A 72,089-nucleotide genomic window follows, 5' to 3' on the forward strand; every position below is an offset into this window, starting at 1 on the left:
ATTTCATAATTAACATATGCTTTCATAAATAACCTTATCTTAACTGATTGTACATATATACATATTCCAAGTATCATTCAATTTCAAAGACATAACATTATTATATAACCGAATGTATTTACACACGTATACATATACTCATGAATCAAAGTATAACATCACCTGCATATACATAACATATAGTCGAATATATTTTGCAAGTGCACATATGTTCACATTAATAACTTATATAATTTGCATCATATATCAAATGACCAACTTATCTTATTTTCGAATAGGTAATCAACTAACTCATACCTGATCGTTTTAGCTTGTTTTACACTTTCGTTCACAACTTATCATTGCCCATTGAACCATTCAGAATTGAATAGGATACTCGGATAATCACATATATCAAACAATGCCAATGTCCCAGACAGGGTCTTACACGAATCAAATACGATTTCAATGTCCCAGACATGGTCTTACACGTAATCACAGATCGATGCCAACGTCCCAGATGTGGTCTTACACGAGAACACATATCGAAAATCCTATGTCATGACATATGTATCCTAGCTATTTCTAAGGTTCGTACGGGACTTTCGGACATTATAATTCGGTCGAATTGAACTCGTAAACTTTGTTTCCATGCATATGTACATTCGAATTTCACATATATAATTTCACATAATTTAATTTCAGTATATAATGTGACAGCCTTAAAACGACCCTAGTCGGAATGTGGTTTCGGGACTACAAAACCGAGGCATAAAAATAATTTAATATTTATTTTATTGCCTATAATATGTGTTAACTCATGTGTGACATTTTTGATGTTTTGATTTAGAGCTATAAATGTGAATTTCACTAGAAAGGACCTAGAAGAAAACTTTGGAAGTATGATGGGGGAATGTGTAATGACTAATTAAAGCATGCATGCAAAACAATGGCCTTGCATGTCAAATATCCCTATTTTTATAAGAGGTGGCGGCCATGACAATGAGGATGGGCAAAACATGTCATAGACATGTTTTGTTGGTGCATTAGGAGAAAAGAAATAAACAAATAAGCATGGGTAATAAAGAATGAAAAAAAAATGTGTGTGAGTGAACCCCCCCTATTGCCGTGTATTGAAGAAAAGAAGAGAAAAAAAAATTGATCATCCTTTCATTCTCTCTTGACCGAAAATCCTAAGGAAGAAGAGGGAATTTTTGCTTCATGTTTGGTTTAGAAGAGGATTAGGAAGGGGTTTGGCTATACTTGCATCAAGATTAAGGTATGTTTGAGCTTGTGCCATGAGATTCATGCATGTTTTTAGTTACTAGCTTGATGTTCTTATTAGCCCATGGTTCAAATCTTTGTTATATCATGGGGATGGTATTTGGCCAAGGTGGATTTTGTGTTAATGCCATTGCATGTTAAATATGAAGCTTGTTAATGGTATATGTGATGGTGGATTGATGGCTCTTGGACTTTCTTTTTAGTATTTTTGAGTAAGACATTAAGTTCTTTGCTTAATCATGACCAAAATTATGGTGTTGTGATGTATTCGGTCATGGTATATCCATAAGTATGATTCATGCATGTTGCATGGTAGGTAAGATTTGAGCTTTGGATATGTGTTTATATTTGGATATAAACAACTTGAGATTCGGCCCTTGCACCTACATGAATATGTGTTTGCACATGATGAATTGGTATGACATATATACTATTTCAAGGTGTATATTTGCTTGTGATAATGTTTCGGTTATGTAGTAAATGAGAGATGTGTATTGAGCTACAATATGTAATGCATTAGTTAGTAAAATGTATGCTGTTTTTTTTGTGTGTGGTATTAAGTGTAAAATTGGCCTCAACATAGACATGCATATTCGGCCAAATGAAGTAGATTGGTGTGCATGTATTCGGTTAGAGGCAACCGTATTGAAGTCTTATCTTGGCTTAGATAATTGACTAAATGGGTAATAAGTGAGGATGGTTGCCGAATATACAAACATACATATGCATGTGTAATTGAATTATGAATGTTTAGCAAGATGGTTAAACTAGTTGATTTATTGATTAAGCTCAAGGAGTTAAAGAAGGAGAATCAAGCAAGGGAAAGACGAAGGTCATCGAGTAGCCGACTTGGACTATTTTACCCAACACAAGGTAAGTCACTAAGCATATATTTTGTATTGATTTGAATAGACATAATGTCTATGTAATTATGCCGAAAGGAATGATGAATTTATATACATGTGTGTATGTGGTGATGGAAGTATTGAATGGAAGGAAAAGAGGTGAGATGTATTGAGTTGTTGATTTCGGCACTAAGTGTGCAGTATAAACATTTGTGATCATGAGAATGGCACTAAGTGTGCGGGTTTAAAACTTGTACAGCACTAAGTGTGCGAGTTTGATCATGTAGCACTAAGTGTGCGAGTTGATTATATAGCACTAGGTGTGCGGACTCACTATATGCTTTTGAATCACTATTGACACCGAGTGTGCGACACTATTGAGTTGATCACGGACAGCGGATCGGGTAAGTACCTTGAGTTCATGGCTAACAGCGCTAAGTTTATATTTGGGGTCGAGCTTGGTAAGTTTGAACCTATGTGACAATGTAAATTGAAGTCACGTACATAAGAATTATCGGAATGAGTGAAAGGTCATGTAGATGTATGATTGAATCGAAGGTCTAAGGAACTATGGTATAGTTCGGTTTGAATGGAGTAATTAGCCTCGTTCCATTTTGTTTCCTCTTGCGATAATGTTATTAATGGTTGTTAGTGCATTGCTTATGACTTCTTGAGTTATATACTCATTCGGTGTTTGCTTGTCACCTATTTTAGGTTTCTTGGACTCGACTTTTTGCGTATTCGGGACCGTCATCAAGTCATCACACTGGCTAACAACTTTTGGTATTTTCTTCGTAGTTGGTCATGGAGTACATTTCGCATGTATAGGCTATTATGTTTTGTTTGAACTTGGTATGTAAAATTTTGAATAGCCATGCGAAAATGGCTTATAAATGTTTTGAGCATAATGTTATAATCATTTGGTATGTATATGCTCATTAAGAAGCACGGAAATGTTTGGCAACGACCAGCCATTAGAACGGGTCATCATGATTATATTTTGGACTATATATGTAAAAGGGGTGGTTGAATCATAGAAACTATGTGTTAGAGAAAGTCTACCCTAGAAATAGATGCTGGCAGCAACAGTGACGTGGATGTAAAAAATCACTAAAAATAGTAGGAATGGAATTAAATAGTGAATAAATTACGTAAATGAACCTTGATGAATCCATTTTCATATGGAAGAAACGAAACGGTCATATGAGTTGTATGTTAAAAGATATTTGGGTTTTCGTGAAACAGGGCCAGAACGGTTTCTGGATTCCCTGTTCCGACTTTGAAAATTCATTATAAATTAACCAGAGATAATTAGGAGTCATACCATATATGTATAAATTCCTCTTTGAGTCTAGTTTCTATAAAAACAAACGGCATCAGTATTGAAGCCCTGCACAGGGAGTTATTCGAGTTGTAACGCACGAAGGTCAGTGTAGTCGACCCCTGTAACATAGGAGACTTTAACTAATAAACTGTACTAATTTGCTTGACCAAAAATTCTAGAAAAAAATATGTAGATGGACATATGAGTCTAGTTTCAGGGAAAAATTACGAAACTGATTTTCAAGTTGTAAAACTCAAGTTATGATTTTTGAAGCGACTAGTACACAGATTGGCAGCTTGTCTGGGAAATTCTCAATAAGTGGTTTGAAGTCTATTAACACCTCGTGTTCGACTCCGGCGGCGGTCTCAGGTTCGGGGTGTTACATATAAACTCGTACATAATTAAAATTAACAATATCTATTTGCTTATAAACTTACCTCGGACGATGAAAATCGGAACGGGATGGCTAATCGACAACTTTAGTTTTCCCTCGATCCAAATCTGATTTTTTTGGTTCTTGATCTAAACATATTCAAATTAAACTCATTCAAATATATTTTCACTCATTTTAGTCCAAAAACACATAAATAGCAAATTATAATTTTACCCCTAACATTTTACACTTTTTACAATTTAGTCCAAATTGCACAAAACACAAAACATGCAAAATTTGCACATACCATGCTTAGGCCGAATGTTCCATATGTTCATAGAAGTCCATACATTTCATTTATTTCACATTTTAGTCCCTCAATTTATTTTTTTACAATTTAGTCCTAATTACTCAAAATAATTAAAAATTCCAATACAAAACATGTTAATCTAAAACATATCTTTCATATTTCATCAACTATCATCACAAAGCTCAAATATTCATCAATGGTATAACTCAAAATATTCATCAAAATCAAAAATTCAAACATGGCTTTGTACATTACACTGTAACGATCTTAAAAACGTAAAAATTATCAAAAACCCAGCTAATTACATACCTTGATTAAGCTTGACAATGGCTGAACCTTTGAAACCTTATTTTTTTATTTCTTATTTTGACGTTCCGTCCTGAAAAGAAAATATGAACAATGGCTTTTAATATCATGTTTTATTTAATACATATTTTTACATAATTTACAAATTTAGCCTTTATAATATAATTCCCATTCCATTAACTAATGGCCTAATTTGTCCATGCCAAAATTCAAGGGTATAATTGCATTATAAATACCTCCATTTTAAAAGACAACAATTTGGACCTTTTACATTTAACCATCAAACTTTCATTTTATGCGATTAAGCCCTTTTTATTAAATCAACACTCAAACGAGAAAGTTAAAACACGAAAATTTCACAGATATAAATACACACATAATAAACACAGAAAATAATTTTAAAATATTTTTCTAACTCAGATTCGTGGTCTCGAAACTACCGTTCTAAATAAGGTCTAAATCGGACTGTTACATATATATCACTCCACAACAATCTCCACTCCAATCCCCCATAACATACCATTTCTTGATTATACTCTATCTCGTGTTCAATTCGATCCAAGTATTGAATTTCAACAATTTTTCTTAAATAACTTTATACCATTATAATCAAATATATCTATTAAATCACATTATATCATCAAACATTTCCTATAGATGTTAAATTATAAACTGTACGAACTTACCTGGACTGAGTTGTAGTAATTGCAGAAGTTCAGGGACTATTCCATAATTTTTTTCCACGAGTATCATTTTGGTTTTGATCTAAAATATAAAATTTCTCAATTATCAGCTTACATTTCACATTCCAATTCATTTTACATTTTATACTTTTTTGAATTTACACAATTACCTCTAACTTTTACAATTTTTGCAATTTAATCCCTTAACCCAAGAATCATCAAATTAACTTTCTTTTTCTCAACTCAACATGATATTAGAATATACTAGGCCCTTAAACAATCCCTACTAAATATAAAATTCACTATCAAACCCTAAAATTTTGACATTTTCACAATTTAATCTCTAAATCAAAATATAACAAAAATCACTTCACAAAATCACCAAATAGCACAATCAAAGCTTCAAATACATAATTATCATAAAAATACATTCAAGATTCATCGATGGAAAATTTTAAAACTTTTAACAGATTCAAAAACGAAGGTACGAGCTAGCTAGACCTAGTTACAATGATCTCAAAAACACAAAACCTAGAGAAACAGACTCGAAATGGACTTACATGCAAGATACAAAAAATGGCCGAACCTTCAACTAAGTTTCCATGGTGTTTTTGGCTATGAAAAAGAGAGATTGAAGAAGAAATGTCTTTTACTTCATTTAATTTTGTTTTTATTTCATAATATTTACCATTTTACCATTAAAACATGTAATATTTAATAATTTTCATCAATAATGGCGTCCAATGTTAATGATTAGGGGATAATTACAACATAAGTCCCTCCTAAATTAGTAATTAAGCTATTTGATAACCTAAATGCTATAATTGCTATGTTTTTCACTTTTTACAATTTAGTTCTTTTTCTTTAATTAGCTATTTAAACATTGATATTTCTAGACCAAATTTTAATACAACTTTAATGACTTCGTAAATATTCTATAAATAATATTTACAAGTCAACTCAACAGAAATTTGTAGTCCCGAAATCATTATTCCGTCACCACTAAAAATCGGGCTATTACATGAAGAGTTTGCAAATAGATCATAAATGGCCTATAAACTATTGAAAGAGCTAACGAAAGCTCGAATAAAACTTGGAATGAAATCGGGAACTATATATTAACTCAAAATTGATATGTTAACTTGATTAGAAAGAGTTTTTGAACTAAATTTCTCTGAAGTTGCATCGGCAACGTTTGTAACATTCTAGTGCTCAAACTCGACAAATGGGTCGGGTATGAGGATGTTATAGGACAAATTTTAAAATTTTAAATGCATGTTTTTGTGTATTACTAATAATTTTTAATGTTGATTACATGTGATTGTATATATTTATTTATATATTTTACTTTTTGGATTTGTGCAATTAAAAGGTTAATACTCACACTCACAGACAACTCACACCCACTAAATTTAAATACCCAAATTTTTTTTATTTTATTAAATAATATATTTGTATTTCATGTAATTAATGTACAATAATATTATCCAAATGATTGAATATAATTAAGATTTATTAACTATTTTAAGGTTACAACAATAAAAGAACTTTAAATCATAATTAAACTCTAAACAAAGATAACAATCAAATTAATTATCAATTATTTTTAGGTACTAAATGAATAATTTTGGGTTCGGCCTCATTTTGATAAAGTTAATTTTATGTCTACTTATTTATCTTTGTTAAGTTTTTTTTTGTTGTTTCAGTAGTGGTCTACTCTGACATCTTGTGATATTTTATGTTTTTCCAATCATTTTATGAATATGTTTTATTGACAAAAAAAGAAGAAGAATGAAACCACTTAAATATTGAACAATAATGCATCTAATAATACCAATAAAAATCAAATTTAAATAATTTAAATCACAATAAAAATATTATTTATCATAAATATAAAACATAACCTAAACTTTCATAAAATATTCTTCTAATATCAATGTATTAATATAATAATAATAAAAAATATTTTGTCAATTTAAAGAAATAAAATCATACAATAAAATATTTTTGCAAATGGAAAAAATTGCTCTGATATAAGTATTCAATGGTAATTCAAGTTTATTCTAAATATTAATAAACTTACCAAATATTTTTCTCCACTCCATTTACGACAATATAAGTCTTCTCTTTGTGAAAATTTCTGACATTTGACACAACCATCACTAAAGATTACAATTTGAATGTTAGTTTCCTCAAATTTAAAAATTAATTTGAATAAAAATAAGTATAATATTATTATCATTATTAATTAAAATAATATTTCATCTCTTCTCGATATCATTGCCATTCAAATATGACTCAACTAGTACTTTCGCTTCGAAAAATCATTACTTCAATTCTTCATTATTTTAAATATATTGAATTTGAACCTATGTCATACACATATTAAACCCTAACAACTATATTAATAAATCTTGGCCTAAAATTTGTAATGTTTGAACCGAACCGGACCAACTAATCAAACTAAGGTACCATTTCGAATAATGGCATTAGACTAATTGAACCAATACAAATTGATTGAACTAACTAAAAATTTGATTGAATCGACAATTGAATCGAACCAGTCATACCGGCAAACTGATAACTTAACCATTTTAACTACTAACCTGATTCTAAAAATATTGTGTAAAGCTATCTATTTATTTATGTTAGATTTAGTTTTAATGATACATCAGTTAGGGTTGAAGTAGATCTTTCCAAATTCTGGCGTTGAATTTTCATGCCTGTTTTCATTTACGAGAATTGACATTCATGAATTTCATAGCCAATTTCTTTAAGAGCAAAAGCAAAAAAGAAGATCTCCATCTACACCTTATTGTCGATAATGATGAAACAAATGAGTCTTTTGTACGAAGCAAACACCTTTTACTCCTCCTCATCTGACCTAAAATAGTTCAGAAAACCATTATCACACGCTTGTTTTCTCTTCTATGTTTCACTTTTTGGATTAATTAATTTCCCTCCACAATACGACCACACAATGTATGTAGAGGTATCTATAGGCCAGGTCTAATTCAGGCCGAATCTAACCAAAACTTTAGGTCCATTTGCTAGGTCGGGACAATGAGCCTAAAATTTTGCCCAAGCCCAACCGGATAAAATGCAAAACACGAGATCACTCGACTTGTATTAATTAGTTTTATATATATATTTAAAATATAATACATCAAAAATACTAAAATATTAAAATAAATATTTCCCAACAAATTGAAAATAAATTAGAAAATATGTATACTTGAATAACACAAAGATATGTGCAACTTAAAGAGCAAATGTCTTTAAAATAGTAACAAAATTAACAATAAAATAAGAGTTATATAATATCTAAATAATAATAATAAAATAGTGAAATTGTAGTGAAAAAAAAAGAAAACAGTAAAAAAAATAACAATTTTTTTTTGCATATTTGGGCCAAGCCCGACTTGGCCCAAAAAGCCTTAACTAAGGCCCCAACCCATTTTCTAAACGGGCCTTACTTTTTTTGTTTAAGCTCATTTTTTAGAATTATATTTTCACTCAAACCCTCTTACTTTCCAAGCTCAGCTGGCTCATGGACATTTCTAGATGTAGGTAAGATACTTATTTCTAATATCTTGGGACCCGGAGACATGGGCGACTAAATAAATGGAACAGCTGTACCTGGTGGTTAGACATATAATCCACGTCTATAACTAGCTAGACACTTTTCTTGGCCGAACAAAGTTTACAATGAAACTATGACCTAAACACTAATTTCGGACAAATTAAACTGTCCAAAAATCGAGTCAGGGGCCTCCGTTCTGCCTGTGGATAGATAATCAAATTCTAAGACATTTCTAATAGAACACATACAAAGTCCTACACTGGCTAAAAGAGTTCATCAGCACATATAAATTAAATGGTTAGTTCTAGTTATTTACGATTTCAAACAGGAATGATGTAAGCAATTCAACAACTGAATGGGGAACCCTTTTCCTTTTCTTTCAAAAGATGGAGAATAGCTGACCTCATGTAGCACGGGATGGTAGGACAACCTTCTCGCTGTCCAAACAGTTCGAAATTCTGCACTTCAATCCAAGACTCCGCGAATGAACATGACCATTGATTTTCGAAACATAAATAAGCTGGTACCTTCACTAGGTTTAATGTGCCTTTAGAGTTTCGAGCCCATATCACAACACATTTTACAAAATACACTCATTTGTATGTTGCAATGTAGGTTTGAATCTCTCAAAGCACACTTAAAGAGTGGCAAAACCTTGTGAGGGCATAAAAAAGACAATTTTAAACTATGTTATTATGACATGACCTATGCCTTTTAGGTTGAATTAAGTAGAAGATACAAAAGCAGCTTTTTATCTCATGACCCAATCCAACTAACAAGGCATGGGCTATGCTTTGAAAGCATAAATCAAAATTATCCTCTTTGAGCCCCATAGGTCCAATGTTTTTTTACCTCACAACATGACTTAACTTGGGACACAAGTTTATCTTGTTAGAACATAATCCGAAATTGTTCTCTTTGGACTCCCATATTACATTTACACCACAAATGAGTGCACTTAGTAAAATGGAATCCAATTGATATAGTAGAACAATTGTATCATTTTTGCGTGTATTGTGATAAGGATTCGAATTTCTGAAAACGCATCTGAAGATGAAAAAATTGTGGGACCTATGAGGCCCAAAAAAGACAATTTCAACTTATGTTTTCACAGCACAGCTCATGCCCAGCGAGCTGGGTTGGGTCATGATAGTATTAGTCCTCAACCATTAATGAGTTAGAATAATCAAACAATCAAACAAACAGTAAAGGTCAGCGGCAAAAAGGGAAATAGACGGCTGTTAAGTGTTACTACATAAAGTGCAATTTCGGTTCAAAGTCACAGCATTCGTGTAAATTGGCTACTTTAAGGTACTGCAATAAACATTTACGGAACCACAAAAAAAGTGGTCAACAAATGAGAAAGAAATGCATCTACCGTTTCTGAAGATGTTGGAGCAAATCTGTCACCTTGTAGTGCAGCTTACAAAAAAAAGGATATAATGCTCAATCAAGCAACAAAGAGAGAACGACAAATTGTAGGTGCCCTTTCTCTCTTCTTTAAGATGTTAAATAAAAAAACCCCAATCACCTGCCTGAAGATTGCAGCACCTGGGTAACACACCTACAGAGCCTTATTATCCTTGAGTACCCAGCTCTAAGATTACTGATTGCAGCTTTTATTTCAATTGAGAGTGGACAGTGTAAGTCGTCTGTCCTAGTGGTGGAAGTCTGTAAATGATGGGGAAGGATCTCTGAAGGATAAACCCCACTGTAAGAAATCATGAGGCAAGATAAGACAGTATAACTATTCAACAAATTACGACAAAACATATCTGCCTTGACACCTGTTGATGCATAATGTTATATTTTACAATGACGACAGCACAAAAGTATCCCAAATTGTCCAGTATTAATATTTATACATTTAGAGAATTACCGAATTTACTTGAACTCGAAAGCAACAGTTGTCTAGATTATGTTACAATCTGAGCCATATGAAATGTGGGTGTAACAAGAGCTGACAATTGGTTGCACTTCTATGGCAAGAGTTAAGCAAAAGTTTACAGAGAACAGTTAGTCCAAAAGTTAGCCCAGCTGAACTCAGACACTATATATTGAAGGAAAAGAAAATTATTAATTAGAAGTCCAGAAAAAATAATGAACCAAACCAATCCGTAGAAACTATATAAAAATCAACATAATTTACGTAGCAATCACAAACTCTTTGCCAAGGATCAATGCTCTGGATATATTGAATTAATGTTACAAATTAATAGATTCTCCTCAGAGCATACATTTTCAACCATATAAAAAGATCATACATCCAATCTCAGATGACTCAGCTATAAGACATAGCATCAGATTTGCAAAATGCTTATTGGTTAAGTAGAAAAAACAATTTAGACAAGACTTTACCAGTTCAAACATGTCATGTCGAGAGACATTATCAGCTTTACACCACTCTCAAAATCAATGAAAGCAAGCTGCAAATCCAGCTGCTTAGCTGCGAACAAAGGAGGTGCTATCAAGTTTTAATCTGGCAAAATATGTTCTTTCAGAAGACATATATCACTCAAAATTGGACAGACTAGAGAAAGCAGAGGGTTGATTTTGTGCATATCTTTGGTAAATGCAGAAATGGTAACCAAGCCAAATGAGCATTCCAATGTAGAACATGCTATTTGGAAATTTGACATTACAATGATTTAGGATTTGGGACAGCAAAGAAATCAAGCAATTTATACAGTCAGCAGACAAAAATACTGCATTATAAGTCATATATCGTAATAGTTCTAGAAATCAAGAGGCAGATGACAACAATAAAGCCAAGATAACGAAGTTACCATTGTTTCTTTGGCGATGTAAGTGCAAAAATTTAACAAAGATTTAGGTTTTTTATTTAAAAAAACACAAAGATTTAACTTCACCAAGCCATGTGTGGGCTATGCCAAACCTTTTTACAACCACACTTAAACAAATCGGAAAAGAGAGGAACACTAAAACTTTGAATGGTCTTGCACCAGCAATCATTAAAAGCCTTTACCTTGAATATGCTAAACTAACTGAAGAAAGAGTCCTGGAAATAGAAAAACTTTTCCTTCCCTAGTTTTATGACTTATATCCTACCACTCATAAATAAAAACAAGAACGCCCAAAACGCTAAGCTCCATTCCAATAAATAAAAACAAAAAACAGAAACAAAATAATAAGTAAAACAGTTCCGTAGCAGGATAAGCATGCATAGGCTTCAAATGGCATTATATCAAACCAGAAATATGATCTAGTCATCCATAATCTCTACTTTGTTTTCCTGAAGAAAAGAATCAAAAGTCAAATTCTCAAAGCAGGAATTTCAGCCCACGACATCACAACCACAAATTTAAGAAACATAATAAAGAGGAGATAAAAGTGTACCGGATGGAGAATGAAAGCTAGTAAGAATCAGAAACCTAATTTCTAACCGCGCTATCTGTACTTCCTCAATAACATCAAGCAGATTTCGTAAAAGTGAACTGGTCCTCAGCATAATCAGATCAAACCAGAATAAATGTAAAGCAAAGTTAAACAAACGGTTACAAGATACTATAGGATCACTCAACTTAAAATACGTACTATAGCTTCGTTCTAGTACAATCAAAATTCAAAGAACAAGTATGGCATACTTTTCTGGTAAAAAATGGCTTAAAGACTTTTTTGACCCTCTAACTTTACAAAAAAATAGTCATTTTAGCAATCTATTTTTTTAACCCTTAAACTTGCAATTTTTATCAAATCATCTCAAAATAGATGGCAAAGTTAAACATTTTTTAACTTTACTAACGTGACGTACACGTGTATTAACTCGTGGATGACACATTAGCATTTAATTAATTTTTTAAAAATTTAAAAAAAGCTATAAAAAATTAAAAATCATTAAAATTATTTAAAAAGTATTAAAATTATAAAAAAATATTTTTTAATTTTAAAAAGCTAATTAAATATTGACATGTCATCCACGAGACAATCCACATATATGTCACGTCAGCAAAATTAACAATTGTTAACTTTTCCATCTATTTTGAGGTAATTTGACAAAAAATGCAAGTTCAAGGGTTAAAAAAGATGAAAATTTAAATGGAATGCTAAAATGATTTTTTTGTAAAGTTAGAGGGCTAAAAAAGTCATTATGCCAAATTAAATTGAAATAATTTGTTTTGCTTAAGAAAGAAAAACAAGAGATGCAAAAATTATGAGACAGAAGTACTTACTTGTGTTTCTTGCGCCAGACTTTTGGGCCCAACATATTTCGTAGTATATTCATGGTTAAAGACAAAAGCAAATGCAGAACAAGCATCCATGTTTGGGAAGTTCTAATGAACAAGATAAAATTTTAGAGATAAGCATGGTAAATAAAACAGGGAATGACTTCATGTAAATTGTTGACTTTGTTACCTTACTGATGTTTATATCGTTCAATTTGTTTCCAACAAAAATGCTTGAATTTGGACTGGTGTCTAATGTAAGACTGAAATCAAACATAAGGACAAATGTAAACCTTTAAGCATGAACAAGTCTGGGTTAAAGAGAACTATATTAAAAAAAGAAAACCTTTGAGATAAGAACTCATGGTAGTTGAGAATAACATTATGATAGCCATTCCTATTCTGCAAAACATCAACCTCCCACAACTAACAAAATAACAGACTGGTTAGGCCTCAGTTACATAAAATAATTTTCAATATGTTTTGAGAAGAAATTATAGTTAAGAGTTAATAAGACCTGCATATCCTGGAGTATACATCCCCAACAAGTTCTCTTCTTTAGATGATCATGAAGCAAATCAATAGTATCCGCACAACTCAGTTCTCCTTTTATCTTGAAGTGAGGACAAAGAGACTTGGTTAGATTGTTTATCTTCGTCTCCAGAGCATCAGCCTGATGCTTCACTGTCGTAACTTTATCATTGGTTCCCTGTCATGACACAAAGAAATCTTTAGCATAGAATTAACCATTAACCAAATATCAATTGCCCATATCTTTTAAAACAACATAAGAGACAGTAAAACACATGAAGTTTAGAATATTATTTTATTTATAGCTGAGAGAATGCTAATACATCATTCAAAACAACAAATGTAAGAGTTCTCCACATATTGCCTCTGGTATGCACTGTGCTGAATGTTAGTAGTAATTCTCAAAATATAGAAGATAAATCCCTGTACAAGAATAAATATTTTGTAATCATCCAAAAAACTACGATATTACACTCCAAATCAAGTCAACAAAACTTCAAAGAAAACTGAGCCTGAGTCTTGTATTAATTAATTCAAATTTCTTCACCATTGAGATATGTTAAAAGGTTAAGAGAAAATAACTATATTCTAACACCGAATTGAAATTGATATTTGTACAAGCCAATAAATAGCTTATACCAGCAGCAACAACAAAAAGTAGAGAAAATTTTTGGCCTCTAAATGGCTTTGATAGATATCAAAGCACTTTCTGACAATAAAATATGGGATTCAACCCAAATGTGGGTTTCAGTTAAAATAAAACACAGTTTCATATTTGCATGCAGTAATGTTATCTCTGGAGGAGTACCTTTTTTCCTTTCTAATCATTTGAGACAAATTAGAAAGACGAAATCCATAACAACAAAAGCAGAACTGATGAGCATACCTCAAGGTTCTCTCCAGATCTAACTGAACATGTATTATTGTCAAGTTGAGTGTCTCTTCCAGCTAACACAGATGGATGCTTGACATAATTTAACTTCAACATTTGAGACTCCCGAACTCCAGTTCTCAGTAACTGTACCTGATTCTGATTGAGGGATATAGGAAGATGATAAAGAATACACATTTGCGCAGAACACACCCCCCAAAAAAAAAGAGATAAAGAAAAGCAAATACCAGCAGTCTTTCACGCTTCACTTGCATCAACTGCAATTTAGCCTTTTCATAAACTAATCTATAGAGCAATAGTTTTGTTTCAGCTACACTGCAAGGACATTAATTCATCAACTTTTCAACTTGTAACATTAAACCAGTTTCCTTAATAATTTCAGAAACCAATATCAATGGCATTCATAATCAAGCTGTAGGAGTGAACTAGAAGCACCTCTTCTACTGAATATTGCAGGATTGACCATATGCCTGCCAACAGCAATATATGAGGGCAGAATAAGCAAGAACATAGTCTAGTTTGGTTAGTAGGGGAAGCAATGAGTATCCCAGCAAAATAAAATAAAAGTGGGCAATTTTACTTACTGAACCTAGTTTGAATTGGATTTCAGAACAGAGCATCTCTAACTTATTAACCTTCTGCTGATGAAGTAATATATCTTCCAACATGTTTATCTGGATATTCCAAATTTCAAGGCAAAGAAAAAAGAAAAGGAAACTATTACACAGGGTTTAGGTTATGGAAAGATGTTATCAGTAATTATACCTGCATTAGAAAAATGTTGTAAAAATATGTTGTAATTACAGAAACAAGATATCTACCACTTTTATATTTAGTTTATCAAAACTAGGAGACAGTAGCTGTTTTGTATCTGCCAAAAGTTTGCTGGAAATCTGCAATATAAGTTGTACAAATCAATTCAACAGGAAGACTAACAGGAAAAATCTTGCATTCTATATCAGCAAACCTGAATGTGCCACAAATAAGTGGCATTGTGCACATACATCAGTCATATTCAGCAATGTTTTGCCACCTTCAATTCCTTTATTTCCTATGTTACTACCATTCGAATATTCCAACACATGCTCCATATCTTTTTCTCCAATTTCACGAAAATTTGGACTCTGCTGGATACACTTATTTTTATCTGCAGGGTGCATGTCTGCAAGAACTACTTCACTTATTCTTTTGCTTTTTGAAGAGTTCTGAGTGTCTTGGTCAGGACTTGGGTCCTGCACAGATCTTTGAAGATGGTTATCAATCGTTTGTATAGTTGAATGGCAGCTAAGAGATAGTACATCCTTTGCAACAGGTAGTTGCATATTATCACCACACAGTCCCCTATGCATTTCTTTCCTGTGCGGGCTGCAACTTGGCTCTTTTGAAGTTGGACTCTGAGTTTGCTTCTTTCCGAAGGGGCTCTGAGCAATCATTGCACCAGACTTTAAATGTCAAGCATAATTTGAATTCTGAGCTAGGAAACATTCAGGCAATCAAGAGAAGATACAGAGAAGATATTTACGTTTAAAGGCAACTGGTCATTTTTGCTTCTAGGTGCATCTGGAGAAGGCATAAGAAGAAGAAACTTTCATCTGTTCCTGAATGAAACTTCCACTGAACTGGGTTATTTCAATTGCAGTCTCGATGTTTTTCTCTGGGCTTCTTGATTGCAATTTCAAGGCAAATCCCTCAGGGATGTTCCTAGAGTTCTCAGAAGCATTCAGCATATCAAGTCCATTACTTTCTCCTTCATTCAACTTTTTTACTATAGAAGTCTCAGTTAAATGGTTGGCCTTAATAAGTGATAAGCTGGACTGTGTTCTGTTTTCAGCTGTTCCAGTTAAATAATTACTACTAGGAACTGTTTCTAGTGAGTTGGGCTCCTCTCTAGAAACAATAATGATGCTGTTATCCTGATCATGAGGCTTTAAATTGCCAGACAGACTGCTATGATGCTCTGTTGATGAGCATAACTTCTCTTATGACCTATTCACCAGTGGAGAAACAAGCTTATAGGCTGTATCAAGATCTCTTTTATCTTTGCCAATTTCACGTGTGATCCCCATGGGTGAGGAATTAAATGCAGAAGCTACTTGTGTTCCATCTAAAGGATCTACTGGAGTCATTTAATGATGGATCATTTTCTTTCCTGAGTGAGTGCACTTAGATGGTGAAGTAGTTATGCCCATTCTTTCAGCATATTTTTCATAATGTTCTTTATCTTCTAAAAGCTCTGTGGTCCCTCCATCTTGGCTCAAGTAGCTGATGTTTTTTGGAGTTACAGGACCATCAATTTCCCCCTGCTTTAGACCAACACCAGATAACTGCTCCTCCAGATTAATAGTGGGTGCAGTTACCTGTTGGCACTGGAAACCTTCACTCGGTTCCATAATTTTACTGAATGAACAAGCTGAAGCTCTAGAAGAAAGGGAATCTGATAATCTAATTTTTGACTTCAAAATTCCATCATTGAAAGCAGAACCAAGGGGAGTACACTCCAGATTTTTTAATTTGATGTTACTTTTCAGGACAGAAGGCAAACTCCCACCCTGTTTTATGCTTCCCTGACTCAAAAAAGAACCGGATTGTTTTGGGGACGGAGTAACAAACAGTGCATGTCTTGGTGAATTTGTAGTATCCAGAAGTAATTGTTGTCTTTTAGCAGATAATGAGTGTATGGAACCTGCTAATGGAGACCTATGCATTTCTTCCTGAAAAAAAAAAGAAGCAATAGCTGAACAGTGAACAACATATAATTTTCATTCAAGTCGTGCACCTACAAGTGTATGGAATAAATATATGAAACTGTATGGCTAAAACTACTGAAGTAACCCTTTATGAGTTGACAATGGCAGTAGTTCCATGTATGGCATGTCATTGTATTGAAAGTTGGAAAGATAAATTCCTAAATAGAATAGAGTTAAATAGCCCAAATCTCAAAAAGAAAAGGAGATTGTTCTGCAGATGTTAGGATAGGAAACGCCATAGTATAAATGAAATCTCCATGAATCCCATCGTTTAGCAAGTAGCTACACCCCAAGCAAATCGACTCACTGAAAGTGCCAAAATTAAATTATTAAAAAGAAAACAACAAAAACATTGAGAAAAGTAAAATCTTACTTAACATTCAATTGATAGGAGAATATACTTTGTTCACTGAATTTACCAATTTAAATGATTGGAAAATAACCAAATTATTGAGAAAAGTGATCTGGATAACATCAGATTCATAAGATAACGTACTTTATTCAGCTGATTAGGAGTTTGGATTTGGTGACCAACAAAATTTTCAGCAACTGAACCATCCTTAGTGTTTGACGAGCAGTCACACATAGTTTGATCAGTAAGAGTGGTTGCTGAATCACCTGTTGACTCAATCATTTTGTCCTGAGCAAAAGAAATGCCCTTACCAGACATATCATGATTATTCATGTTGCAGAGCTCTTGATTCCTATAATTTGACAGTTCCGTGCAGTCATTCTTATGACCATAAGATAAGGCAACTTCGCTTGATGACCTTGGAGTGGTAGATTCAAAAGCAGGAATGGCATTAAACTCCTTACTGCCTTCAGCCAGAAGAGCTTCCAATGTGGGAGAGAGCTTTCCATAACCATACCTACGCATGCTTTCTCCAACAAGGCTCATGCCATTAGATTCTTCACCACCACTAAATTTACTGATAGGCACAGGTGACGGTGACTTTACCTTCTTCGCCTTCATTAACACCATAAAACTTTTTAGATCAGACGGCATGGTAGCTTGGCAAGGCATCTTCTCTTCAGATGGAAGACAAACTCCTGTGGTAGTTAAAGTATTGAGCTCTCCTGACTCTGAACCTGCAATGCTACGGAAGTGCATATAAAATGTTATTGAATCCATAGTGATATCGTGGTTGTCATCTGAAGCAGCAGAATCAGATAATCTTCCAGGTTGAATGAAGTTTGTGTTAACATTATGATTAATGGTAGACAATTTTAATGGCAAACAATCCAAAGTAGTGCAAGTTTAGCACCCTAAAGTTGACTTTGAAAAAGTGGCATGGGATAATTTTTTTTTGGTCCTTGAGATAATGGGCTATTTATTGTTTGGTCCTTGAACCTCAACTATAAATAGGCCTTCTCATTTCTCATTTCAATTCATCCCAACCAATCTTTCTCTCTTAGTTTTCTCTCTTCTCCCATTTGAGAATTCTTAAGGAATTTTATTTGTTTGTAATATTTTGGAGATAGTAAAGTTATCATCGGTGTTAGTGCACGAGGACGTAGGTATAATTTACGAACCTCGTTAAAACTCTTGTGTTCTTTCTTGTCCTATTTTTCTTTCAATATTTGAGGTATAATAGTAGTATTTATTGTGCTATTAAATTACTATAAAGGGATATTCGACTAAGGAAAGACTTGGTATTTAAGAGATCCTTGTGATCCACCTCTTCCCAGGAATTGAACTTTGTGTGATTTTTAGTACAATAATTTACACGCTCCGACCCTATTGGAACAACAAGTGGTATCAAGAGCCGAAGGTTAATCGTAGTATGCTCTGTGGTTGCGCTTTAAACCGATCTTCCACATCGTAAAAGATTTCCTTAGGTATATTGAAAGATTATGGAGAAAGCGGTCGGTGTAGGAGCTTCAACATCGTCCATGTGGATAAGACCGACAATTGCAAATGCAAGATTGGCGGTGGAGATCTTTGATGGCACGGGCCATTTTGGTATGTGGCAAAGTGAGGTTCTAGATGCCCTTTTCAGCAGGGTCTAGACATTGCCATTGATGAAGAGAAACCAGATGATGTACAGGAGAAAGATTGGAAGGCGATCAATCGGTTGGCATGTGGCACAATTCGATCATGCATTTCTCGAGAAGAGGTATGCTTTTTCAAAGGAGACTTCGCAAATAAGTTGTGGGTGGCACTTGAAGAAAATTTTTGAAGAAAAACAGTCAAAATAAGCTCCACTTGAAGAAAAGACTGCTTTCGCTTCACTTACGTCCCAAGTACCACAATGAATGATCACATCACCAAATTTAATCGTTAGTCACCGATTTCTTGAATATGGATGAGACATTCAAAGATGAAGATTTGGCTTTGATCTTTGTTGGGGTCACTTCGAGGAGTTTGAGTTCCTAGAAACTACTCTACTTCATGGCAGAGTGATATATCTCGAGCGAAGTGCATGCGGCCTTATAGATTATGAGCAGAGAAAGAAGGACAAACAGAAAAACTCAATCAGAGATACAGAAGCTTTAGTAGTCCGAGGTCGTTCATACACTCGGAAGAAAACTCAAAAGGGAGATCAAAGTCAAAGTCCAGACTCGGGAAAGATGAATGTGCCTTTTGTCATGAGAAAGGCCACTGGAAGAAAAATTGTCCAAAGCTGAAGAATAAGGGAAAAGCTGCTGTAGATGCTTGTGTTGCAAAGCATGATACCAGTGACTCTGAATTATCATTGGTTGCATCATCATCGTCGTTCCATTCGGATGAGTGGATATTGGATTCGGGTTGTACCTATCATATGTCCCTAACCGGAGTGGTTCTCGATTTAGTAGAACTAAATGGAGGAGTTGTTTATATGGGCAATGACAATGCTCAGAAAGCTGTTGGGATAGGTTCAATCCAATTAAAGAATCAAGATGGATCAACCGAGTTCTAAGCGATGTTGATGCGTGCCCAGTTTGAAGAAAAATCTCATCTCATTGGGAGCCTTGGAATCCAATGGTTCAGTTGTTAATATGAGAGATGGGGTTTTGAAAGTGACATCTGGCGACTTGTGATATTGAAGGGCATCGGGAAAAATAACTTGTATTACTACCAAGGTAGTACAGTTATTGGAGCGATCATTGCAGCTTCCAAGCAACAAAGAATTGGACTCAATCCAGTTGTGGCATATGAAGTTGGGACATGCCGTGAAAAATCCTTGCAAATTTCGCAAAGCAAGGATTGTTGAAAGGTGCAAAGGCTTGCAAATTAAAATTTTGCGAGCATTGTGTTCGGGAAAGCAAAAGAGAGTGAAATTGACCTCGCTATCCATAATACAAAAGGTATTTTGGAATATGTTCACTCAGATGTGTGGGGGCCTTCCAAAACACTTTTATTGGGAGGAAAACACTACTTTGTTACTTTTGTTGATCACTTTTCCAGAAGAATTTGGGTGTATACCATGAGAACTAAGGATGAAGTGCTTAGAGTTTTTCTTAAATGGAAAACTATGATCGAAAACCGACCGGCAAGAAAATCAAGCGGCTTAGAACGGACAATGGAGGCGAATATAGAAGTGATCCGTTCTTCGATGTGTGCCAAGAGTATGGTATTGTTCAACACTTCACGATTAGGGATACACCACAAGCAGAATGGAGTGGCAGGCGTATGAATCGAACATTCTTGGAGAAAGTTCGATGTATGTTGTCCAATCTTTGGGTTGGGCAAGCAATTTTGAAATTTGAGGTGTGACATACTGTTGGCCATTTTGTTAATCATTTGCCATCATCTGCATTAGAAAGAAAAACTCCTATGGAGGTATGGTTTGGAAAATCGACTCTGATTATGATTCCTTACATGTGTTTGGATCCACTTGCATATTACCATGTGAAGGAGTCAAAGTTAGATCCGAGGACAAAGAAAGCTCTCTTTATGGGAATCACTTACGGAGTGAAGGGATTTCATCTTTGGTGCTTAGACACAAAGAAAATGATCATAGCAGAGATGTTACCTTTGATGAATCGCCACATTGAAAAGGTAGCAGATAAAGATATTCAGACGAGCGATACTCCACAAGGTGGAGTGTACTCCAAAACAGTGGAGTTTGAGCGGATGGGGATTTCCCAGTTAATAAGTCTAATTCTCCAGCCACAATGGAGGAATTAGAGGTTGAAGAGGTTCGACCCAAGAACCATTAAGTACACGAGAACCGATTGCGATTGCAAGGCCAAGGAGAGAAATTCGTAAACACCTTCGATTCTCGATATGGTGGCCTACGCCCTTCCGTTGTTGATGATGATATTCCTATCACTTATCAAGAAGCAATGCAAAGCTTAGAAAGTGATAAATGGAAAAGCGCCATGGATGAAGAAATGCAATCTCTCCTGAAGAACAATACTTGGGAGTTGGCGCAATTACCGAAAGGTAAAAGGGCAATCGGATGCAAGTGGGTATTCGCAAAGAAAGATGGATCTCCTAGCAAGAAAGATGTTCGCTACAAGGCAAGGTTGGTAGCTAAAGGCTACGCTCAGAAGGAGGGAATTGACTACAATGATGTATTTTCCCCTGTTGTGAAGCATTCCTCCATTAGAATTTTGTTGGCCTTGGTAGCACAGTTGAATTTGGAGCTAGCTCAACTTGATGTTAAGACGGCTTTCTTGCATGGTGAGTTAGAAGAGGAGATCTATATGACTCAGCCCGAAGGATACAAAGATCTTGGTGGTAGAAATTGGGTTTGTAAGTGAACAAATCGCTATATGGATTGAAGCAATCCCGAGGCGATGGTACAAGCGATTTGATAGCTTTATGAAAAGCGAATACACAAGAAGCAAATATGACAATTGTGTGTATTTGTAAAAGCTACATGACGGATCTTTCATTTATCTACTCTTGTATGTTGATGATATGTTAATCGCTTCGAAGAGCCAAAAAGAGATAGATAAGCTGAAGGCTCAGTTGAATCAAGAGTTCGAGATGAAAGATCTAGGTGAGACCAAGAAGATTCTCGGCATGGAGATAAGTAGAGATAGACAGAGAGGCAAGCTTTGCTTGAATCAGAAGCAATATCTGAAAAAGGTATTACAATGTTTTGGTGTAAATGAAAACACAAAACATGTAAGTACCCCACTTGCTTCTCATTTGAAACCTAGTGCTCAATTATCTCCAAACCGAAGAAGAAAGAGAATATATGGCAAAAGTCCCATATGCAAATGCGGTTGGGAGTTTGATGTATGCGATGGTGTGTCGCTGCCCGACATTTCACAAGTTGTTGGAGTTGTGAGCGGTATATGCATGATCTCGAAAAGGACATTGGCAAGTCAGTGAAATGGATTCTACGGTATCTTGAAAAACCGTAGATGTTGGTTTAATTTTGAACAGGATGAAGCACTTGGTCGGTTTGTAGTTGGATATGTTGATTCCGACTTTCTTTGGTGATTTAGATAAACGTCGTTCAACTACGGGTATCTGTTTACTCTTGCGAAAGCTCCAGTGAGTTGGAAGTCTACCTTACGATCTCTGATGAGTGTATCTACTACTGAGGCGAGAATATATGGTAGTTCTGAAGTCATTAAGGAGGCTATTTGGCTTAATGGATTGTTGAAAGACTTGGGAGTTGTTCAAAGTCACATTAGTCTATATTGTGACGATCGAGCGCTATTCATTTAGCGAAAAATCAAGTCTATCATTCAAGAACCAAGCATATCGACGTAAGATATCACTTTAAAGGGAAGTCTTTGAAAAGGAAAATTCTACTTGAAGATTCCGACGGCAGATAATCCCGAGATATGATGACCAAGGTGGTAACAACAATCAAGTTTAATCATTGTTTGAACTTGATTAACATCCCGAGAATTTGAGCACCTTCAGTGTATGGCGCTCGAGGCGCATTTGGAGGCACTACAAAAGATAGCTTTATCGAATTTGGGGAGTTGAAGGAAGTGTGTGAAGATGTGATTATCCTAATCAAATCTTCAAGGTGGAGATTGTTAACATTATGATTAATGGTAGACAATTTTAATGGCAAACAATCCAAAGTGGTGCAAGTTTAGCACCCTAAAGTTGACTTTGAAAAAGTGGCATGGGATAATTTTTTTGGTCCTTGAGATAATGGGTGTTTATTGTTTGGTCCTTGAACCTCAACTATAAATAAGCCTTCTCATTTCTCATTTCAATTCATCCCAACCAATCTTTCTCTTAGTTTTCTCTCTTCTCCCATTTGAGAATTCTTAAGGAATTCTATTTGTTTGTAATATTTTGGAGATAGTAAAGTTATCATCGGTGTTAGTGCCCGAGGGCGTAGGTATAATTTACGAACCTCGTTAAAACTCTTGTGTTCTTTCTTGTCCTATTTTTCTTTCAATATTTGAGGTATAATAGTAGTATTTATTGTGCTATTAAATTACTATAAAGGGATATTCGACTAAGGAAAGACTTGGTATTTAAGAGATCCTTGTGATCCACCTCTCTTCCCTGGGAATTGAACTTTGTGTGATTTTTTAGTACAATAATTTACACGCTTCCGACCCTATTGGAACAACAGTTTGCAGACACTGGTCCGAAAAAGTTGTCTTCTGCAACAAGATATTTCAGAAAAAACTTCAAAACACGGCATTTATTAGCATTAACCATTCTTTTCATTAGCTGAAACCATTAGAATTCTCCTTTTAACATAAAAACTTTTTTATCTCACAAAACTTTAAGCAATGGCGTATTACTTAGGCTTCATTTGGTTGATGCTTTCGCCACTCGCTTATTTTTCCATTTTGAAGAACTGATATCAAAGTCGCAATTTTTGCATTTTGCTTCCTAAAACAAAAATCATAAGCGGAAATAACAACCAAATGACGCCTAAACAATTATAAACCCTAAACTTCGTCAAAACAAAAACAAATGCTTACTAAGAATGGAGAATGCAAGCTAAACCGACCGTCATTAGAAATAGCAGATCCAACTGTGCTACTTCCACCGGGAGAAGGCGACTCCATCGGCCTCAAGAACGACTTCTCCACACTCAAAACGTCATCATCATTATCATCGTCATCACTGTCAATCAAATCCCTAAAGAGACCCAGCACTTCATTTCCCCTTTCAGAGGCTGGCGTGGGAGTGGAATGCTGCGGGGACTCGTAGTCATCGTCGCGGTTGAAGATGTGGACCGAGGTGATCTCGCACTCAGCGAAACTAACTCGCCGCGACAGCTTCTTCCTGAATGCGATGGTTTCTTCGTCCGTTTCCTGGGTGTTTGAGGGTGGTTCGTCGGGGAATTTGGAAGCCATTCTAGCGAAGGAGAGAGTGCGGGGAAACCGTGAGGTGATAGGGAAAGAAAATAGGGAATTTTTGAATTAGGGTTCAGAGATGAAGTGCATTCGTGTGGGACTTTGGTCAGTTCAGTAGTTTTGCGCGGGAAAGATCAAATGGAAATTTTCAATTTGCAGCCCTTAATGTTAAAATTTTGATTTGCCCTTTTACTCTAATAGAATAGAGCTCTAATGTAATGAGAAAGAATTTGAGCTATAAATGCTCAAATAATAAAAATACCTTTTAACCAAAAGAATTTTGAAGTATTATTTAATACATATATTAATATTTTAAAAATTATAAAAATTGAATATAATTAATAATAGAAAATTTATTTAAAACCCAATTAATTATAAAATATTTTAAAAATTATAAAATATTTAAATATTATTTATTTTATTATTTTTATATTAATAAAAATCATATGCCAATAAATTCACAATTACAACGAACTAAAAGCTATGTATTCAATCGAATCATTAGAAATGATATGTGCATAAATTCTATCAATTTTATCTGAATTTTAAAAATCTTATAAATTTAGCTTTCACTTATTCTTAACTATAAACAAGTTTTTAAAATAAAATAGAAAAAATATTAAAAATAAATGTATAATTATAAAAGAGATATTACTGTACTTGGCAATATAAATAACATAAATAGGTAAAAATACAACAAACTCCTTATATTATATTTTAGATTGCAATTTAGCCCTTTCATTGAAAAGATGGGCAAATTAGTCTCTATATATTAGATGAATGAGCAAAGCAGCCCCTGTGCTAAATTTTGGTGTTCATATATAAGGTATAATAATAATTTTAATCCTCAACTTTTACATATTTATTCAATTTAATCCCTACTCTTTAATTGGAAGTAAATCAAAAGTTTTCAAAACTAATAATGTTAAAGGGTCAAAAAGCCTTCGTAACATATTTAAAAATCAACTAAACTCTTTTAAAATTTGTAAATTATTAAAAATCATAAAAGTTATAAACAAAATTCATAAAAGAATTTATAAAAATTTTAAAATTTTAATTAAAAATAACAAGACCGACCCAATAAAAAAGTAGGGGTCAATTTTTTATTTAAATCTTCTAACCATTAGATTTTTTTTTAAAATCTTATAACCATTAGGTTCATATATTAAGTTATACTATGATCAAAATCTTATGAGATAAACATATTATCATATGTATAATGTTATATCACTTGTTATTTTCATATATTTCTCGAAAAGATTCATTTGATAAAATTAATGATTGTTGTTTGTGTCAAGACAAATTTCAAATTTTGAAAAATACAGGGACCAAGAATGATCAAATTGAAGAACATGGGTTAAACCTATAACTTTACATATAGTATAGACCTAATGGCATAATTTAACCAAACAGATTTAATTATTGTCATTTGCTTCAAGATTAAAATTTTAAAATTAAAGAAGTACATGAGCTAAAATTGACCTATTCAAATAGTACAAAGACTAATTGATAAAATTAAAATATATAGGGACTAAATCAATAATTTACACATATAATACAAACACTAGTAGTATAATTTCACCTCATTATCATGGTGTGTATATATATATATATATATATATATAAAGAGATGTATAATGGTTTGTTTGGTCATGAAAACACCTAAAGAGTTTACCCAATATATAACTTTTATTACGTCATTATTATTACATAACATAAAGATCATTATCGATACAACTCACACATTCTTAATAGTTGAAAATCACTGCTATGCTATCATGAACCTATTACATAAATTATGAGATAAATATTCATGACCAATAAACCAAACACGAGAAAAATACAAGTAAAATAGGAAATATGATTAATATTGTTTAGGCCAATCAAAGTTAATGATTAGCCACTTTATTTGTTTCTTTGGTTTAAATACATAAAGCTTATGTATTAAGATCTTAACCTTTAACCTTCCAATGGCCATTAGCCTCTTGAACCATTCTTTTGCGATTCTCACCTTCCCACCAATGGTCAGGAATTCCGTGCTCCTCTTTCAGGCGGTCTAAATACTTATTCACCAGTGCAATATCAAGATCAACTTCCAAATGAAACCCAGACGTTCCCTCTTGTACCCCCGCAATCCCATGCAGGTATACATCCATATTATGGGCACTAACAGAGTCAGCTACCCAGTTAAAAAACAAGCCTCTGCTGGCTATTATTTCTTCCTCGGTAACAATATTTGGATGATAATCATTCGGGCGAGGATTAGAAGTACATGCCAATGTTCCGAAAAGCCACTTCTGCTTCAAGTAGGGTGATTCGTTGCTGTAAACGGTCAACTTTTTTCCCACATGGGTAAGGGTACAAAATGGCCATTTATGAACCGGGTCATTGGCATTTCTAATTCTTAGAAGACGAAGATGATGATGATCAACGAGTTTCTTAAATAGTTGTTTGAACCCACAGTCTCCAACCCGAGGGCTGCCGAATGTGAAAGTTGTCACCATGCACGGGTTGTTTGCACCCAGTAGGGAGCTGCTGGGCTTGTTATATCCATTGGCAACGATGTCCATTGCATTTAGGGTCGCTAATGCTCCACCCAAGCTGAATCCTGTAACAGTTATGCTTATTTCCTCGTCTTTGTATTTGTCCATCAGTTCTCTTAGGGCATCTCGAACCTACATGTGCATGCACTACGTATGAGATCAATCACATATAATTAACACATAGATGAAACCATATATATCAGGCATAATGATAAATTATGCTATTGTCCTTTTGTGTGTTAATTTTGTCTCCAACTTTTAAAAATAAGATCATCAACCTTTAAAAAATTGATTTTTTATAATAAAAGAATATTTATTTTAAATTCATGTCTACTTAATAATTTTTTTAAAATATATTAACTATTTAATTTTTTGAATTTATTTTTATTTTTGAATATCATTTTATAAATTTTAAGATATGCATGAAGTACACATGATTACGGTGCGAGTTATGAGATCCAACATTGTTAAAAAATTAATGTATTAAAAAGATTAATAATAATAAGAGAGAATTTGATAATATATATATAATCATACTTATATAATACTGTATTATTATTACCTGGTGTCTAGCACTGAGGTTGTCAACAGCAGAATTTGACCTTGTTCCAGTATAAAGAGACAAGAAACCGGAGTGCACCTTCGCCTCAGTGCCAGTCCCGAACAATTCTGAAGCAGATTTCGGATTAGCGATTAAATCATTAATCCACTCAGTGTAATGTATGGTTCCTCTCCAAGCAATCAAAATGTCCCTCCTTCCAAGAACAGCCTTTCCTTCATCTGTTGTTACTGCCACAAATCCAAACCATGAGGGCTCAACAATATCTGACTCTGCATGAATGTAGTGGGTGACGCTGTACTTGAAATCATTTCCTTTTTCAAGGCCGGCCTCTGCAAAAAACTTATCTTTGGGGAATTCACCATGTTTGTTCTGATTGTAAAGATCACCAACAGAACCAGCCCTTTGACCGTAGTGAATAATGTAGTGGCGGAGATCGAGATTCAGTGGTTGGAGTAAACCATCCCAGTCGTTCTCGCCACTCAGTACCCTCCACTGAGATGCCATGTCGGACTTAACCATTTTCTTTTCTTTTCTTTTCTTTTTGGTTTCAGTGGTTTATGAGTGAAGATGTGATTCACTGGGCTATGTTGGGTTCATTTATATAGACCACTCATCCATAGATAAAAACAGTTGTTCGGAACATTAATATCACAGAAAAATCAATAAACTAATGTGAATCTACATGTTCCTAACTTCCTACCTATCTATTCAATAATGAACCCCAATCTTGAAAATAATATTTTCGAAAGAGCTAACTACAAATCTATAGAAGACTAGAAAAGATTAGTCCTTAAACGACAGAAAAACGTACATAAAAGGATATATGCCTTAATTATTAAAAAATTGTCATACCATTTTATACCTAAGTTTGACTTAATATTTAATGTGGTACCTGAATTTTTATTGATTTAAATGGATACTTAAATTTAATTTTCGTCATACAAATTAGTACCTCTAATAAATAATTAACTTTTTTGGGGTCCAACGAATATTTGAAATGTGATGATAGTTAAAGAATATATTAGAAAATCTAAAAAATTAAAAGTTATTAAAATTATTAAATATTTATTTTATGTAAAATATATATTTTTTAGTTTATAAAAATGTAAAAAGAAATTTACGAGACCTAATGAATATTTTCATGATTTTTATTTATTTGTTTATAAAATTATTAAAATTTTTTTATAAAGAAATTTATGTTTTATAAAATTATACTTTTATTTAAAAATTATGAAAACTATTAATTTTTAAATTTTAATGAAATATTATAATTTAGTTCCTCTACTTTTCAAAATTAAAAATTCAGGTTTAGTTGTTACCACCATTAAATTTTCAATTAAATTCAATAGCGTGACATTTTAAAACTAAAAAATTCACTTCAGTAGTGATGTAATAAACATTATGTTGAAAATACTAATGTGAATTTTTTTCTTAAAAACATGTTTGAACTCGTTGAGAATAATGTACTGTTGGAATAATGATATTAAGAAAATCACTTCAAAATTGTAACTATTAGTTAATAATATTAACTATTTAGACTAATTAACGATATTATAGAAGTAGAGGACCAAATTATATCAAAAATTAAAGTATATGGATTTAAACCAAGTTTTAGCATAGTATAGTGTCTAAAATTGAAATTTGACCATGGTCGATAATGTAAAAAAAGCAAGACAAATTCAAAAGATGTGTTTGACTCTAAGATCCTTAAAGTATTCAAATTATATATAACCACGTTACATTTTAATTGAAAATTTAACTATATTAATCATTTAGACTAATTAATAACATTATAAAAATATAAAACTAAAGTATATTAAAAATTAAAATATAATGATTAAATTTCAAATTTAAGTATAATAGAAAGACTAAAGTTGAAATTAAACCATTTTTGTAAATGAAGATAAAAAAGAGCATGGAGGAAGGTCCTTTCAATCTTACCAGGGATTTTATTATGCTTCACTATGCTTTAAATATAGAGTAAATAATTGAGTATTAAAATATACTTTAAATATTTGTGTTTTTATATATTTGAAATTTAGTTTTTGTATTTTTAATTTTTAGAATCCAATTCCTCTATTTTTAAATTAAAAATTTAAATCCATTTGTTAATACCATTAAATGCATCTGTTAAATTTATTGATGTGACATTTTAAAATTAAAAAATATTCACTTCATAATTATGTAACAAAAAAATATTTGCAATGGACTTGAATTTAACAAATAATTTTAATAGTGTTAGCAACTCTTAAGAGTTACATCGACATTATAATCAAAATAAAGTATTTGGGCTAATAAATGGCATTGTAAAAATGAGATACCAAATTATGCTAAAAAATTAAAGTTTAAAATTAAAATTTAAAATTTGAGTGTAATATAGAGACTCAAATTAATATTTAACTATTGTTATATAATTTAAATTTGAGAATAACATAAAGACTAAAGTTGAAATTTCACCATTTTCTTTATAATATAAAAAGATAGAGTGATACACATGTTAACGTCCTTTGGACCCTCCTATTATATATATAGGTATATAGATGTGGCTGTACATGTTCATACCTAACTAATCGATTGGAAATAAGGCAGCCAAAAATTTTAAAAAGATTAAGCTTTTATCGACAATAAAATGAGTGTAGGGGATGCCTTAATTAAGTTTGGCTTAATGTGGCACCCAAATGTTTATTCGTTTAGATTGATACTTTAAGTATGGATATTATTACATAAAATGGTATTTAGGACAAACTAATCAAAATTATTTAAAAGTTTTATTTTATGTAAAAATTATATTTTATTTTATAAAATGTAAATAGAATACATGATTTAATGAATATTTTCATGGTTGTTGTTTAATTTTTTATATAATAATTAAAATTATTTTTATAGTTGTAAAATAAAGAGAGATGGAGAGAATAAAGAACAAATAAAATATGAAAGTAATATAGAATGTACTTTATTGATAAAAAAAGGTGATTACAATGCTTCATCAGAGCCTCTATTTATAGGCATAAGAAATATAAAAGAAGTAGAGATCTAATTCTAATAACTATTAGAATTTAAAGTAGATAATGTGCCTCATTGGATGTCCATTGGATGTCCATTGATAGATAATGTGTCTTGTTAAAACCTTATTAGAAAAAACCTTGTAGGATAAAAACCTAATAAAGGAAAAAGAGTACACAATCTATAATACGCATAATATGTTGCCTCATTAAAAATCTTACCAGGAAAATTCAATGGGACAAAACCTTGGTTAAGGAAAAAAGAGTACAACGCGTATTTACTCCTCCTCATGAAAACATCACATATTTTATCATATTCTACATCTTCAATCTTGAATACTAGTTTTTCAAATGACTATTTGAATATATTTGCTAAGCATTTATATTACCATTCTTTTAAAAGTCATGAGTGAGGGAAATTTGGGGAAATATATTTTGATCTCTTCAGGAGATTCAACAATAATCATAACAAACTTTAATCATGATTCTTATATACAAACACAAATAGGTATTTTGGATTATTTTATAATCCTCCTTTAACTATTCAAATTTACCACATATGTTCAAATTATTTCAATTCATATAAATGAATAATTTCCAAATAATTTCAATATGCTTCTAGCATTCTAAATCCTTCAAGGATTTTAATATAAACTTTACTATATAGTGATTTATAAAGGTTGTAACAACAACCATTAGGCATAACTTAAATCTTTTATGAAATTGTCAATTTAATAACATATCTAAAGGTTATTGCATCCACCACAAAAGAATATTATTTCTTTTCATAATCAATACCAGTACTTAGCGAAAAACTTTATATTTTTTATTTTGCTTTTGCAAAACCACTTCATTTGCACCCTCATTGGCTTTATACCTTTAGATATTTGGACTACTGGTCCAAAAACTCCACAAATTTAATTGTACTTAAGTTGTGCCTTTCTATTTTGATCAATTTATTCCATATCTATATTTATCAATAGATTTATTCAATATCCTCCTTTTATTTCATTATTTCAATAATAATATTGCCTGCAAAATCATGTCGACCACTTTTATTATTCGGTTCCACATTTTCTCGAATTGACATAACTTATTGAGATCTCTTATTTTCATTATTTTAAAATTCACTTTCAGGTACCTAAATCTCTTCTGAAGTTTTACCTATTAGTTATGTCTTGGGTCTCTTTTGGAGCACCCACCTCCACTAGATGACCATCTAGAATAATTTTCATATTTGGAACCGATCAATCTATTATTTATTCTAATTGATTGTCCTACTAGGACTTTGATTCAAATTAAAATATTAGATGGTATATAACACTTGGTTATTCTCATTAAGGTTGTAAATACATCTAACAGTTAACTTGTAATGGGTTATCCTTATTGAACTTCTGGTTCAATTACTCTCCGGCCCCCTAACTCATTACAAGTTATTGTTTCTCTCCCCCTAATGTTGGAAAAACTGACAACTCATGTCACAATTAAATCTCGAATTAATTACTCAAAAATATTATAAGAAGACTCATATAAATATATATTCTCAATCTCTTATTATGACTTGTGCATTGTGGTGGAGCAGTTGGAACATATGCCGCACATCCAAAAATTGTAAGATGGAAAATATTTGGCTCTTGACTAAAAACCAATTGTAATGGGGAGTATTTATAATTTATTGGCTTGATGCGTACAACATGTAAATCAATACAAGCATGAATCTCATGCTGAAATGGAAAGTTGTGAGTTGATAACGCATGTGATTATTTTGTAGATGCATCTACCAAAATCATATAATATCAAAACCATCCACATGGTGGATGAATGTGCCCATATTCATTTTAGAAATGCAAGACATTAAATCTTAACTTTAGCTAGTAAGTTTCTAAGAACCAAATTTTATTGAGAACAAGCAACAAATGAGAATTCTTTAAATTAAAGAATCTTCTGGTTCTTTAATGGATGTCCATATGAATTCTCAATTAATTTTCACATCATATAAGATCCAGGATAGTCTAATTGGTCACACCAAGTAATAAACACATATAAGTATTATTGTGACATTTACTACTGGAAATGTCTAAATCAATATGAAGTCTATAATGCCACCAAGTCAATAAATATAATTTTCTAATAAATGTATGCAAGATTCACTTTAAGGAATATGTCAAAATCTTCAAATGCCCAAAAATTTATTAATAGCAAACTTTGAGAATGAATCTTATTCATTAGTAACCCAGTCCCCTTTATTTATTCATATGAGATATAATATTTTCCTCATTCACTATTATTATGAGATCCACTATAAATATCTTTTAAAATCAATGGATTAACCATCACAATCACAAGTTTTGTGTTTTTATATAGTGATATATTAGCTCTTTTGGAGCTTTCAACTAATTTTGTATTATCAAATATTGGAATAATATTTATTTATTTTGTACCAAAAAGATAAATATTTTCTATCTGTAATGATAGAATTCATTACTACATTTTCATATTATTCCTCAAAGAATATTAACATAAACAAAATATTTGGGCATACGCTACATATGTGGCCAATAATTTTTCATATCACATTGATAACATAAGTTATCTTTACCCTTTGAAAAGTTATCCTGAGAACTCTCATTGTTCTCTTATTTATTACTATGTTCCCACTTTTAGTGGTCCATGAGTATATCTTTTATTTTATTTTTTTTATGTTTACATTCACTTCGGGGAATGCAATAGATTTACTAGGATGAACTTATAAACATCCCAATATATTCTTTATTTCATAATCACCATCGCAAACATGCGTGGATTTTAAATCATAATCTATCTATTAATGTTGTCATAATTAGTCTCCAATTATAATAAAAATAAATAAAACATAGTAAAATATACCAAGCTCTTTAACATCATCGCCATCGCTAGAAGGTATGAGATAGTTCAAAAATATTTGTCTTGATAACATGTTATAAAATAAAGAGAAATAGGAGAATAAAGAATAAATAAAATATGAAAGCAATATAGAATGTACTTTATTGATTAAAAAGGGTTATTACAATGCTTTATCGATTCTCTATTTACGGGCATAAGAAGTATAAAAGAAGTAGAGATCTAATTCTAATAACTATTAGAATTTAAAGTACATCAAAACTTTATCTTGATCATGATGGTCATCACTTAATAAGATATTCATAACATTTATAATTTTTTATTTGTCTTTTATAAAACATTATGAAACATATACAAATAAGTTTTTAATATGTATGTTTCTTTTTCTTTTTTCTTTTTCATAGATTTTTGGATGATGACATATCATCGCTACATGTCAAATTTTGGATTTATCACATGTCAAATATTCATTGGAAAAAAAAAGTTAACTTCTTTGTCTAATGGCACATTTTGTGTAATAGAAGCCAAACTTAGTTACCAACTTGAACACAAAAACATTTTTGGCACTACATTGAATATTAAAGTCAAACTAAAGTACCATGTGACACCCCTAGCCCGTCTCGATTTTCGATACTAAGCTACAAAATGCTACAGTACAAAATGGAATAGTTATAGAACTTTAACAGATAATTCAAATCGAAAATCATTACCAATCATAATACAATTCATTTAGAACAAATTTAAATATTTCCCGAGCTACGAGCTTTCATGAGCTCTAAAGTTAACTCGGGATTAAATAAAGACCAAACTACAAAGTTTGAAAAATATAAGGTCGACGTCCTAACGATATTTTCTCCACATTCTGATGTCGCCAAACAAAATGTCACTTCATGACATCAGACCACTCAACGTTGGGATGTCACAATCTGTTGGCCAATGTTGTGATGAGAGAAGATCAACATCGGACAAGAAACCTGTTTTTGGCCAAATTTGGCTATTTGGTACTTACTTCAAACTAAACAATCAAATAGGCTAAGGAATGCTTTTGACATCATTTGAACCTGTTCAAACTATTGGGAAATGTGCTCATATTGTAGTAAACATGTAATTGTTTTATATTTATTTGAACAATGAATAAATAAATAAAGTTAATTTCACATTTCACTATTATGATTTTTGTGTTTCTGTTTTTCATGTTTTGCATGCATAGCAAAACCGTGACAAAAAAATATTAACTCATTAATTGTCTAAGTTCAAATTGATGATAAGTGGCACTGTAAAAACATTTACATTGCGAGAAAGATAACTTACTTCAGTAGATAATCTAAACAAGTCTGTAATCCCGTAAAAAAATCAAAATGAGTGTTCATTCAAATAATTAGAAAGATTATTATGTCGTATACAATTGGGGAGATGAATAGTCTTGGCCATCGGAGTAGTTGACTCCACCGGTAGTAATATAGATGTATTCAATGGTAGAATGATACATTGGACTGGACCCAAGATGAATTAATTCTGAATTCGTTTGTGAATTAATTTACTTGTGACATTCATGCTGTGATTTACTTAAATCCTGAGTTAATAATTGATCATCGTGTGCAACTCATGTGCTTTGATATAAGTGAAGGCTTATGCTCTAAAGACGATCAAGCTTATAGCCAGTATGTTGGGTACATAACTTGTCTATGGCATGACTTTACTAGCAACAATGGAATTAATAACTCAATTAAAGAGTTAATGATATCCTCTCATTGGCATTGTGTGGATTGATAAATATGGAACGTGGCCACGTGTTGCTAGTTCTCGAACGAGCAATTTATCACTGTCATTTGTTGACAATGATCATATTAATCATTAAGAAAACACAATGGTGACAATGAGATAAAATATGATTGTGTTGAGTGAACAAATTTAACTCAAAAGAATCAAGGATATCATATGAGGGTAACACACACATGACAAGGCCATTAGACAAATTAGTTGGATGAATTGCTTTCTTAAAGAGTATACAATAAGGAGTTTTCAATCATGGTACTTCTTATGGACTAACTTCATGATAAAGTAATTGCGAATTATCAGAATGATGCTTCTGGACATAATTGCACACTAGAGCCTAATTGTATATATCCGATTGGTCCTTCCGCTAACTCAACAAAAGCTTGACCGAATTGCATTTGAATCAGAAGAAAATTCTACGACTTTGGGAATAATTTAATTGAGTCGATTTATTCGATGTGGAATTAAATTAGGTGGTCGTGAGAATTGTTCAATTAGAGAATTTGATTAAATAATTTTTTTTGAAAAATTAATTTGGAAAATCTAAGTGATTTTTAGAAAAATTAATTTTGATCAAGTAAAATTAAATTAATCAAATAAATTAAAATTAATATGATATTTTTGGAAGTTAATTTGCAAGTCAGACAATTGGCCCAATAGGTAATTGAACTTAAAAATTGGACTTGAGATAAAAAATTGGGATTGAGAACCCAAAATTGAGATCGAGACCCAATAACTAGTCAAACCAGGCATGGTATCTGAAATCGGGCTGACGGTCCAATCGGTGGCTGGACCAGATCGGTCGGGCAGTCATTAGCCCGGACCAAATTGACTCAGGGTACTGTGAGGGTACCGTGTCTGCACCATCGAGCATTGCGGTGTCGGCTACTGCAACAACGACATTCTAGTGGCTGGTAGATGGTTGGTGGCAGTGACTATTCGGTGGTTAAGTAGAGGAAAAATTACACTCCTACTGGGACTCTACCGGATAATTTGATTTCAAATTAACTATTCCAAAAATAATATTATTTTAATAGTTTTAATATTAAATTAAATTAAATATTTATCTTTTTCTAAAAGATAAATATTTAATTTAATTTAATATTAAAGTGATTAAGTTTAATTATAATTGCTCCTTATATAAAAAGAGTTATGAGTTATTATTTTTCACACATTTGAATTAAAGTAAAAGTTGTAGAGAGAAAATTATTTGAAAAAATTATTTTAGAAAATTTTTGAAATATTTTTCATATTTACAACTTGACCTCAGAGTTTAGAGAATTTACAAAATTACCCCACTGGTAATTTTTTGAAAAAAATTTCTGATTCGAAATGAGCCCACACTCAGCAGACGTGAGTTTGAGAATAGTGAGAAGACTACTCGAAGTGTTTATCCTAAACAAATTGAAAATGTACAATTTTGATTAAGTGTTTATTACTTTAGATATCACAAATAAGTTCTAGTTTTTGAAAAAAAATTAAAATCTTTATTTTTTCTTTAAAACTATTTTTCGCTGCTTTGCCAAACCTGTTTTTCCAACATCAAGTTACCCGTCCGGGGTAAAACTTTTATTAACACATCAAGTAGTTTGGCCAAAGTTGTAATGTACTGGTTAGGTTACCCATTCAAGCTAAACCTTTAAACACCTCGGGTTGCTTGTTCAAGCAGAACATATGTTAGTGTCAGGTTACCCATTCGGGCTAAACCTTTATCGACATATCAGAGAGTTGGTCAATTCTGTATATACATATAAGATTACTTGTCCAAGCTAAACCTATAAAACAACATCAGGTTACTTTTCCAAGCTAAACTTATGTCACATGTATCTTCGAGCCTACAACAAATGTTGGATATTGGAATCATTAGAAATCAACCTCTAACCATGTGTATGATACATTTATTGTAACACCCCCTACCCCTATTTCGAGCCTAGAATAGGGTAGGAGGCATTACCGAACTTAATATGATCAATCATGTAAAAATCATCCATAAAATTTCTTCTAAATTAAAAACTTTCATACATATATTTAACGTCCCTTATATGAGCCTATAGGGCCCAAAACATACATTCAGGGTGGCTCGGGACCAAACCGTAAACATATGAAACTTTTGCAACACTTAAAAAATTTTCACACTTTGGAGAGTCACACGCCTGTGTTTTCAACCCGTGTAACTCTCTGTTTATAACTTCATCACCCTTGTCAGTCGTACACTTCATATAAATAACAAGAAATGTGTATGGGCTCATTTCTCATTAAATTTCTCATATATATACACAATTTCACGTTATGTAATCATACAACATATATCAGCCATATCTCGTAATCTAAATATATTTTTATAACAACTTATCTTGATTTCATCTTGTTTCATATTTAAGCTTAAATAACTAAAGTATTTGAAATATCATCTTTATGCAAATAGTAAACATGAGGTATATAATTCCATAATTATGAATAAACACATTTATCAAACATTTTCCATATTCATATACCAATGTCTCATGTCTCCATATATCAATAACCGTTATTTTCATGAATTCCAAGTTCAATTTCATAATTATTTGTCCTGTATTCAATTTATTCCATGTCGGAACTTTATTCATTAATACGTTTGAATTATCAATACATATCAAATTAGTGAACGTCTTACGGAATTGAGTACTTCGTTTTCTCGATGCCATAGTTCAACTATGGTCTTACACATCTTCACATAATGATGCCATAGCCCAGCTATGATCTTACACATATTCATATATCGATGCCATAGCCCAGCTATGGTCTTACACGTAATCACATATCACATATCGATGCCATAGCCCAGCTATGGTCATACACGAATCACATATCTCACTGATGCCATATCCCAGATATGGTCTTATACAGTAGCATATATCACACCGATGCCATATCCCAAATATGGTCTTATATGGAAATCACTTGTCACTTGTAGCCGAAGCTACCACTATTCACTGATCAGGTAACCGGATCTACCATTTTTCACTGATCAGGTAACCGGAGCTACCACTTTTCACTGATCAGGTAGCAGAAGCTACCACTTTTCACTGATCAGGTAGCCGAAGCTACCACTTTTCACTTGTCATTTGTCCTTGATCAGATAAGTGTAGCCGAAGCTATCACTTATCACTTTCACTTGTCTTTGATCAGATAAGTGTAGCCGAAGCTATCACTTATCACTTGTTGCCATGGTCCAACCATGGTCTTTTCCTTCAATTAATCTTGTCACTGAACTGAAATGCTCAATTTGATCATTTATTCAATTTTCATGCTTTTACATTATTCACGATTTTATCATTAATACATATGAAATAACACATCATGAAATTCATAAAATTAACAAATAATCACCAAAATTTAGCCATATAAACTCACAAGTTCAATTTTTGTATTATAACGATAATCATAATTTCATAATAAATATTCCAAATAAAACTTTATATCATTTCTAATCCAACACTTATCGATTATAATCGGACATGTGATCAATTTATACAGGAGTCATTCATATATTTTTTCCTCTTCCTCCTCTCCATCCACATCCTTGGTATAAATAACACACTTGTAAGTAACTTTATCCATAATTTTCACTAATTACTTATGTGAATATTCAAGCTATCCACCCGTGTCATAGTCACTAAATTATTTATATCTGAAGCTACAGAACTCCAAATTAAGACCTGCTAATTTTTCCTAAAACTAGACTCACATATCTTCTTACCATAAAAATTTCATAATTTTTGGTTGGGCCAATTAATACAGTTTATTCATTGAAGTCTCCCATGTTCTGCTGTCTGACAGTTCCGACCCTTCTTCACTAAAAATTAATTATCTCCTTGTACAGGATTTAAATGAAGTTCCCATTTGTTTCTATTGAAAATAGACTCATTCAGGATTCTAAACATATAAATTTAAGCCCCTAATTATTTTTATCCAATTTTTTATGATTTTACAAAGTCAGAACAGGGGAACTCGAAATCATTCTGACCTTATCTCACAAAATTTATCATATCTCATGATTTACAATTCCATTGATTACATCATTTCTTCTATAACAAACTAGACTCAATAAGCTTTAATTTCATATTTTATCCATCCTCTAATTTCATTTCTACAATTTTTGGTGATTTTTCAAAGTTAGACTACTGCTGCTGTCCAAAACAGTTTTAGTGCAAAATGTTGATTTCCATTTTGCCCCAAAGTTCACAATTCATACAATTCAGTCCTTACTCAATTAACCCCTCAATTAAGATAATTTTCTCAATTAATACTTTTCCTAGACATTATAAGTTATTTCATAACTATTAAAATTCAGAATTTCTACATAAAACTCTAACATCAAACTCTTTTACAATTAGGTCTCAAACATTCACTTTCTATTCAATTCTTTCAATAAAATCAGCATATAAAGAATTTAAAGCTCTAATTCCATGCCAAATCATCATATACTTCCATAACATATTCATAGAAACTTTCAATTTCTTTCATAGAATCAAAAACTAATGAATTTAACAAGTGGACCTAGTTGTAAAAGTCACAAAAACACAAAAAATTCAAGAAAAAATCAAGAATTGAACTTACTTGAAGTAAAAATATGAAAAACAAGCTTAAGTGAACTCTTCCATGGTGTTTTTTCTGATGAGAATGCAGAAAAATAAAGAGAAATCTAGATAATTCTACTTTAGTCCTAGCTTTATTAAGTAAATTTTACAATTTTCCAATTTTACCCTTAATTCTCCTTATTTTCTTGCTGATTTCATGCCATTGCCGTCCAGCCCAAAGAGACCTCGGGTCTATTTTCCTTTTAAACTCTCTTTCTTTTATCATTTAAGCTATTTAATCATTTCCCACAATTTTGCATTTAATACAATTTAGTCCTTTTTGTTTAATTAACTATCAGAACTTTAAAATTTCTTGACGAAACTTTAATGCTGACTTATTAACACTCCATAAATATTTATAAAAATATTTATGGCTCGATTTAAAATTCTCGAGGTCTCGATACCTCGTTTTCGATTCTAATTATTTTAATATTTATTTTTAGTATACTATTCACTACTTCAAAATTTTTCCTAACTTCACATTTAACTTATACTCACTAAATTAATAATATTTCCTACTCATTTGTCTGATTTAGTGATCTCGAATCACTATTCCGACACCACTGAAAATTAGGCTGTTACATTTATGAAGTTTCATCAGGGTAATTCTGATAAACCATAATATATACATATTTTTATCCTATGCTTGGCATATTTTTGGATGATTTAGTATACGGTTTAGCAAAAAGAGCATGAAACAGGCCAAAAACGAACAAATTGGGCCTACTTCATTGTTTCACACGGCCTAAGCATTTTCACATTGGTAAACCACACGCCCGTGTGTGACACACGAGCAGGCCACACGCCCGTGTGGCATGGCCGTGTCGACATTAAACCAAGTCAGAATTGCACACGGCCTGAGCACCTTCACACGGGCGTGGCACACGGCCGTGTCCCTGTCGAGCCAAAGTCTAATTCTATTCAGAAAAGGGTAATTTTAGGCTATTTTGGGCATTCCAAAGCCTATATAAACACCCTTGAAGAAGATCAAAGAAGACACGCAGAGTGGAAGGCAGAAAATATTTAAGGATAGCCATCGGAATCAGCTCGGAAGTAGGATCTACTTCAAGACTGAAGATCTCCATTCAATTTCCCTAGAAGTTCTTTGGGTTTCTTTATGTTTTGTTGTTTTCCCAATATTGAGATGTTTTCCATTATTATGAACTAAACTCCCTAAATACCTAAGGGAGATGAAACCTAAGACGAATCTTATTACTATTTGAATTATATGATAAATACTTGTTCTTATTCTTAATTGTGAGTTTTAACCCTTGCTTTAATATTCCAGGATATTAATTTAGGTTTTGATGTGCTTATTCAGTGGAGCAAAAGTCCCTATTTAAGAGTAGATCATCCATAATTAAGCGGAGTTGCATGCAATCCTAGAGATAGGACGACATAAATCTGCCGGATTAGAGTCAAATCTAATAATGGAATCTATAGATCGAGTTAATGCGACAATAGGGGTTTTAATTAGAAAGAGATTTCGATTAACCAACCTAGAGTCAGTTATTCTTAGTCTCGAGTGAGATATTAACATAAATCAAGGATTTCTACGGATTAAGTCAAGTGAATAAATCATCTAATTCAGAAGTGATAAGTGAAGTCTAGGTAGATTCTTCCTTGGGTATTGTCTTCTCCATCGGTTTTCCAAAAGTATTTTCCAACCTTAATCTTTGTCATAATCTTAGTTAATTAGATAATTAGTCTTAGATAAAACACTCTCTTAATTGTTAAGCTAGATAATAAAAAGATAGTAATTACTAGTACTTTTAGTCCTCGTGTATACGATATTCCCGGTCTCACCATAGCTATACTACTGTTCGATAGGTGCACTTGCCTTAGTCGAATTTTGAGTTAGTTTCATGACCATCAAGTTTTTGGCATCGTTGCCGGGGAACTAAGATATTAGGAACGCTTAATTTTTATTACTTTATCCATTTTTTATTTTTATTTCAATTTAATTACTAAATTTTCTTCTATTTACTTCTGGCAGGTTTTTATAGTTTATGATTAGAAGAAACCCATCAGGACCTTTGCTTTTTGATAGTGAGATCGAGAGCACAGCTCGCAGAAATTGAAGAGAAATAAGGCGAAGTCTACAATACATAGAGGAAGAGCGAGGGGGCAATATTCACACTAATACCGAGGAGATGGATGAAAATCAGAATAATCCGCTGCCTCCTGTGGTTGCTGCAAATCCAGTAGATCAGAATCCCGCTCCTCGTACTATGTATGATTATGCTAAACCTACTTTAACATGAACTGAATCGAGTATAGTTGGACCTGTTGTTTCTACAAATAATTTTGAACTAAAACCTAACACGATTCAAATGATACAACAGTTTGTTCAGTTGATGGTTTGCAGGACGAGGATCCAAACACTCATTTAGCAAATTTTCTGGAATTCTGCGACATATTTAAGATTAATGGTGTTTCTGATGATGCCATTTGCCTTCGGTTATTTCCCTTTTTATTAAGGAATAAGGCTAAACAGTGGTTGAACTTGTTACCACGAGGATTAATCACTACTTGGGAACAAATGACCGAAAAATTTTTACTTAAATATTTTTCACCGGCTAAAATGGCTAAATTAAGGAATGATATCTCTTCTTTTGTACAGATGGATCTAGAAACTCTTTATGATGCATGGGAGAGATACAAGGACTTATTAAGAAGGTGTCCTCATCATGGGTTACCTCTATGGCTGCAGGTTCAGACTTTTTATAATGGTGTGAACCCCTTAACAAGGCAACTTATTGACGCAGCTGCTGGTGGAACTTTAAATAACAAAACACCTAAAGAGGCTTATAAATTTATTGAAGAGATGTCACTGAGTAACTATCAGTGGCAAGTCATGAGAACAAAGCCGACAAAAATAGTTGGTGTTTTCAACCTCGACGCGGTCACTATACTATCTAACCAGGTAAAACTTTTAAATAAAAAGATTGATGGTTTGTATGGTTCTACTCAGGTACATCTAGTGATGAGGTGTGATTCAAATGGAAGAGGAGTGCACAACACAGATTATCCATCCTTCAACCCTAGCAAAGAGAAGGAACAAGTCCACTATATAGATAATAATTCTAGACCTCAAAATAATTCGTATAGTAACACTTTTAATGCAAGTTGAAGGAACCATCCTAATTTCTCGTAGAGTGGTCAAGGAAATCAAAAACCACAGCATCCTCCAGGTTTTCAACAACCACCTTATCAACAAGAGAAGAAACCGAACCTCGAAGAGATGCTCACAAAATTCATCTCGGTGTCAGAAACTTGTTTTCAGAATATCGAAACAGTGCTTAAGAATCAGCAAGCATCAATTCAAGGGCTCGAAACTCAAATAGGATAGCTCGCTAAGTTGATTTTTGAACGATCACAAGGTAGCATACCTAATAACACAGAAACTAACCTAAGGGAGCAACTCCATTCCATCACTGTGCGCGACGAAGAAGGGTTAGTTGAATCTAAATTTGAAATGAGGAACGAAGCTGTGGTAAGTAATGGTAATGATGAGATGAATCACGGCACACAAAAGTTGGTAAACAAAGAATAAAAACCTCGTGTACCATATCCTAATGCAAAAATGAAAGACCACACAGACAAACAATTCGATAAATTCCTTAAACTACTTAAAAAATTACATATTAACTTACCGTTCATTGAAGCTCTTTCACAAATGCTAAACGCAGTTAAATTTTTAAAAGAACTTCTGACAAATAAATAGAAGTTAGATGAGTCATCGTATGTGGAGTTAAATGCAGTCTGCTCAACTATTCTACAAAACAAGTTACTCAACAAACTGAAAGATCTAGGGAGTTTTACAATTCCTTATTTAATTGGTAGTTTGAATGTTAACAATGCTTTAGCTGATTTAGGGGCGAGTATTAATGTTATGCCCTATAAAATGTTTAAACAACTAGGTCTTGGGAAACCAAAACAAACTAGGATGAGCATTCAACTGGTTGATAAAATAATTAGGTTTCCTAGGGGTATCATTGAAAATGTGCTAGTCAAAATTGATAAATTTATAATCCCAATTGATTTTGTTGTTTTATATATGGAAGAGGATAGTGACGTGCCTTTAATTTTAGGACGACCCTTTTTAGCAACTGCTAGGACTATCATTGATATTGGCATAGGAGAACTAATACTTCGTGTAGGAGATTACACGATTACTCTCCAAGCTTGTGATTCGACTAAATTATCTAGTAAGTAAGATGGCTATACAAGTTCTGTTGATATGAAAAACATTATGGCTTAAACTTCTTTTCAAGAAACCCCTAGAAAGAATGTAATGGAGCCACATTTTAATCCATTTGACAAAAACAGAGCAACTCACGAAGAACGAATGCTTTAGATCGATGAAGTAAACAAATGGCGAACACATGTCAAGGAGAAATCAAAAGTACACGATGAATCAAAGCGACGCCATGATGAGCGTAGGGATAAAACAAAGCAATTTAAGGTCGGGGATAAAGTATTGTTAGATGAAAATGACCCCCGAATTGTTCCTTCAAAGCTTAATACAAACGGAGCGATTCCTTTCACGGCACTGAATGTTTTCCCATACGGTACATGTCATAACCATTTTTTAAAAAAAAAACGGGTATCGACTTGGAGAAAAACGAAAACGAGAGTCGCCATCAATCTTTTTAGGTGTGATTGGATCACCTTGTAAAAGTGGTTGTTTTTAATAAATGGTTTGATTTATTTAAACAACGATTTTGGTCCACGTAAATCAAGAAAATAGGTTCGGGAGTCGGTTACGCACGAGGAAGGATTAGCACCCTCGTAGCACCCAAAAATTGGTACCTAGTTGATTAATTAATATCTTAGTGTCGAAAATTAAAAGCTTGAAAGACATTGAAATACGATCCCTCTTCGTAAAAACGGTAATTTGAAAATGACCGAATAGATTAAAACAAACGTTGAAGACTCTCTCATCTCGAAATAATAAAATGTTACGCCCAGTAAGTTAAGACACGACATCTCAAACTTTGAGAATGAGCTTGCCTTTATTTAAAATTCATATATTCTACATTTTTTTTTAAAAGGTTGTTCGGTTATTTAGGATAAACAAGAAAAGTTTAAACCCAGTAAGTTAGGGCACGTTTTCTCGAATTTCCTAATACCGAATACTGCCTTTATTTTAAAATAAATTCTTACTTCGAGGTAACGAAGTGTTATACCCAGCAAGTTAGGGCACAACACCTCGTACTTCCGAAAATAAGTATTATTCAAAACTTGCGATTTAAAAGAGTATTCCGTATTTAGATTAAATGAGAAAAGTCGAAACCCAGTAAGTTAGGGCATGATTGTCTCGAATTATCAAATACGGAATATTTATTTTTATGAAAGAATTATTATTGGGTTAGATAAAACCTAAATTCGTGATGGAACAAAATAATAAAGAACACATAACAAATAAAAATCAATAACTATAACAAGATAAACATAAACACAAATATGAATAGTAACGATAAATACGAAGGTAAGATAAATGAGTCGAGCAAATAATAAGAAAGGAAATAATGAATAAGCTAAATGTTTGGAACTATTTAAAAACTATAAGTAGAATAGATGATGAAATAATAATAAAAAAATAATGATATGTAAATAAAATAAATATGCTAAAATATATATTTATTAAATTAGTTAATATAAAAATAATAACGTATAAGTAAATACAAAAAAAAAGAAAATATAATAATAATAGTAAAAACACAATAGTAATAATAATGAAAAGGTATTATAATATAATAGTAATAACGATGATAATAGTGGTATTAGTAATAATAATAATAATAATAGAAAATAATAACAATATTAACAATAACACTCTCTCCCTCCCTTCTAAATCCGGCCATTGGTCCTGCTTTGCTCCGGTCACGGACCTCCACGGGCCGCCGTTAGCGCCACCGTACACGGCGGCCGGACCTCAAAAAAAAACTTTTTCGGTAATGAAAATATGGGTAAGCTTCTTACTTTTATTTTTACTTTCGTATAAAAAAACAAAATAAAATTGAAAGGAAAACAATAAACAAACAAAGAACTTAAGATGAGAATAGACAAAAGAAACCTCTTTTGCTTTGATCTTTTAATTAATCTCCAAAAACTAGCCTTTCCAAAAAAAAAACCCCTCTTTTCTAACATAGTCTTGAATGGCTTTTATAGCCAAATTTTACAACTAATTTTTTTGTAGGCAAGTGGAGTGGTTGGGATGGTTTAGTGGAGTGGTTTTCTGGGGTGGTTGGGGTGGTTTAGTGGGGTGGTTGGAGTGGTTTAGTGGGGTGGTTGGAGTGAAGATATTTGGATTTTTATTTATTTATTTTTATTTTATAAATGGGCTATTAGGGTTTAGGTGATTGGGCTTTGGAGGTTGTTGGGTTTTGGGCTGTTGGGTTTTTAGATGTTGGGCTTTTTAGCCCGGGCAAAATTTGGGCTGTACAGCTGCCCCTCTTTGCTTGTTGTCGTTGAATGTGAACAGAGCAAAGACTATAAAAAGACCAATTTTGCCTGGACTCGCCGAGTCTTGAGTTCTTGATCCTTGATCTTCTTTAAATGGCCTCTTGACGGCTTCAATCTGTTTCACTGCAACTCAGGAAGGCAATATCTGCTATCTTTGATCTGCTCCCCGTCTAATATAGAGACGCCAAATTTGCTTCATTAATGTACTCCTTGCAAACTCATGACTGTCATGTTGATATCTTCAATCTGCTCCCCGTCGAGCACAGAGACGCCAAATCTGCTTCTTCAATTTGTTCCTTGTAAGCACAAGGATGCCAAATCATCTTGGATCTTGCTTCGATATAAACATCTGAAGGCCAGATCTGCTATGTATCTGCTCTCCGTCGAAATGGAGATGCCAGACTTCGGCTTGTTCTCTGACAATACAGAGATGCCAAATCATCTTAGACTTGCTTTAGCATAAGCACACGAAAACCAAATCAACTATGCCTTCGATTTACTCCTTGTAAGCACAAGGATGCCAAATCATCTTGGATCTTGCTTCAGTATAAACATCTGAAGGCCAGATCTGCTATGTATTTGCTCTCCGTCGAAATAGAGATGCCAGACTTCGACTTGTTCTCTGACAATACAGAGATGCCAAATCATCTTAGACTTGCTTTAGCGTAAGCATGCGAAAGCCAAATCAGCTATGTCCTCGATTTGCTCATTGTAAGCACAAGGATGCCAAATCATCTTGGATCTTGCTTCAGTATAAACATCTGAAGGCCAGATCTGCTATGTATCTACTCTCTGTCGAAATTGAGATGCCAGACTTCGACTTGTTCTCTGACAATACAGAGATGCCAAATGATCTTAGACTTGCTTTAGCGTAAGCACGCGAAAGCCAAATCAGCTATGTTTTCGATTTGCTCCTTGTAAGCACAAGGATGCCAAACCATCTTGGATCTGCTTTGGCCAGATCTGCTATGCTGCGGCCTATTACCCTAAAAGAAAATTAATCTGAAAGCCTATCTTTAGGAAGGAACAAAATCTAAAGATAGAAAACAGGATAAAAGTTAGATGCTCAAGATATTGCTGCTTGAGTGCCTATACACCAGCTCCATGAAGTTTTTCTTGAGTTCAACATGTGTTTAAAAAGATCCAAAGTACTTCGTTAATGCCCCAATATGCAACGTGCTTCGCCCTTCAAATATAGCAAGATCACTGTGTACTTTTTAAAATTTGAGCTGCTCTTTCGGGTTTTCAACTCAAAACCCCCTTTGGTCACAAGGTGCCCTTTGCGGGTTTTCACCTTGGCCTCCCTGTTTTTTTTTTAATCGCAAGGCGCCCTTTACGGGTTTTCACCTTGGATTCTCTTCTCCTGTAGACAAAGTATTTTTTATCTGAGTCTGAGTTCACTGGGTTGGGTAAACTTTTCCCATCCATTTCCATTAAGATCAATGCACTGCCGGAGAAAGCTTTCTTCATGACATACGGCCCTTCCCAATTCGGCATCTATTTCCCCTTAAAATCTTTTTGAATAGGAAGAATCTTTTTCAGTACAAAGTCTCCCTCGTGGAACTCTCTGGGTTGAACTTTCTTGTCATAAGCTCGCATCATTCACTTCTGATACATCTGACCATGCCGAATGGCTCTTAGCCTCTTTTCCTCAATCAAGTTCAACTGGTCATATCGGGATTGAACCCATTCAGCTTCATCTAACCTTATTTCATTCAAAATTTGAAGAGAAGGTATTTCTACTTCAATAGGTAACACTGCTTCCATCCCATAAATTAACGAGAATGGGGTTGCCCCGGTAGAGGTTCTGACAGATGTTCGATAGGCCAGGAGTGCAAACGGTAACTTCTCATGCCAATCTCTATAGGTCTCAGTCATTTTCCCCACTATTTTCTTAATGTTTTTGTTGGCAGCTTCTACTGCCCCATTCATTTTTGGACGATAGGGGGAAGAATTGTGATGCTTAATCTTGAACTGGTCGCAAACTTCTGCTATCATTTTGTTGTTCAAGTTCAATGCATTGTCTGATATGATCCTTTCAGGCATCCTATACCGACAAATGATCTCTTTCTTTAAAAATCGACTCATAGCCGACTTAGTAACATTTGCGTAAGAAGTGGCCTCTACCCATTTTGTGAAGTAGTCAATGACCATGAAGATAAACCGATGTCCATTTGAAGCCTTCGGTGATATTAGTCCAATGACATCCATGCCCCACATGGAAAAGGGCCATGGAGAAGTCATAACATGTAGAGGTAAAGGTGGTACATGTATCTTGTCTCCATAAATCTGACATTTATGACATTTCTTGGCGTAGTTGATACAATCCTCTTCCATGGTAGCCCAGTAATATCCAAATCTCATGATTTTTCTAGCCATCGTGAACCTATTTGCATGTGTCCCGCATACGCCTTCATGAACTTCTTCTAAAATTAGCTTAGCTTCTACGGCATCAACATATCTCAAAAGTACTTGGTCTTTCCTTCTCTTGTACAGGATATCCCCGTCTAAGACATAGTCGCAAGCTAGCCTTCTCAACGTTCGTTTGTCATTTTCATTGGCTTGTTCAGGGTATTTACGATCCCTCACATATCGTAATATATCCTAATACCAAGGGTTATCATCCTCTTCTTCCTTCTCAATGTTGCAACAATGTGCTGGAGCCTTGTAGACACTCATTTGAATTGGTCTTATCTCTTCTTCTTTATTCGCCTTAATCATTGAGGCCAAGGTTGCTAAAGCATCTGCCATCTGATTTTCGTCTCGTGGGAGATAATTGAAGGTGATGTCATCAAACTCCTCAAGTAACCCCAAAACTACCTTTCGATAATTGATCAATTTAGGGTCCCTTGTTTCTCATTCACCTCTGAGTTGATAAATTACCAACGCAGAATCTCCATATACTTTTAGGGTTTTTATACCTCGCTCTATAGCTGCTTGTAGTCCCATGATGCACGCTTCATACTCAGCCATATTGTTTGTGCAATCAAAGTCCAACTTGCACGTGAAAGGGTAGTGATTACCATTTGGAGATACCAATACTGCCCTAATTCCATTTTCGACTGCATTAGAAGCCCCATCAAAATTGAGCTTCCAAGAAGAATCTTCGGCTGTTGCTATACACATCAACTCCTCATTTGGAAAATCAAAGTTCAATGGCTCATAATCCTCTAGAGCCCTACTGGCTAAGAAATCTGCTACCGTACTTCCTTTGATAGCCTTCTGACTTATGTAGATTATATCAAATTCTGAAAGCAAAATTTGCCATCTCGCCATTCATCCATTCAGAGCCGTTGACTCCATCATGTATTTCAATGGATCAAGCTTTGAGATGAGCCAAGTGGTATGGTATAACATGTACTGTCTTAATCTCCGAGTTGTTCAAATCAGAGCACAACACAACTTTTCAATCGGTGAATATCTCATCTCACAGTCAGTGAACTTCTTACTGGGATAATATATTGCCTTCTCCTTTTTCCCTGACTCGTCATGCTGGCCAAGCACACATCCCATAGAATTACTGAACACTGACAAGTACAGTATTAACGGCTTATCTAGGCTAGGTGGAGATAAACCCGGAGCATTCAACAAATACTGCTTGACCTTTTCAAAAGCATTCTGGCATTCCTCATCCCAAGTAACTTGATTGTGCTTTCTGAGGAGGCGAAAGATAGGGTCACATTTTTCGGTTAGTTGTGAAATGAACCGAGCGATGTAATTCAACCTTCCTAGGAATCCTCGAACTTCCTTCTGAGTATGTGGTGGAGGTAACTCTCGTATGGCTCTGACCTTGTCTGAGTCAACCTCAATTCCTTTTTCACTGACTACGAAGCCTAATAACTTTCCCGATCTGGCTCCAAAGGTACACTTTACTGGATTGAGCTTCAACTGAAATTTTCTCAACCTCAAGAACAATCTTCTCAAGACCTCAATGTGCTCTTTTTCTGTATGCGACTTGGCAATCATATCATTAACGTATACCTCAATATCTTTATGCATCATGTCGTGGAATAAGTTTACCATGGCCCGTTAGTATGTTGCCCCTGCGTTCTTCAGTCTAAACGGCATTACTTTGTAGCAAAAGATGCCCCATAAGGTTATAAAGGTGGTTTTATCCATGTCCTCTGGATGCATCTTTATTTGATTGTATCCTGAGAAACCATCCATGAAGGAAAACAACGAATATCCTGCTGTGTTGTCCACTAAAGTGTCTATGTGTGGCAGAGGGAAATTATCTTTGGGGCTAGCTTTATTTAAATCTCTGTAATCAACACACATTCGTACCTTCCCGTCTTTCTTAGGAACTGGTACAATGTTAGCTACCCATTCGTAGTATTTCACTTCTTGTAAGAACCCTGCATCGAACTGCTTCTTAACCTCATCTTTTATTTTTAGAACAATGTCCGGCCGCATTCTCCGCAACTTCTGTTAGACTAGCTTACAATCCTGCCTTATCGAAAGACGATGTACTACAATGTCAGTACTCAATCTGGGTATGTCCTGATATGACCAGGCGAAGATATCCTTAAACTCTCGAAGCAACTCAACCAGACTATGCCTTGTGTCCTCAGTAATTAGTGTTCCAATTTTCAACTCCTTCTCTTCCTCTAGGGCTATATTCTCTATTTCCTCTTTCTCATGTGGCATCATTTATTTCTCCTCCTGCTTTACCATTCTTAACAGATCGAGGGATACGTCACAATCTTGAACATCTTCAAAATTCTGAGATTCCTCTAAACACATGTCTTGCTCGTAAGAGAAATCAGGAGTGGTAGTATCAGTGCTCATATCATTGATATCTAGAGACTCTGAAAAATTCCTAAAGACTATAGGAAGGTCTTCAGCAGTCCAATTATTCAGAGAGCTCCCTGGCTCTTGACGACGAATGTCCTCGAAACTTTCTTTCTCCAATCCCTCATCGTGCACAGCATTAATTTGATGACTCTCTTCTATCAGTAACCCTCTTGACTTAAAGGATTTGGATATATGTGGGAATGTCATCGGTTCCCACTCCACTTCACCTCCGTTCAAACGCGCCTTCCTTCTCGCTTGGCGCCTCTCCATCTCCTGCTTTTTGTGCTTATGGTTTGGCTTAAAGCCCAAACCAAAGCGATCTTTCTTCTCAATCAGTTTTGGGATTTGAATCCCTCCTTGCAACTGTCTTCCTAGTCCTTTTCCTGGTAATGCCCCTTTTCCCATCATCATTTGCAGGGCCATCCTTGTGGCTCTAGACATTTTGGGTACCGACACCTCATTTCCTTCCAAAATGAAGGTTGCATTGATGATTTCTAAAGAGCGAAAAGAACACTCAATAGCTTCTTCATTCGCCTTGACATAAGGGGCCTTGCTAGTGACTGCTGCTATAATGTCTTCCTCTGCGTTGATGGTTATTAACCGTCCATCTGTTACTAACTTCAATTTTTGGTGCAATGAGGAAGGCACCGCTCCTGCCGAGTGTATCCATGGCCTCCCCAATAAATAATTATAGGAGGGCTTGATATCCATTACCAAGAAATCAACTTCATATGTATTTGGCCCAATTTCCAAAGGGATGCCGATTCGTCCCATCACTTTCCTTTCAGTTCCATCAAAGGCTCTTACCACATTGTGACATGTTTTCATATGCGAACCGTCAATGGGTAATCTGTTCAATGTGGATAATGGAAGGACATTCAAAGCAGACCCGTTATCAACGAGTACACTTGGCAGCATGTATCTCTTGCACTGAGTAGTGATGTGCAAGGCTTTGGTTGACCCTATGCTCCCGGGTGGAATTTCATCATCATTCAAGTAGATGGAATTGTCCGCACTGATGTTATTTACCAACTGGTCCAACTTATTAACGGATATGTCATGGGTGACATATGTTTCGTTAAGTACTTTCAACAATGCATCCCGATGCACCTCAAAACTCAGAAGTAAGGCTAATACTGATATACGCACCGGCTACTTATGCAACTGATCACCACACTGTACTCGCTATGCTTAAGGAATTTTAGAAACTCCTTAGCCTCCACTTCCTTTACTGGCTCTTTGACAGGGATTTCAACCTCTTTCTTCTTCTCAACGTTAACATCCTTTGCTTTCGTGGGCTCCACTCTGATGCCCCCCATTATAGCGCTTCCCACTTCGCGTATGGGAACCTTCATTTTGCTCACTCCTAGGTGCACTGGCTATGCTCTCCCCCTCAGGTACTGTTATACTGCAATCAGAGCTCCATGACACCCTCTTGTCATCCTTGTAAGGGAAATGAGTGAGTTTATGGATGACGATCTTGGGACCAGTTCGTGTCCCCACTTCCTTATTCCCCGGTAAGGAAATAATAATTCTTGGTCGGCTAGTTCCTTGTTGTTCATTTTCCAGCACACATATTTGTCTTTTGCAAGAACTACCCTAAAAAATCTGTAGCTCTTTGTCAAACATAAGGCCTTGCACCATGGCCTTGAACTCCTCACAATTTTGGATCACATGACCCACCTCTCCATGGAATTCACAATAATTCTCTATTCCTCTTCTACCTTTTCCAGAGGTCAACATACCTCTCTTCGCCATTTTCTCCCATACTACTTTCATGGGTGTCTTCACTTCAGCAATATCTTCATTGATTTTTCCTTCCATTGTTTCATCAATGGCATTCACTCCTCGATTGCCATGATCTGGTAATGAATTTTCGGTATTAAGGGTACTGTCGAATTTCACAACCCCCATCTTGATAAGCCTCTCCATGGCCTTCTTGAATCCGGTGCAGTGTTCGATCGAATACCCCGGTATTCCCGCATGATATTCGCATTTAGCATTTGCATCATACCATCTGGGGTACGGTGGCTGTAGTGGTTTCAAGTGAAATGGAGCAATGGCATGTGCATCATACAAGCTTTGATAAAGCTCACGATACGTCACAGGGATAGGCGTAAATTGCATTCTTTCCGAATTCTGTCTTATGCCCGATTCCTGTCTTTGGGTATTTTGTTGTTCGACCATAGCTGCTTTGGGTTGACCAACTGTGATTGCCCTCGTGTTGAGACTATTCACCTCATTGTCCTTTCTCCTTGGGGCTGATCTTTTAGTCGTTTCCCCCTCAATTTTACCGCCCCTTACGGCGCTCTCAATCATCTCTCCTGCCATAATTATATCCGCGAAACTTTTCGTGGTGCTTCCAATCATGTGAGTGATGAATGGCGCCTTCAGAGTGTTGATAAATAACATGGTGGTCTTCTTTTCCAACAGTGGTGGCTGTACTCGCATTGCTATTTCCCTCCATCGTTGTGCGTATTGCCTAAAATTTTCATTAAGCTTCTTCTCCATGTTTTGAAGCGTGATCCTGTCTGGCATGATATCAGTCACATGGTTGTACTGTTGCATGAAGGCTTGTGCAAGATCTCTCTATGAACCGATTCTTGCACGACTCAACTGATTGTACCACCTAGCCGCTGCTCCTACTAAGCTGTCTTGAAAACAATAGATCAATAGTTGATCATTATTCACATACCCAGTCATTCTCCTACAAAACATTGTTATGTGTGCCTCTGGACAAGTAGTCCCGTTATACTTTTCAAACTCCGGCATCTTAAATTTATGAGGAAGCACCAAGTCTGGGACCAAACTTAAGTATTTGGCATCAATCCCTTGATGATTGCTAGCGCCTTCCAAAACCCTAAATTTCTCTTCCAACCACTTGCAACGATCCTCCAACTGTTTTGAGGATTCAGTTGCCATTCTTTCCCTCTCCATCATATCTAGATCAGGAGTGATAGGGTTGATCAGGCTATCGCCCACGTTATTTCCCGACCCAGATGGGAAATTCACGGGGATTTCAGCATCAACCGGCCCATGTTGAGGTCTTACAGTAACAGATGGCCTTCTAGGAGGTACCTCAGTTTGCAGTGGCACACGTGGTGGAGTGAAACCCGGAGGATGATCCTCATCCTCCTCACCAGTGATAGCCATGAGGGTCTTTCCTTTATCAGTGGCCCTTAGAAGCTGAGCCATTTCGGCCATCATACTCCTCTGAACCTCTAGCATTTGTTCCCTCATGTCATTCTGCATATTGGCCAACTGCTCTTGCAATTGGTCTTGCATATCCTTTTGCAATTATTCAAACCTTTGATCCATACTCTTAGTTTTAGTGCGAGTGCCGTAGGGATGTGTGATTTCCAGATTTTCCTTTTCTACCTCTCTGGAAGTAAACTTTAACTAATTAGGGTCTTTCTATAATTTTGAATGCATATGATGTGATGTAATGCAAATGCATGAATGTAAAAAGAAAAGGAGATATTGATCTTGAATTCAATTCCATTAGAATAACTTTTCTAGAAAACAGATTTCTTTACATGAAAATAGATTACATATGCGGTCTTGCCCTTCATAGTCCAAGTAAACGCTGATCTTTTCTTCATGGTCGAATCTTGTAAATTCTCTAAAAGATGCATCTGCTAGCTCCTTGTTGCTTAATCTGAGCCTCGATCTCTTGCTCGCTTATCTTCATGATACTCATCAAAAAGTGTCGGCTCTTGGATAATCTTCGTTGGCAATTAAATCAAGTCATGTATTCCTTCGTAGACTTCCGGCTTTCTCTCGTCATGCTCTTGGATAACCTTTGTTGGCTTGAATCTCTGGCAATTACATCATATATTCCTCTGTGGATTATCAGCTTTCTCTTATCGTGTTTACTTGAACTATATTCAGACGACGGCATTAGAATCCACTTTATCAAGAAATTCGTTTCCTTATGACAAACTATTCTATTTAGGAATCGAATTTCGAATCAATATTTTCTTTTCTTTGATGTAATGTAATGCAAATGCATGAATGCAAAAAGGTATTAATCTCGATTCAATCTCATTTAGAAAACTTTATTTAGAAAAAGAATATCTTTACATATAAATGGATTACATATATGCCTTTGCCCTAATGCCCAAAGTTCTAACTTTATCTAATAAAAGGGCTAACTCTCGACCTTTATCAGACGTTGACTCATACATCATGCTCAAAGCATCAGCTCGTACTGCTAAGTCTTGAACAGATTCAGCAACCTCTCGGATCTGGGCTATTGCCTCTCCAATAATATAATCCCTATCTCTGACTTGAGACAATCTTCTTGCACCTCGAATTGCTCAATCCGAAGTTCACTACCAGGCAATGCCACTTCCAAATCTTCAACCTTACTTTTTAGCTCTTCTAACTCGACCGTAGGATTATGATTTCTATACCGACGAAGAAATCTTCCAAGCTCAGTCTTCAACCCTTTATTCTCTCTCTCTAATGTCAAATTTTGCGACCGCATTTCTTGGCACTTCTTCTCCCAGTATTCGGCTCTAACTTTTTCCTCTTGAACTTCTTTCTGCCACTGTTCTAAAGACCTTCCTAACCCCACTCGCTTCAAAGATACTTGTGCCTTCTTATACTTTTCTTTTAAATCATCTCGGTCTTACTCAACCTTCCTCTTTTCTTTCCTAACCTTTTCAACCTCCTTCTTTTGCAGGTCGACATCTAGACTTAGGTACATCTTCTCCTCCTCAAGCTTTTCTATCTTCTTTTCGAGTTCCAAATTCTTTCTCTTAAATTCTTGCTTCATGATATCAAGCTCCGAGGGTATCACTTGTAGATATTCCTCCATTGGTCGAACTTCCTCAATTTTTGTCATAGGGATATTATCGTTAATCCTTCTACTCCTCCACTCGACATACTCCGGTGTCATAATAGGATTAATGGCCACTCCCTTCAATCGATAAGTCTTGTTCCAAACACTAGAAACTTCACTAACCTTCCTCTTGTAATCGGCTCCTCTATATACAAACTCACTTTGAGCTAACCCCTGAGTCACTGGTACGAACTGTCTCAGTCCATGCTGCCTCAGCACGAGCAAAGGGGCATAACCAATGGCACCCCAAATTCCCAACAGGGGAACCAAATTAAAGCTGCTACATCGATAAAGCATCTCACCAGGAACTATCCATGGAGCTCTCCATTTCACATCCTTCGACTGAAGATTCCGAAGTAATACTATCCAATTCTCCTCCGGCACATCCACTTTTCTAGACGAGGCTACTATATCTTTCATTGGGGAGTAGTTCTCAAAGAAAACTCGATAAACAGTCCTATCAATCAATCGAAAGTGACTGTAGAACCAAGCCAAAAGTAACTGAGCACATCCTATAAACCTGCCTGCGCCAGCCCTCCTACATGCACCTAAGGACCTGAATGTTTCCGCCAAAATCGCAGGGACAGAAGTGACCATTTTGCTGAGTCGATGAAAAAGATCCGTGGTTGCCTCGTCCACATATCCCAAAGCCCTAGGGAAAACCATCAGTCCATACATACTTAAGGCAAAAATGTCTACCTTCTTCGTCTCATCAGGGTGTGTCAAAATCAAATTTTTCAAAGCGCCCTACGAGATGCACTTGCACTCACCTTTCTCTTTAATTCTGGCCGTGACCCACTGCTCGCTCATCCCCGTAATGGCCATTAATTTTTTCCAAAAGATAGGGACACAAGCAGCTCGAGAATAAATCCTATCACTCTGAAACTTGGGACAACGAAGTAAGGCGGTGTACTCCTTTACGGTAGGTACCAAGTCTACTTATCCAAAGGTGAAACAGTTGTACGCCGGGTTCCAAAACTGAGCAAGGGCTCGGAATAAGTGCTCATTTACCTGAATATCGAGTAAGCAAGGTAAATCTCCGTAATTATCGTAGAATAACTGTTTGGTCCCATTGCCCCACTGATCCCAAATTTCCTTAAGCTCTTGGAGATTATTGTGTAACACTTATACGAGTATAATCTGGCAGCTCCGACACATATCCTATAGCTATACTGTCTCCCTTTTCTAATTGAGTTTGCTCTGACCATTTATGAACATCGGCGTTGTCCTCCACTCTATCAAGAAGTCCGTTTTCCATAATAAAACTTCCTAACTTAGAAACTGACCGTGAATCGATACCTTTATAAATGTAAAATAATATGCAAACAAAAGAAAAGAAGTAGTCAGTATTGCATGATATCAATAAACCTCAACGATAGTTTATAAGGGTAATATCTAAGGTTTAATCCTAACTAAATTGGGTTCTTACAGTTTTTCTATATGAGGTTGGTTCTAAAGTTTGAGGTACCTGAATCAGCAGATTCCTCGATCCTCACCCATTATAGGCTCATTTGAATCGAGTTCAATTCAGGGGAATACATTTCCCTATGGCTACACGGAGATGAAAATCTCACGAAACCATAGGTACGGATGTATTCTGGAAGTGATCCACTATCCTGCACGGAGGCGAAAACCTCACGAAGGCGTAGTTTCTCACTCCCACTTAAAGGTGTGACCACAACGGTCATGCAATGCAATGCGAGAAGAAATATGCATAAAAACTTGAAACGATTAAAAAAAATAGGAATAAAATGATGAAAACAGTATGAAAAACGGGTGAAACTCAATGAAGAGATCGTATATCAAAACCAAATTCTCAATTTTCGAAAAAAAGACAAAAGTTAATCAACTTGTGGCTTGACTCTCTTATAAAAAGTCCCCAGTGGAGTCGCCAAGCTGTCGTAACCATTTTTTTTTTTAAAAAAGGGTATCGACTTGGAGAAAAACGAAAACGGGAGTCGCCACCAATCTTTTTAGGTGTGATTGGATCACCTTGTAAAAGTGGTTGTTTTTAATAAATGGTTTGATTTATTTAAATAATGATTTTGGTCCACGTAAATCAAGAAAAGCAAGTTCGGAGTCGATTCACGCACGAGGAAGGATTAGCACCTCGTGGCGCCCAAAAATTGGTACCTAGTTGATTAATTAATATCTTAGTGTCGAAAATTGAAAGCTTGAAAGACATTGAAATACGATCCCTCTTCGTAAAAACGCTAATTTGAAAATGACCGAATAGATTAAAACAAACGTTAAAGACTCTCTCATCTCGAAGTAATAAAATTTCACGCCCAGTAAGTTAAGACACGACATCTCAAACTTTGAGAATGAGCTTGCCTTTATTTAAAATTCATATATTCTAAATTTTTTTTTAAAAAGTTGTTCGGTTATTTAGAATCAAGAAAAGTCGAAACCAGTAAGTTAGGGCACGTTTTTTCGAATTTCCTAATACCGAATACTGCCTTTATTTTAAAACAAATTCTTACTTCGAGGTAACGAAGTGTTATACCCAGTAAGTTAGGGCACAACACCTCGTACTTCCGAAAATAAGTATTATTCAAAACTCGTATTGCAATTTAAAAGAGTATTCCGTATTTAGATTAAATGAGAAAAGTCGAAACCCAGTAAGTTAGGGCATGATTATCTCGAATTATCAAATACGGAATATTTATTTTTATGAAAGAATTATTATTGGGTTAGATAAAACCTAAATTCGTGATGGAACGAGATAATAAAGAACGCATAACAAATAAAAATCAATAACTATAACAAGATAAACATAAACACAAATATGAATAGTAACGATAAATACGAAGGTAAGATAAATGAGTCGAACAAATAATAAGAAAGGAAATAATGAATAAGCTAAATGTTTGGAACTATTTAAAAACTATAAGTAGAATAGATGATGAAATAATAATAAAAAAGTAATGATATGTAAATAAAATAAATATGCTAAAAATATATATTTATTAAATTAGTTAATATAAAAAATAATAACGTATAAGTAAATACAAAAAAAGAAAATATAATAATAATAGTAAAACCACAATAGTAATAATAATGAAAATGTATTATAATATAATAGTAATAATGATGATAATAGTGGTATTAGTAATAATAATAATAGAAAATAATAACAATATTAAAAATAACACTCTCTCCCTCCCTTCTAAATCCGACCATTGGTCCTGCTTTGCTCCAGTCACGGACCTCCACGGGCCGCCGTTAGCACCACCGTACACGGAGACCGGACCTCAAAAAAAAACTTTTTCGGTAATGAAAATATGGGTAAGCTTCTTACTTTTATTTTTACTTTCGTATAAAAAAAACAAAACAAAATTGAAAGGAAAACAATAAACAAACAAAGAACTTAAGATGAGAATAGACAAAAGAAACCTCTTTTGCTTTGATCTTTTGATTAATCTCCAAAAACTAGCCTTTCCAAAAAAAAAAAATCCCCCTTTTCTAACATAGTCTTGAATGGCTTTTATAGCCAAATTTTACAACTAATTTTTTTGTAGGCAAGTGGAGTGGTTGGGATGGTTTAGTGGAGTGGTTTAGTGGGGTGGTTGGGGTGGTTTAGTGGGGTGGTTGGAGTGGTTTAGTGGAGTGGTTTAGTGGGGTGGTTGGCGTGAAGATATTTGGATTTTTATTTATTTTTTTTATTTCATAAATGGGCCATTAGGGTTTAGGTGATTGGGCTTTGGAGGTTGTTGGGTTTTGGGCTGTTGGGTTTTTAGATGTTGGGCTTTTTAACCCGGGCAAAATTTGGGCTGTACAGTACAGTCGAGGTAAATCATTCTCAATTTGGCATGTTTAAGGTAAATATTAATTGACTTAGACTTTATGTGGATAATAGAATTGAAAGTGAGAAAGAGGAGTCTCGACTCCGTGATCTGCCGTGACCATGCGAATGAAGAGGTAAGTCGAGCTTAGACTCTAAATAAGCACTTCTCGGGAGGCAACCCGAGCACTCACACTATTAACTAGTTTATTTTATCTATTTTTTGTGTTTTTATGCAGGAACAGTTGTAACACCCTTAACCTCGTCCCGTTACCGGAACAGGATTCCAGAGTATTACCAGTCGTTACAGTACATTTGCACATAAACAAGTATAAATGCAATATATCCATCTAAATATAATTTTAATAGGTCCACAGTACTTTACAAGTGTAATTAAAACAAACCGGGATTCGATCCTAAAGCTTAGTAAACTTTTCGTTGAATTTTAAATTTTCTTCTTTTAAACAGTACCACATGCCCGTGTGGCTAATTTAACATGCCCGTGCAGCACGGGACACGCCCGTGTCCTCAACCCGTGTGCAACACTAACTTTTAAACACGGCTATGACACATGTCCTGTAGTCTGCCCGTGTACTAAACTGACTTTAAGACATGACCGTGGCAACCAAGGCACACTCGCGTGTGACAAACTATGTGAACTCAAAATGAACCTTGTATTTTAAAAATTTACCAATCCTGAAAATTTCAATCCACAACCAATACAAATACCAATATTAAACCAATCCAAACGTATTTTATATATTATCTAATACTTAACTTTAAACACTTATCATGTATTATTATCAATTATCAATTTGCTTACTTCACTATTACAATCACAACTTAAGACATCCTAGGTACATGCCATTACCGATAATTAACATGCTTTACCTTTTTGAGTTCGGGATCGGCTTATGATGCTGATTCGACGATCTGTCTTTAACCTAACCTACGGAAACAAATCGTACGCTGAGTATGAACTCAACGGTATTTTTATAAATCAATACTTAAGTCAATAATAAATCATGTATCAATGAACCATTAGAGTTCAATCTATTACTCCTAATAGTTCAATCATTTGTTTTTTGATATATAATCCTAAGATCTTGTTAATCACTTTCGATGAAATGTATACAGTTTCAATGTTTATTCATTATTCGTCGATTTTTCTTATTTATTCAATAATAACCTGTGTTCATTATCATTCATACATTCAATAGCAGTCTATTATTCAGTAACAATTAGTTTTTCAGTACTTTTATTTATAATTCATTTGAGTAATAATATTATTCACCTTTCATTCAATATTCTGTACTATCTCATTTCAATAACAGTCAATATTCTTTGGTAACAACCAATTGATCTTTATCGTTCAGTACCAGTCAGTCAACAGTAATAATCGGTTAATCAGTAATATTCATTTATTCAGTATCAGTCGTTTATTCTGTAACAGTTAATTATTTAGTAGCAAACAGTCTTTAATACTTTTTATTACCCCTATTAACATGACTCGGACCTGGACGGATACATGAATCCAACCCACACACCGGGGATAGTATACAGTGTTTCAACGGCCAAAGCCGGAATACGCCGTAAGGGTAACAGTAACAGTAGCGGTATACAAAGTACCTCATCGGAACAAATTGAACGAATAAAGAAGCGGTCGGTATGGAGTACCTCTTGAACGAATCCGAGCGATCCACGATGAGTCGACACATATAGTATCTCATCGACACACAGTCGGAATATCCCTGAACACTTCCAATCCTATGGCATGCCAACTATATTCGACTAGCCCGATACGGTTAATAGGGATTTCAATAAACTTTCAAATTTTCAATTTCATTTGTAATTTAATTTCAATTCAATTTAATACATTTTTCCATATCAATCCACATGCAAATCAATTTCAATGCAATATATATTTTTCAATTTTCCACTCAATATTCACATATTCTATTCAATATCAATAATCACTAATAATTCATGAATTTATATTCAATTCAATACCATAATAATAATAATAATAATAATACTTACCATTCATATAAATAATAAATTCAACAAATAATTATTAGATTCGGTTTATAGAAATACAAACCGTGGTTTCCGAGCTAACTCCCGTTGTCTTCGCCTTATCCTCGCTTAACCGAGATTTTTCGAGACATCATTAGCTACGGGAATTAATTAAATATTATTAATACATTATCATTAAATTTTTCACATTGAATATTTCAATTTCTATCCAACTTTTACCTTAATTCCAATTTAGTCCCTAAACTGAGACTAACTTTTATTCTTCATATTTAACTCAATATTTTTATTCAACTTCCACTTCAAACTAATTTCAGCATAAAGCTATAATTTTGAATTTCTTTCAATTTAACCATTACCATTCAAAGCTTATGAATTACTTTACAATTTAATCCTTATTTCACTTCTAACTTGAATTCCTATCAATTTAGCCCTTAATTCATCTTTTTGCTCAATATGAACAATGTTTAATAATTAACTATCTTTCAAAATATCAACTTAACTTCATCAAAATCTTATTCTAAAGCTTCTAAAACATCAAAATTAAATAAAAAGGGCTAAATTAACTTACCTATTAAACTTCCAAACTTCAAACCTTTAATTTTTCTCTTTTCTTCTTTCTTTTCTCTTTTTCTTTCTTCCTTCCCCTGTTTCGTTCCACATTCTGTTTCTTCTCATTCTATTTCTTTCTTTTATTTCCTTTTATTTACTTTACTTTTAATAATAATATATAATATACTTATATAATAAGCAAACATATATGTGTATTACAAGTGTATGTATACTATTGGTACACATATAAATTATTTTACCATACTCTTGTCTTATATTTAATTTATTTATCATATAATATCGATTTAATAATAATAAATACATTAATTATTTACTTAAATAATAAGTAAATACATACATGTATTACAAATGTATGTATTATATTAATTACACATGTATTTTATTTGTGCCATACACTTGGCACTCTTTTTTGGCTTATTTGCCTATTTAGTCCCTTTACTTTTCTTTATTCTATAATTAAACTTTCACTCTTCATTCAATTTAATCTTTTTATCTAATTATCCTTAATTTAAGTTAATTCACTTCATTAAACTTTAAATTAATCACTCACTTAACTTCGTAAATATTTTTAATAAATATTTACGAATCCATTCGAAATGGAGGCTCGAAAATATACTTTTCTAATGACCTTAAAGTTTGGGTCGTTATAGCATTGACCCACGGCTGACACACAAGCGTGTCCTTGGCCGTGTGGAAACAGGGCTAAAAAAAATCCCCAAGTATCGAGCCACACGGCTTGCGATAGAGCCATACGGGCGTGCGACATGACCGTGTGGACCACACAGCCTAGACACACGGGGGTGTCCTAGGCTGTGTGAAAACTGGAGCTAAAATTTCAAATTTTAAACAAGTCAGAGAGTTACACGGGTAAGTCACACAGCCGTGTGTTCGTACACACGGGGCGTGTGGGAGACCACACGAGTGTGGGAGAAGCGAACAACGTAGCACATGGCCGTGCGATACGGCTGTGTGACGAATGGACATTCAATATTAACACGGGCTAAACTTGCGCCACACGGGCGTGTGACACAGCCGTGTGGCCCAACACGGGGCCTTAACACGATCGTGTCCAATTTAAAATCCCCAAACCCTAAATCCGTTCCCCAAAATTCAATATAATACTAAAATAGACTCATAAATATTAAATAATAACATTTACTAACTTAATCATAAAAAACGAGGTTCCAAAACCATCATTTTTGGTACCACTAAAAAATGAGTTGTTATATACCAAGTGATATTTTGACTTATTATAAAAACAATTAATCAAATTATCTGAGAACCAATATTTACAAATTGACATTTTTGTCCTTTTTAAAAGAAAAAGTAATTTCTTTCATTCAAAAGAGCAATATGACGTAACAATTATTGAAGTGACAAATTAAAATGACAACACAACTCACTAAACAAATAACAATCAAAGAGACAAACAAGAAAAGGCACCCATTTAGAATAAAATTTTCTCATTATTCTAAAGTTGCATGCAGCGACTGTCATAAAATCCTAGTGGAGAAGAGATATGCGCAATACCGATCGCTAAACTAACAACACCAAAATAGTATTAGAGATACACCATCGTAATCAACTGCTAGTAATAATATCCTAGCCTCTTTACCATCAGACTATGTTGACAATGAAGTCTAGTTAATAACAATGCCATAGGTTCCCGAAAGACCATGCATGCAACAATGGTGATGCACAAAACCAATCCCAAAACTAAATTAATAGATGTTATGTTGGCTTAACTTTCACCAAAACTGCTTGAAAACGAAAATTTCAAAAACAAAAACATTAAAAACTTTTAACACTAAAATCTATCGCATTTAAAGAAAATAGAACAAATTGATTATTACCATTACCACTTCAAAGTAACTAAACGGAATTTATTTATGCACATGTAAGTAAACGGAATTTATTTATGCACATGTTTTCTCTAACATCTAGTGAAACTCATTCATTAAGGTTTTGTTTGTTTCAATGTAAAAGTTTTTTACGAAAAATATATTTAACCTTTTCCGATGTTTGTTTCATGTAAAATAGAATGGTCAACCTAAAAGATTTTCCTGTCAACGTAAAATTACCTCATTGTTCCTGTAAAACGTCTTACCAATTTTTTTCATTGTAACACCCTATACCCGACTCAAACATCGGATCAAAGCACTAGGATGTTTCAATTATAAATTTCACAAAGTTTACAATTTAATCCTTAACATCATGAAGATTCATTATTTACTATAATGTCACATTAACATCACTTTGTAATCAATTCACTACTTCATTTAAACTCTTTATCATAAATCTCAAATGTATGCTTATTTCATTGAAAAACGAATTTTATAAAATATTTTCAGGAAATCTCCCAAATAATAGAAAATATTTTACACAGATTCATCCAAACACTAGAAAATATTAGCTTTTCTAGAAAAATATATCATTTTCTTGAAATCATTTTTTGGAAAGCATTTTCAGAGAAACAAATGAAGCCTAAAAAAAATCACGAAATCTATGACTTTTTTATAAAACTAACCCAAAAAAAGTAATTGATTACTTAAATGACCTTTTTTTTGATAAAATACAAAAATAATCAAAAATCTACAGTAAAAGTTGGCGGCGCCAAAGTGTTTGGCCCCAGCAACATGCCACATCAGCAATCGGGATAAAAAAATCAATTTTTTGGTAGAGTCATGTAGAATGGCGCCACCTGTATAAATATTAAGGAAATACTACGATTTTTGAAGAAATAGAGGGGCTTTAAGCAAATTTACCTTTTTCTGATGGAGTGAAATAATTTGGTGCTACTAAATTCCAACACCCTATTGTGCTGCCTATTCCAACACCCTTTTCCTGATTTTTTTTTATTTGTTTTTCATTTTTTTCCTTTCTCTGATTTTTTATTTGTTTGTCCTTTTTTCATTTTTATTTGTTTTTCTTTATTTACTTTTTCAGTTTTTATTTATTTATTTGTCCTTTATTTGTTTTTATTTGTTTTTCTTTTCTTTATTTGTTTTATAATATTTTATGTTTATTTGTATATTTACTCTAGATGTTAGGTTTTTTACATATTTTATCTAAAAAAATAGGGTCATTTATGTAATTAATTATTTTTTGGGTTAGTTTTATAAGAAAGCCTGTAAATACTTTATGTAACGTGAAATTAAAAAATTAAAGTGACATTTTAATAGAAATAAAAAAATGGAGGATAAAAAATTGAAAAAAAGTGAAAGTTGAATTTATTGGAAAAAAAATGAATTATTTGTTAAAAAACTATGGCTTTTAAAATATATATTAAAAGATTAAAATATATATTATGACTTGTTACATCATGTCGTTGATGTCGTGATGTAATTAGTCATTAGGTTTATAATGTCTAATAATTGTTAGTTTTTTTTTAAAGAAGAAGATGAGAAGAAGAACGTCTTTATTTAAGAAGGTGAGATTTTGTCCCCTCTTCAAATATTTTGTAGAAGAAGAGAATGAAGAAAAGAGAGAAAAAAAAAAACCTAGTAAGGTATTTATAGTTTGTATTTTGTATTTATATTTTATAGTTATTGTAATATAATGATTAATTATATTTAATTTATGTATTTTTTTTAAATTATACAGATATCAAAATGTCTTCTGGAGCAAGTACGGATCACACTTCATCGATGATCAACGAAACAGTAAAATTAATTATAAATTAAATAGAAGATTCATTTTAGTTTCTCGTTTTTTCTTGCTATGCGCTACTTTGCTTAACTTGTTTTGATTACATGAAATTGATCTCTGTTTGGTTGTTATTAACCCTTTTTAACTCATTTTTGCATGAAATTGATCTCTACGTGTTAATAATATTTTTTTTTTAATTTATGACACATTCATAAATTTATATATTAATTTTTTAAATATGTCAACCTTTCTGCTTAATTTTGTATTGTTGTTGTGCTTGGTTTCATTTGTGGGATACAAAAAAGTTATATTTGTCTTCCACTAATTTGACACCACCTATAAAAACTAAAAATCGCATTCACATGAGGAAACTACGAATATATATTAATTTGGCTTCAACTAATCTATATATCATATTATAAGTGTTCAAATCAGATTGAATCAAACTCGAAATTATTAGAGTTGCAATTAAATTTATCTTTAACAAGTGAATATATATTTTTTATAAAAGTTCTCGCATGTAAGATAAAATTTGAGTTTGAATATGTCTAGTTTATATTATATGTAAAACTAGTTTATATTATATGTAAAACTCTATGTATTACTATAGATATTAATTCAATAAAAATAAGTCTTTTTTATTTTTATATTTACCTATACCACCTATATTTTTTAGGATATTTTTTTATGTACTTTTTGTAGTTATATGTTACCTTTTGTTTAAAGCTTAACTATAATTAGGACATAATAATGAAAGAGAATTAATGGTACTTAAGCTTCAAAGAGATTAGGAAATCTTCATTCTATTATTAATATTTTATTACTCATTTAATTTAACTTAAATAAAATACTTAGAATGGCTACGTTGGCAGTCTTACTCTTCAATATAGAATTTTATGTTTAAATTATATAGATAATTGATTTATCATATTTTTATAAAAATTTTACCATACAGGATGAGTATCGGGTTTTGAGGTCGCAGTTTCATTTTCCCAAGTACGATCCGGACAAGCGGATCATGTCATACTTACAGTTGGCGGGATTTGGGGACGTTGCATTGATCCAAAGGTTTAACTTGAGGGCGAACTTAATATCTGCCTTGGTTGAGCGGTGGTGTACAGAGACCCACGCCTTCATTATGTTGTGCGGGGAGCGCACTATCACATTGGAAGACGCCGTTATGCAACTTGGGTTGCGAGTTGACGGTGCTGTGGTCACGGACTGAAGCAAAGTGTTGAAACCTTCAGTACTATGCAATTGGTTGCTTGGACGGTCCCCTAGTGATGGGGAACAAAATTTCACATGCTTGACATTGGTATGGTTGAGAATAAATTTTAAGAAGTTATCGAGCATTGCCATTAAACACGAGGTGATATGTGCTGCTCAAGCCTATATTATGCAGCTGATCGGGGGTACTTAGGGTCCACTTAAAATACTTCCTCTATTGGAGGATTTCTCTCGTGCCGATACTTACAGCTGGGGATCAGCAGTGTTGGCCATATTGTACCGTGAGCTTTGCCAAGCAACAAAACATGGGGTTAGTAACATGGCTGGTTGTCTGGGTCTACTGCAATCTTGGGCTCTATACAGGATATTGTTTCTAGTGGCTGTTAGGCACCAACCATATTTGTGGCCACTTGTAAATAGGTAAAAGCAAAATTATACTTAACATTTAACGACTCATAAGTATGGATAATTTTTCCAAGTTTAACTGCTAACATGTTTGTTTCGATTTCAGATGGGCCACGTCTCCAGAAATTGGTGCGAGCCAGACATTAATAATTTACTGCCAAATGATAGAGGCGGCCACCAGAGAGAAAGTAATATATATATAAATATGGTTTAAGTAACGTTGATTTAACTTATCCACTTGTAGTATGTGATGTGACTTGACTCATTATGTTATATTGTGCAGTTCTTATGGATGTCATATTCTACACCGAACATGACAACCCTTATTCCTCAATGGGTTCATGCCGAAGCCCATGTGTGGTGCATTAACATGTCGGTGCTCAACTTCTCAACCTTTGAGTGGTACAACACTGATCAAGTTATGCGACAGTTGGGGTGTAGATAATTTATGTCGGTCGAGCCACAACAATTTGTTGATGTCCACGGTAAGACCATGAAGGGGAAACATACAATAGATTGGAGCGTGAAACATCAATGTTATGTAGCACTATGAAGTGCCCGGTACGACAGGTGACCTGAGATGCACTCCTACATGTTTGGCTTCAGTCCCTCGACTGAATACATATAGTGGTACATGACTTGATAATGTGTTTATTTATATGGTGGGCAACTTATGATATTACCGAATCATGACTACAGACGTGGAATTCAACCTACGGGGGAACTAAATGATCAATATATGGCGGAGCCCGACTCGACGGACCAACCTTTGAACACATTAGACCAATGGATTGACGTTTTTTGTAATGGGTTGTAGAGCAGTTCATATCACTCGAATATGGGTGGTTCGAGTTCATATCATCCAAAGTAACCACCGCTATCATTTGATATGTTTGTTAATAACATGTACTCTACCTCGCCTCAGGTCACGTTTGATCTAGCTATTGATCCTCCTGATGTGTACAGTACCCCAACGTCCATCCCAACAACGGAGGCCCGTAAATCGCTATACCCTAAATGACGATACTACTCCCAGTTCATTCTAATTTTGATACATATAAATTTTAAATGTTATATAATATTTGTTGTGTTGGTTTATAATTCCACAACTTATGTATAATCTTTTTTTGTATAATTTATAATATCTTTTAAAGTACTAAAAGTTGCAACAGTTAATTTTAAATAAAAGCTTAACACTAAACAATACAAACTTTTTTTTTCAAAAGACCATGAAATGCAAACATCGGGTACAATTTTTAATTTTTTTCAGATCATGAAGATTGAACAGTATAGACGTTCCCACGAGGACATTTGCTCCGATTGTAGCCAACTATTCTATATATGGTGCAATGTTTTGGATCAACCTGTTCTCTGATATCCATGTCGTTTCGAATTCTCATTGTTGTTGGTCGGCTTTTAACTTTCCTACGTAGTGACCGATTTGGCAACATCTAGAACATAGGCGGTTGCACTTCCTATGTCGATACATCCCTTAATACGAGGAACTCATTACCTCAAATATGCAATGTACATTTAGATGTGCACATATCATCGATATATTGTTCAACATTCAAACTGTAAGTAGCACACGTTGCAACCACATGCGCACACGGGTACCATAGTTTATGGAACATCTCACACTCACACAGCTTGTTTCGGATATCAACTCCGTAGGACCGTGGCGAGATCCCTAACCGATGACCGATGTACTCTGTCACTTGAAAAGTTTCTAAGTTTTAGTAATACAGTTCTGCATTCATCAACCTAGCCCTTTGAGCGTTCTTTTTCATGGTATCCCTGATATTTTTGACATGCATGTGTTCTGCCTCCAACTGTTTTGCTTGTTTCCACCTCATTTTTGGCATTAAGGTTGCTAGCCTGTAAAATATGGTTGAAAAAAGGGCTAAAATTGGCAAGTGACGCGTATGCATCGAGACAAAGTTAGTAGCATCAATGAGGTTGGTTATCATATGACCGTATTGATATCCCTCGTCAAAACATTGAGCCTATTGCCACGACTCCATGCTATCCAACCACTATCTGATAGAAGGTTTAGACCTCGCCATATTAATCTCTAACATCGCCAACTTATGTCTAAATCGGTGTGCTTCCAGCTCGTATCTTATGTATGTATTTCGATAAAACACGTTACCATCCTAATTAGGAAATGGACTCGAAATATTTACAAATACGAATTTAAATACGATATTTTTAACTATGTTCACAATTTGTTTGCACCAATTTTTATTCTTGTACTTATTGTAGAAGTTGACAGCGAGTGAAGAATACAGTAAACAAACCTCCACGAAATCTTGAATTGCCGAATCGCAACCCTTCAATTTGTCAGAGATAATACAAATGTTGTTTTGCTTAACAACATGCCTCCGCATGTTCCGAATAAAATATGCTTATGATTCAGAGTTCTCCGACTCCATGATGGTGAAAGCGACCGGTAGTACATTTCTGTTATCGTCTTGTGCAATCGCAATCAGAAGTATCTGCATGTCTTTTCTATAAAGCCATATTCCATCAAACTGCACTAGCAATTTGTGGTGGGAGAAGGCCCTAACACATGGATTGAAACTCCAGAACAATCGACGGAAAACTCTTCTTCTCAGTTCCAATTATTTATTGGGGTCTCTATAAGGCAATGTTTGCAAATCCATAATAGTTCCTAAGACATACTCCACCATCGCTGAAATCCAACATTGAAGTTCATTGTATGGTTCATCCCAGTCCCCGTACAATTGTTGCATGGCCATTTGTTTCACCCACAACGCTTTCCTGTATGACACTCTGTACTGGAATCAGGCTTGCATGTCCGCAATCAATGTCAACATAGGAATGATTGGGCTATCTTTCACTAGTGGCATGATGCAATTGCAAATACTTTTGGCATCCAATTTCTGGTGGTCTTGAGACATACGTACGACAATGCATGTATGACGCCCTTCTTATTTTCGTATTTACCACTATTGAGTCATCTGTATAAACGCAGCCCGAACCTGCCAACAACACCTATCGTCAGCTCTCCAACATTCCCCTACATAAAATGTCGGTGTAGACTTGGCAACCTTGTAATCAATCGACAATTTCATGTTATACTGTTTGATAGCAAACACACAGTCTGCCTTATTATTGAACTGTTGCCCAACGAACAACTCCTCCAACTACGAATTTGATGCCAATCTATGAGCAGGTACTATATCAGCATACTCAGGGAACTTAGATGCATGCGCTGCATCTGGATAGTTTCGCCCTCAGGTTCATTTCGTAAAACAACGCCAAGACTTGGGTTATTAGATGAAGGGTTGTGAACATCTTCAACCTCTTTCGGGCCTTTATCATCGATATCATCCGAAACCTCATCAACATCGGGGTTACTAAAATCTTCAACGTCCTGATATGAATCTTCACTATTACTGGTCTTTTCTTCGACGTCTGCCTCTATGCTTATTATCACCTCCGGATGTATTTGTAGACGGGACCGGAGGTAGGGTTGTTATACGAACTCCTACTATAATTTGAATTTTCGGGTATCTATGATGTCCCTCTGTATTCTAACTGGTCTGTCCATCCGATATTAAGATTAAAATCAAATACGCGATGTTGACTTATTGGACTAACATTTTCAACAGGCTCTAAGTTTACTAACTCAACAAATAACTCAACTGGTTGGGGGTTCTCACTCCTAGTAACATTTACATCTCACAAAATTTCAGTGGATCTGTAGAGATTAGAAACTTGTAAAATAATTTGGATATCGCCATTCCACAACGGATATCTATTTTCGCATTGATCTTCATTTTCATTTTTGCCAGCTTAACATTTTTTTTGAATCGCAACCCTACTTTTTGCTGACCTTGAAATACATAACCAACATCACCTTCTACAATTTCACCATAAAAAAAAACATACACCAAAAACACCTCATTATTCATCTTCAACAGAATTTTTGAACTCTCCTACAAAACACAACAATTTCACCATTCTATGTATGTTAAATTATGGCTCCACCAAAATAAAATATCAAAATTTAAATTTTTTATATTAAAAAAACACATTTAAAAAAAACTACACTTGCAATAAAGTGGTGGAGTCATTATGGCTCTACCAAATAAAATATTATTTATAAAAATTTTAAATATAATTAAAAACATTTGAATATCTTTAAAAATAATAATTTAAAAATATATTTAAATTTTTAAAAATAATATTATAAAACATTTAAATTATATATTTAAAATATTATAAAATAAATAAAGGACAAATAAATAAAAAACAAATAAAGGACAAATAAATAAAAAACTGAAAAAGTTAAAAAAAGAAAACGAATAAAAAAAGAAAAAGGACAAACAAATAAAAAATGAGAAAAAGGAAAAAAATGGAAAACAAATAAAAAAAATTAGAAAAAGGGTGTTGGATATAGGCAACAATAGTCAACAGAATAAGGTGTTAGAATCAGGTAGCGTCAAATTATTTGACTCGACCAGAAAAAGGTAAATTTGTTAAATTTTTTTTTAAAATACAGTATTTCCTTAATATTTATATAAATAACGTCATTCTACATAGTTTCACAAAAAAATAATTTTTTATATAATTTTTTATTCTGCTGACGTGACATATTGATAGTGCCAAACACTTTGGCTTCACCAACTTTTAT

General features: G+C 34.0%; 2 protein-coding genes and 1 non-coding gene across 3 annotated transcripts; all 3 read right to left on the bottom strand.

Annotated features, from left to right (window-relative positions):
* Positions 1 to 9,918: 9,918 nt before the first annotated feature.
* LOC128296665 (uncharacterized) lies at positions 9,919 to 24,262 on the bottom strand. The gene is made up of 18 exons (XM_053032109.1): positions 23,914 to 24,262; positions 23,531 to 23,557; positions 17,538 to 18,238; positions 16,480 to 17,005; positions 15,881 to 16,251; positions 15,299 to 15,715; positions 15,116 to 15,187; positions 14,879 to 14,968; positions 14,739 to 14,764; positions 14,522 to 14,609; positions 14,289 to 14,432; positions 13,389 to 13,580; positions 13,218 to 13,273; positions 13,062 to 13,134; positions 12,876 to 12,979; positions 12,045 to 12,148; positions 11,046 to 11,133; positions 9,919 to 10,398 (listed from the first exon to the last, which is right to left on the bottom strand). Exons 1-18 carry the CDS (start codon positions 24,260 to 24,262, stop codon positions 10,215 to 10,217), a joined length of 3,612 nt encoding a protein of 1,203 aa, XP_052888069.1. The 3' UTR covers positions 9,919 to 10,214.
* A 1,670-nt stretch (positions 24,263 to 25,932) lies between these two features.
* Positions 25,933 to 28,018, bottom strand: LOC108469366 (phospholipase A1-II 7-like). The gene is made up of 2 exons (XM_017770257.2): positions 27,368 to 28,018; positions 25,933 to 26,937 (listed from the first exon to the last, which is right to left on the bottom strand). The coding sequence occupies exons 1-2, from the start codon at positions 27,884 to 27,886 to the stop codon at positions 26,215 to 26,217; spliced, it is 1,242 nt and encodes a 413-aa protein (XP_017625746.1). The 5' UTR covers positions 27,887 to 28,018; the 3' UTR covers positions 25,933 to 26,214.
* Positions 28,019 to 42,234: 14,216 nt separating this feature from the next.
* Positions 42,235 to 42,341, bottom strand: LOC128280184 (small nucleolar RNA R71). The gene has a single exon (XR_008270364.1). It is a non-coding gene; the product is annotated as a small nucleolar RNA R71 (small nucleolar RNA).
* Between the last annotated feature and the right edge of the window lie 29,748 nt (positions 42,342 to 72,089).

The sequence above is a fragment of the Gossypium arboreum genome, chromosome 8 (assembly GCF_025698485.1).
Source record: "Gossypium arboreum isolate Shixiya-1 chromosome 8, ASM2569848v2, whole genome shotgun sequence".
Taxonomy (NCBI): Eukaryota; Viridiplantae; Streptophyta; class Magnoliopsida; order Malvales; family Malvaceae; genus Gossypium; species Gossypium arboreum.

What these genes read in the sequence shown, in the direction of transcription:
- LOC108469366 (XM_017770257.2), bottom strand. Translation starts at nt 27,886, where the DNA reads ATGGTTAAGTCCGACATGGCATCTCAGTGGAGGGTACTGAGTGGCGAG. An exon ending in ACCTCAGTGCTAGACACCAG is followed by an intron (nt 26,938 to 27,367) that starts GTAATAATAATA and finishes ATGCACATGTAG; the next exon opens with GTTCGAGATGCCCTAAGAGA.
- LOC128296665 (XM_053032109.1), bottom strand. Translation starts at nt 24,262, where the DNA reads ATGGCTTCCAAATTCCCCGACGAACCACCCTCAAACACCCAGGAAACG. An exon ending in CTCCTAATCAGCTGAATAAA is followed by an intron (nt 17,006 to 17,537) that starts GTACGTTATCTT and finishes TTTTTTTTTCAG; the next exon opens with GAAGAAATGCATAGGTCTCC. An exon ending in CTGGCGCAAGAAACACAAGT is followed by an intron (nt 12,149 to 12,875) that starts AAGTACTTCTGT and finishes GATTATGCTGAG; the next exon opens with GACCAGTTCACTTTTACGAA.